The following is a 72,089-nucleotide window of genomic DNA, read 5'->3' as shown; positions in this document are numbered from 1 at the left end:
ATTTCTTACATTCAGGATAGTTTATACGAGTAAAACAGTCATTGAGAGCAGTGCTAAGGGTGTTACACCTTTTTCTAAGCTGTTGCAAGACAAACAGAAAGAAAGGCACAGCACAACTAAGAGCTGGACATGTAAAGCCTATTTTAATTATTATTATTTATTAATCAGTTCTTCCTACAGACACACAAACTGGTGTGACATAATAAAGTTTAAATGACAAAATATGACAGACAAATGTATTCTGCACTGAAATAAAAGTTGTTAGTTTGAACTTAAAGCTGCTGGCGACGATTCTTAGCATTTTAAAAACAGAACCTGTTTTTCATTCCAAAGTTGTTCTCGTCCTCTACTGATGCCAGTGTGACCCCAAACACACTAACAAAGCAATTCCCCTTACATTTCTGTTTTTTTCACGGATTGAAAGTTGTGCCAAAAATCTTGAGGAGTGACGTCATATCACACCAACAAACAAACCGGAACAAAAAATAACATCAAGCGAATCACAGTTTGGCTAAAAAACACAGATATCACAGTAAAAATTAAGTCAAAATGCTTCTTAAATATAAGAAATGTAACTTTAAACTTCAGTCTAACTTTGTATCGTAGAATATTATTGAAGATGCAGCAAAGTTGCTCTGTGTCAAGTTTAGGCCTATCCTTGATATAATCTGTCATTAAATCTTCCACTTTGTTTCCCTGAAGTCACAAGCATTATCTTTAGAAATGCAGAAAATCTATATAGGCACAATTGAAATGGAAACACCTGACTTTCGAAAAAACACTCAAAAATCGCTCAAAAGTTTTGACGCTTTCATGAGGAGGAATTTCAAACATTTAAATACTAAAATGTGTCACAAAAGTGCCACTTTTTCTGCAATTACATGTGACGTACTTGGTCACATGACCACTGCTCTCTGAGAAAACATGATGCGGTACGTGTGGACAGCAGAGGAGACCGGGGACAGTTTTAGCATTATACTTTAAAATGATACTGCAACATTAGACGTGAAACAACAAAGGAATACAGAGTGTTATAAAGAGGTTTGGAGAGTCTGACTTTCTGCAGCGAAGTCTCGCGGGATGAGATTTCACGGAGCTACGAGTCTCCAGCCCAAAACAACGTTTGAATGGAAACGCGTTCAAAGCACAATTATACTTTGTCGACATTTAGAAATATTGCTTTATTTTGCAAAAATCCTGTAATGGAAACACAGTTATATTTACATACTATACTATATACTAGAACATCTACTTATAGTATCAGTACTTAGTTTCCCTACAGCCTTGATGTAGTTGAGTAGAAAGTCCAGTATTTGTTGTTAAAGTTTCAACCTAAAGTATGACTACAGCACTTAAACATAATCTCCATTACAGGTCTTCAGGATCATTACTGTCCACAACTGTGTGAAGCTTTTTGAAGACCTTCCCATCTTGTGGGTTTTCTCCACTTCAGGGTGACTTTCTCTCTTCTTTCGACTTCAGTCTTTCTTCAAGCTGGAAAACAGTTTGTCTGAGATTGTTACACAATTCAAAATCATTTCACACACAACTTTAGGGTTCAAATGTTTCCTTTAGAGTTGAGTTAAGAACATTAGTTTGTTGCTCATCTCCTGAGGTCTGTCAGCCTTTTTCTGCCTCCTTCAGTCATTCAGAATGATTTCTGCTCTGTATTTTCTAACAACTTCAGACACAAAATCACTGAATGACTCTGGATGAACATGATTTAAACTTCTAGGTTTTTATGGAAAGATTTACGAGCTACTACTCAGACTCTAAAAGAACTTTATAATGATATTTGTCTAATCTTGCACTACCCCAAAACCAATCCCCCTAAAACACAAACAATGACAATGCATGTACAAAATGTGAGGAGAGTTTCCAGTTGTGAGTTACATGAAAATGTTAGCAAGAGCCAAAAAATCAGATCATAAAACACTGAGACTATAACACAGCTGAAAACCCCACACTTTTAAAGTGCCTTGAACTTGACACCTCTTCTGTTATTTCATTGGCTGGCCTAATACCTTTTTCTGCAGACTCATCTCCTTACTCAGCACTTCTAATGGTCTGTTCAGCCCCCTGCATTGGGCGATTTCTGAACTTTACACACGATCGAAACGATTGAAACGCTGAAGGTGGCTTTTTTAAACAATGGCCACGGTTACATGATGCTTTTTTTAATTCTGAATCATTTATTCTGAATTAAATAATACAGAATTAAAGTGTTCTGCTTCGTGTTTACATGGAAATAGTAATTCCGAATTGAGGTTTACATGGAAAACATGTTTAATCGCCTTCATTCAATTCTGCTTCAGGCCTGTGGTTTGGGAAGGCTTCTGATTGGACAGGGGGCGAACATAACGTATTCACGTCTACCGGAAAAAAAATAAAAACAAACCCCTTTCTTTTCGGCTACAACAGAGAAAGACCACTTAATAGCTACTATTTTCACTTTTATTTTGACTGTTTTGAAGCAGCAGCTTGACAATAACACACTGTTTTACTTTCGTCAGCTGAGCAGGAGAAGTGAGATAGAGTACCAGAGAATAGAGGCAGAAGACCATACTGTAGCCAATCAAAGCCAGGAGTTTGTGCAATGGCTGCTCTACCTCCACTCTACAGGATTTTGAGTAGAAGGAGAACTTTCAATGACCCGCACAACATTTGTGAAGCTATGTGGCCTGATGTAATGCTTCATGTTGCCCAATGAAGCTTGTGTCATTTTCTGATGTGTGTGTGTGTGCGTCTGTGTCTTTGTATGTCTGTGTAATATGTCCGTCCATCCACTCTTTTTATTATATCCATAACTTCTAAGTCTCTTAAATAATCTCGGCTCGAGTCCAACGCTTACTTCGGGCGGCCATCCTGGATTATGTGCTCGTCAGCACGTCTTCGTGACAGGATGAGCATGGCAGAACGACCAGTATTATTTAAAGCGGAACAAAACGTATACAAGATTGAGGAATTATTCAATTCGGAATTAAATCAGAAACAAACCAACCGCCTACTCCGAATTGGCCTTTTTAATTAGGAATTAGGTGTTTACAAGGCAATTAATAATCTTTTTAAGAGGATTACATTTTTATTCTGAATTAAAGGGGAATTAAAACTCTCATGTAAACGAAGCCATTGAAAAAAAATCATATACCCTTAGAACAATCTCTTTTTATAATTGATCATAAAATATAAACTAATTGTCCTATGGGGCATTTTGATTGACTTTAAATGTAAAAGACACATATAAATCATACTAATTGTCCGAAATAATTTTGAGTTATTTACAGATTCTGAAAGTGTGGTTTTTAAGCTTTCCATTGATGTCACACACATAGAAATCTATTAATATTTGAAGAAGTTATGGCTGTTTGAATGTTCTTCTTCAAAGATTAAACATTTATGTCACCTCTCGGAGCAGCCAGCTGAAGGGCTAAGGGGTTACTTTGCAGTACCCCACCCCCAGCAACATTTGTCAATAGCTGTTTTCAATTAATACCTTTGCCTTCAGTTTAGTTTTAAATTGAAACATGGCGTTGATTCAGAATCATAGTTTGATTACCTGTACGTAAACATTACCTGTGAAAAGTGATTCCACAGAATGTGGTTTGTATGTTGGTTCATTTAAACATCCACAAGATTGTAAGTCAAATTTGTAATAAGATAATAAAACCAGCATTTTCAAAATATTTAAGCATCCTGTGTACTAGCTATTGTACATGTGTGATATTTTTAATAAATAAAAAAGTTTGGAAGATTCAGTGAATAATTCTCCACCTCTTACCATACCCCTGTAGATGTACATGCACCAAGATGGCAGCACTTTCAGCATGTCCCTCCACAGCCAATGAGGCGTCTATTCATGGCTCCAGAGCCACATATTTCCAACCCTGACCTAGGGTCACCTTGTAGTTTGCCTTTATAGCAGGTGTATACATTTCAGATTGGTGTCATTAAGCTATAATGGTCACCTTTGCCAGCCCTCACATGAAGACATGATCTGTCTGATTCAAGCCTTGTGTTATTATAAAAAACCTTAAAATTGGTCTTTGAAAGTTTGGGATTCACCTTTTTGAGGAGGTCCTTTTTCACTGCTGGGTCATTGAGGTCCAAGGCAGAATTCCCAGAAGTTATCTTAAGCTGCAGTCTAGATGCTGCTATTCAGTAAAAAGAAAAAGCTTTAATTAGTGTTCGTAGTAATGCCATTAATTGTAATGCTGTAATTTAACAACATTTATATTGTTAAAATACAAACAAATCGGAATATATTGGCCTGCATCTAAAATGTCTATCATGATATATAGTTTTTATTGGATTTATTGAGTTTTTTAAAATCTTTTTATTATTATTATTATTATTATTATTATTTGTATTCAGTTGTAGAGCATTCTAAATTTAAAGGTTGACATCTCCATAATCCATTGGTTAATAATGAATGGGCCAGTTTTTTCTCATACCTGTTGCTGATTAATGTTTTCTGTTAGAGTAATATCACATGATCAAGTCTTTTCTAATAATCCTCACTACAAAATAAGTAATAACAGTGGGTACAATCAATATCATCCAATATGCAAGGTTACAATCAGTGTTAATTATGACAGCAAATGTTTTATTTAGTTTTATTTATAGTCTTTGGGCTAAAATGCAGCATAGTTTCAGTCAAAATGAAGTTATCAGGATTATTTTAGATATAGTTTTAGTCAATAAATGATATTAAGATTTTAGTCGAATAAATCTGTTACAGAAATAATAGACCTAAATATAAAGCTTAGGAGTTTATACATTTTTTCAAGTTTCAGTTGTCATTGATCAACCTGATTTAATGTTTTTAAATTCAATGACGTATTTGATGTGATCAATGCGTAAAACAATATAATCACATGAGTTCTGATTGAATTTCGTTCCATGTGATGAAATTATAGTTAAATTTTTATAAACTAACAAAAATATTGATACACTTTAATGTAGTTTTTTGTTCACATGTATTTATTTTAGTTAGCCATAGTCTAGTTTTTGACATTTGGGCGACCGGGGCTCAGGTAGTAGAGGGGTCGGCTTCTGAATGAGAGGTTGAAGGTTCGATTCCAGTCTCACAAAGTGTCCTTGGGCAAGAACTGAACCCTAAGTTGCTCCCAGTGGTCGACTAGTGCCTTGCATGGCAGCTCAGTCCTATTGGTGTGTGAATGGGTGAATTCCCTGATATTGTGAAGCGCTTTGAGACTACTCCAGAGTGGTGATAAAGCGCTATATTAATCAAGTCCATTTACCATTGTCATTTTAAAAAATGTAGTCGACAAAAACTATGATTAAAACTTTAGTTGTATCGTACAAGAAGTAAAAAGTTGTATCAGTTGTACACCTATCTTCTGTGTTTGTTTTGCAATTATTTATATCTAGTTTTATAAGTGGCACAATCTGTGTCGAGAAGGTTTTAGGTTCAAACCCTATTCGTTTTCTATTTTCTATGAGTTCCCATTTTGTCAGTGAACCTGGTTTTATTTAGTTTTCAGTTATTTTTTTGGTATTTAGTTGGTTGTCTGTGTGTGTGGTTCATGTGTGTGTGTTTCCACACACCCTGTTTTGTTAAGTAGAGCGTGTTTGTGTTTAGTCCCTTGTGTTTCCACTCAGGTGGGCCGTGTGTACTGATTGTCTTCCCTCACCATTTAAAGAAGTGTTTGCACTCGGCATGTTTACTGCATTGTGATTGGATTGTCATCAATATCAATTAGTCAGTTATTTAGGTAGCTTTGGTTTCTACTTTTCCTTATGTTTGCTTTGTAATTTGATTAGTTTCGGTTTTATAAATAAAAGGACTTCTGTTTAGACACCACTTCCTCTTTTATATCCACGTCTAGATTGTCCAACATCTTCCCAATAATAGTTCCTCCTTTTCACTAATAATGTTTTGGATTAGGGTAAAAAATGTTTGGCAGTATTTGCCTAATTTATAAAACACTTTCCCAGTTTCATTTCATGATTATCATTATCCCACTAACCATGAGGTATACTGTAGCAGACAAATGGCAGTTTTTCTTCACAGGATAAAAACTTCCATTTTCCCCCCTTGGTTGATGAGGTCACAGCACAGATAACTTTCATGGAGTTGAGCTTATTATGAACACTGTCCCAGTTGCTGAAGGTGAAGTTGCTTCCATCAGACCAGAAAAAGTTTGGAGCTCTGTGTAGCCCAATCCATCCCTTTAAGCCCCCTGTCTCACTGTTAATCTTTTCCACCACTTTGTTATTTGTCACAGTCACCAGGTCCACATAATTTTCTCGAAAGTATTGCTGTGCGACTGGCCAAGTTTTATACAAATTCACAAAAAAAACCTCGGGATCCAACTGTGACCCTGTTGAGACAATCATTAGGGTTTTAGAGAGGAGTATTCTTACACTATGATTATATTTTATAGAAATGAAGATTTGATTTTTCATATTCTCACCATTGTAACAAACAAAACGTGCCTTATCTGAACAAAGCACGTCATACCATACATTTATTACTAAAACACAAAACTCAGCAGCTGAATGAAAGTTAGGATGACCATGTCCCCAGTTCCTATAGTTAGCACCGACTCCTGAGAATCCATCTGACCATCTCCAGTCGATTGTGCTGTACAGACCCATCCAGACCTCTGAGCTCTGACCAGCTGATGTAATGGTGTCTAGAAGCTGGTCGTTCTGCTCTTTGTTTTCAATTGTGGCCAGGTCTGCATAAGTCTGCCTGCAGTAGGTCTGAGATCCAGTCCAAGTCTTTTGATCAGCAACATAGTGGTACTGTAGGCATGTGGAGTAAGACCACCCTGTGGAGAAACAAACACTTTAATGAATGTGGAAGCACAATGTACATGCAGGGGTTTGAAGAAGTCTGACTTAATGTATGACAACAAAGGACCAAAGTTACTTTAAAGAGTAACTAAACTCCAAAACCAAGTGTCCATGTATAAGTTAGTGTTGTTGATTGATTCTTGTCAATTGGAAGTCCAAAAATCACCAAACACACCACATCACTTGACCACTAAAACACAAACACAAGATTCAGTCAGACGTATATTGATCATCTAAACCTTTAAAGATCCAGTATTTTGCTATTTTTCACCCATCTCCATTTGTTCTAAACACCCAAACATAGAATTTGAGGTTTATTTTCAAAAACTTAGCTATTTTCTGGAATTTTAGCCTTCTGAAAAGTCACTTTCAGAGCGCTCCCAAAAACAAGCTGCCTATGCATGAGTTGACTTAAACACACGCACACTACTTGAGCATGTGTTTATCACAGTAGCAGCAGCAGTTAATCATTAACAGTCTTCCTTCTCCTCCTCACCTCACAGGAATTGTTAATTCAATACGATAGGCTATTATTTTGTCCAACCGCTGCGTCGCATTGGGTCACAAACATGTCAGATCAAGGGCAGAGCTATGGGGGGGCTGGGAGGGCGGCACACCCCCGGCCCGGCCCCGGGGGAGCCCGAATAGGAGGTAGGACATAAAGGAGCCGGGCCTCTTCCACGGCTCAGGGGAGCTGGAGAAGGCGGGCCCTCCATGACTTGTGCCCAGAGGCACCCAGAGTATGAGCTGTCTAACATCATCCATCATGCAGATTTATACAGGTGTTATATAGACCTGCTTTGTGTGACGTATGCATACTAAATTAGGTGCATGCGTGCGCAGTGCAAAACAACCAGAGGACTGCTGAGGCGATGGTGCACAGGAGCGGATAGTGCTATCTCAGTCTAGATCCAGTAAAAAGTTACCATAAAAAGCTTTAATTGGGCTGATATGCAGATGTGGGACAGTGAGGAGGAGACTTAATGTAGAGATGGAAACTCATTCGTTGAAAACTGATACAGAATACACAGAAATACACGGAAACCTTCGTTAACGGGAGTACAGCAGCCATCCTACCTGCCCGTTCATGACAGTTATAAACATCTAGAGACATTATGCCTTTAGTTTTTTCTTTCGTTCATACAATGGGTTTTTCTATCAGATATGTATAAATATCTGGCAATTGAACATCGGGCCAGGAGCGCACATCTGATGACCACAAGTTTTCAGGAATGCTGCATGGGTCCCACAATCGTTCACCTGTACTTAAAGTGAGTTTCCTTAAAAAGGTGGCCGCATCCTCAGCTTCCTACATACTACACACTATGTATGAGCCTTAACAGCGGTTCATTCATTGCCATTTTTCAAGCGTCATATATGTAACAACATGGTTTCTGCACAGTGTATGCGCGCGCACGTCAGTCACGTGTCCCGCTCATTCTTCAAGTTAAAACATATTAAAAAGCAGTTGAGGAGCACAGTGGGACAGGAGAGACTGAGTGGACTTGCCATGATGTCCATACAGGATGAGAGAGTAAAGAAAATGGACATACAGAGCATCGTGCATGAGTTAATGGAGTGTAAGGCTCATCGTATGCCCTTCAAATAGAGGTGAGTACTAACCTGCGCACGCATGTCTGTCATTTTGAAAAAAAAGGTATTAATCTTTCCTTTAATTTTTAAGGTTCGGGTTAGGCTTAGAATTAGGGTTTATCTTGTGGGAAATATTAAAATAGCAAAATACTGACCCAGCTTCTTCCCAGTTGGTGTGTACGTCTTTGGGGCAGTGGTCAGTAGGAAAATAAGGAAAGTAACAGACTGCATACCTGGGGTGATGGGATCTTTTTTAGTGATTATGGGATAACAATGAATTGGTTCCTTGGTCTCTCTCTGGTAGTTCTGTACTTATTATATTTGTATTAAAATAATTATGTACAATATATCTTTAAACCTTAATTGTCACAAAGGAGGGATTGAAATGGTTAATTCCAGAACTATTATCTCTCCCAGGCCTGATCATCTCTTAGTCAGAGTTCCCTAAACAGTCCATATTGACTTCACATCCTCATCTAAAACCACCATAACACCACTTCATAATTATTAAAAAAGAAGCACTCAGGACCTTAATTGCTAAAGGTTCGCATATGTAAAAATGTGCTAATTTAACTACAGACAAAAACACATGTTAAAGTGGATCACTGCGTCTTTGTTGGAACGTTCAAAATATTGGATTAATTTATCCCCCAAAATGGATCGGAGTATATCTGATACCAAATCCAGCCCTTATAAGGTGGCTTACATTACCATCTAACACCATACAGACTGATTTCAGATTTGTGACCTCATGTTAATCAGCAAACATTTCTCTTTAACTTAATAGAAAAACATTGTGTGATAGACATAGGACATTTTGTGCAAGGTTGCAGAAAGAATCAGAGATTAGAAAACATTTTATCTGGTAATGTCTCGATTATATTAATCAATTCATGCAGTTAAACACTATCATTCATTGTTAAAACAACATGTGATGCTCGAAATTACAGGCACATTACAAGCATTTAAGAATAGCAAATACCTACAAATATTTAGGAGCTTTAAACCATAATCATTATTTTTTAATGGTACTATTACAACCTGCTCCTTTTTTAATATTCAACATTTATGAGATTTCAGAATATTAACTTTTATTTTCAAACTTTAACAGCAAGATAGCTCCAACTTGTTGCCAAACCCACAGGTCCAGTAGAACAAACTTGTTTACAATAGTTTTTTTCAAAAGCTGTCATTCAGTCTGTAAACCTTTTAAATAGTTATAGTCAGTTATAATAACTGCTTATTGTTTTTGCCACTTTTAGGTCTTCATATCATAACTTTCTGAACCAAATAATTGACTACTAACCTGAAAGACACATGAGAGCCAGTAAGATCCTCGCCATCCTGATCTGCTCAGTGGATTGTTTCACTCTAGATTGTGTTTATATTAGGGCACAATTTAAACAAATTCACTACTTGTTTTTTCTTGTTGCCCAAGGTCACCTTTAAACAAGGACGAGCAAAGATTTGTTTATCATGACCTTAATCAAATGAAATGCTAATTCCTCTGTGGTTCACCCTGTGGAAAAGATATTAGTCATTATGTAATTTTCTTCTTGACTAAAAAGTGTCGACCAATAATCTGATCAGACCTTTTTCAGTGCCTCATTTTATCCTCTCTACTGTTGTTGTCAGCAAAGGATTAGTTATTTGAAGGATGTTTATTCAGCTGTTCTGTGTGTGCAGTAAGACATACTGATTCCATAGACAGGATACCAGATGTATGCCATAATTACGTTAGTTTACATTATCTGCCGGAGCTAGACAGGCTTGTATTCTGGTTCAAGTACCAATTTGATTGATAAACCGTTTCCTCTGTCATATTGTCCAGAGTAAACTGATTCCCTGTAGGGTAATGAGCAATTTTTGGAGTTATGTCTTTGTTGGAGATATACGGTTCGTTTTCCCTGACCAGGCAGAGTATGCAGTGATCTCACAGGTCTCATTTTTTGTTACTTGTTCAGGACTCTGATTGTATTAATAAACTGCCTATTATTTACATATCAGTTGTCCCAAAGACTACTTTCACATCCCCTTTTTGTCATCGTCATCCACACCACAAGATGCAACACCTTTAACTACAGTAGTTAGCTTTAAAAATAACTGTTCTCTGTCTTTGTCATGTTTAGATCTTTTCAGATCAGAACTTTCTTCCAAAAGAGATCCAGATAATTGACTACTAACCGGAAACACACATGAGGGTGAGTAAGATCATTTTCATCCTTATATGTTCAGTGGATTGTTTCACTCTAGATTGTGTAAACATTAGGAAGTGATTTAAACAAATTTGCTACTTGCTTTTTCTTGTTGCCCAAGGTCACCTTGAAAACAAGGATAAGCAAAGATTTGTTTATAATGACCTTAATCAAATAATCCATTTAACTAAGATTTACATGCTGTTCTGAGAAGTAAAAGCAGCGACTCCTAAAACTAGTACTTTATATACATAATAAGGTATAATATATACTTATATTGATATATGAAATATTGTAGTTTTCTATATCACCAAAATAGAAAACTCCCATAAATCTTGAATCTCTAATTCCTAAATTATAAAACAGCCTAAATAAAAACTTAAATGTGTATATGAAGCACATGTGTTTATTTAATATACTTACAGTTTATATACAAGTCAACACGTTGCATATTTACTGTTAATTTCACGTTGCTTGTCTTTAAGTTTGACATTTACATGTTATTTTCATTACATATTTTATTTTAATGTGTCATGCTCACTCATAGGGTTCTCTGGTATTCACTAATGACTTATTAGACACATTTGTTGCACACTTTACATTCTTTAACACTTTTTGAATGGAGTGTATATTTATGGTGCTTGTGATTGGCTGATTTTTTTCATACTGACTTACGTGGTTCCTTCCGCTGTGGGAGACGCTAAAATCTCAGTTATTAATCTAACAGAACGTGTAACTGTCCTATCCTGCTGCTCTTTAGGAAGGTACTGTAAGCTCTCTGTCCCATTTCACAACGTATTTACACGAGTTATTTGTTTTTTTTGGCCGGAACATCTTTATTCATTCATCTCTTTTCTGAGTTGTTTCCAGGTTTGTTGCCACTGTCGGCACTATTATCATGAGAACTGTCACTCAGGTCGTTTCAGGTGGCAGTTCTCGCGAGGCTAGTGACGGCGTTCAGTTTAGTAAGGCATCTTTTAATTATTATTACATTAAAATACGGGATTTTACGGGAAAATATTAATACGGGAAGATATTGGGAAAGAAGGGTAAAATATGGGAATTTCCCGGCCGAAACGGGATACTTGACAGGTTTGCTCTGGCTACGGTTTTAGTTTGAACCGCAGAGCGGAAGGAAGATAGGATATAATCACCGGTAAAAAGCCCAGTAAAACCCTGAAATACAATCACCAGGAATAAATATTTGCTCCCTGGTAAAGATTGTAGCTCTAACAACTGGTAAAATGATAAACTGGTGATATACAGCCTATACATGCAGTACGGGGACGCATTTACTTCGTCTCCGGTCCTAGTGCCAGCCAGTAAAGCCTGTTCCATTTACCGTGTTTACCGAGGTCCGTGTGTGTTTAATAAGTCCGTGTGAAAGTCTGCATGTTTACGCTTCCGTCCATCCACTCTTTTTATTATATCCATGTCTTTTAAGGCTCTTATTAAATATTCTAGGCTGGAGTCCAGGCCACCGCCATCTTGGATTATGTCATCAATATCTCCACAAGTCGCACAAGCGCAGAACGACCCGAATTAACGTAATCTTTCACTACAAAAACTGTTGATTGATTTGTCATATGACTGCTCCAGGGTTTGAGTTTGTTTTATTTAGTTTCACATCTACCTGGGCTGCAGCTCTGTTTTTTACACTGATGACAACTTGTTTGTAGTTTTATTTCAGCAAGTTTCACTTTTACAGTTACAGTTGGGGACCTTTGTAACTGAATACCCTTGTTACAGTACAGCAACCAAATTAAACTGTATCAACTCAGTGAATTAATCAAAGTGGGCTGTGTAAAGGCTTTTTCAAATGAAAACATTATCCTGTGAAATCTGTAAACTGCTGACCTGCACAACTCAAAGAATCAAAATTGAGAATTGTTTAGAACAGGAATCAAAACTGAGAGTCGGAATCAGAATCAGAATCGTCAAAATCTAAACAATGCCCAACCCTACTCATCATGTAATTTTCTTCTTAACTAAAATGCTACACCAATAATCTGATCAGACCCTTTTGAGTCCCTCATTTTCTTTCTACTGTTGGTGTTAGCAAATAATTATGTGATCCAGTGAAAACCTTCTTTATTTACTGTAAGAATGGCCTATTGGGTAGGCTCAAAAAGTAGTCCAAGGTTCCCAAAAATGCAGTCAAAGTGTATTTATTTACAGTGGTAAAAGTGCAGCAGTATTTACCTCTTATATAGTACTGAGGGGGAGGTACCAAAGCACATGATCTGAGGGGAAATCAATTAACTCATCTCAGACAAATTAATGACCAAAAATGCATTTAACATTTACCAAACAATTGTATATTAACTTTAGCAATGTTAAGAGGTGAGCAAATTTTGACATATACTTGAAAAATAGTTAATTGTATTTGCTAAGAAACACCCCTCCAACTCTATTACATGTGGTACCTTCCAAGAGGCACACCACTATATAAACCAACCAACGGCTTCTGTTCTGTTTGCCACTTCCTGGTTTAACAAGCAAAGCACATGGAGCAATGGGTGAGAAACACTTATACTACTAATAATGCATTAGTTTTTACATTAAAACCTTACAAACAGTTTAGAAGGCACGGGGTAGCCCCGTGACATTTAGCTCCTGAGTTGAATGTACTGTAACCCTTTTTTCACTCCAGTCCTTCTGGCGTTGAGTAAAAACGGGATACGATAGTCTTAACCCCAGTTTTCTCTTTATTTCCTCCACTTGGGAACATACCAACACGGCAATACAGCTCAGCATAAAAGTCACTCTCTACTTCACCTCACGGTCCGGATTCTGAGTTACTCTTAAACATGTCCCCCTGAAACTGGGGTAAGTAAGAACCATAGTCTACAGCACGCATTAAATAGTGCACTCATAAATAGTGCACAATTGAACATAATAATATAAAATAGTCACAGTACTTATGTATTTTTTGAAATATCATGTATTTTGGTAATAGGAAGTGGGAATTTTATGTTATGTTAACATTATGTTTGGGGTTGTAGTTAATCCCCCACTTCTGACCACTGTTGTATACATCACACTACTTACACACTGCTTACTGATGTCCACGCAACCCCATAGTCATTCTTATTCCACTCACACATAGTCTAGCACCAGGTGTTTCCATGCAGGCAGAATGTCTAGTTTGAGATAACATTACAAACACTGTTAGGTTGGAAATATCAACAGAGTGAATGAGCTTGTTTAGGTTTTTATCCCTCTCGACCTATGACCCCACCCCCAGGTCACGCATGCGCAATTCCAGTGTGTGAAAAGGCTTATTCCACTGGATGATTATAGTGGTCCCATGTTTGAATCTGCACGGTAAGAGGCAGCTGCTGTCATGAATAAAGTTGATGGTGGTCTCTGTAAGACGTGATAGAAAGAGATCATCAAAATTCAGTTGATGAAACAGTCACAGATGGACTGAGAAACAGTAAAGTTACAAACTACTAATGATATCTCATGAACTGTCACTAACAGGAGCAGCATGTGTGACACTGAGAAGATGCAGAGCTCTCCAAACATTTCAAACATATCTCCACTCTTCCTTTTCACATTACACTATGTGAGCTGTAATCTCAGTTATTGACACTAGAGGGAGCTGCAGTCCCACCATGACTGACTTCATTTCCTGTAAAATACATGAAACAAAATGGGCACAGACAAAACCAAACAGACATCATTTTGATCATCAATTTATTCAATACTATAAAATATGTTAAAAAAAGAAAAAGCTGTTAAACCGTACCATTCATTCTGTAAACACTGTAAACCTGAAAACCACTAAAATGTTTCCCAGCTATTTTTGTCTTTCCTTTTATTCTTAGTTATTGTCTGTTATCATATCATGCATTTTGTATCAATAATTTCACATGACATGTGGTGCACTTTATTGTAAATGTTAATTTAAAAAAAAACTTTTCAAATTCCTCTCTGAACCTCCATGGAGGTTTTATCTTCCAGGAGCTTCTTCCTGTTGATGTTTCTCAATTAAATCCACCATCATCTGGTTTCTTAATTCTTCTTGGACTTTAGTCTTCTCTCTGTATGTCAAAGCAAAGCACATCTGTAATGATTCTGTCACGTTTGTCTAAAATTACCAAAATGACATGATACTGGTTCTCAGAAGCAATTCCTCAGCTTTCAGAAACTGGTGGAATTTCTGCGATAGAGTAAATATTAGCAGAGTTACAGTCATTTAAATCAACGTGTTCCCCAAAATGAGTTCAGAATCCCTGGGATATCTTCTTTTCCTACAGCAGACCAGACAATACTTTGCTGCCACCTGCTGTTCAGTCTTCAACTGATTCCATGTTTAAATTGAGTTTAATAATCCAACAGCTTGAAGATATTCAACTATCTATTCAATTTAATTTTAGTCCAGCTGTCCAGATTGAGGAGATCCTTCATAGTGAAGCTTGTCTGACCATCAGATCCCAATAATAATAATAGGTTTTCCATTTCTCACTGTGGCTTGGATAGCAAAATAAGCTATTCCTCACTTTACCCTGTGTCCTTTTAGTCCAGTGAGTTCTATTGGTATAGGTTGGATTTTTATAATTTTTTATGTGGAATGAGTATACAGTTAGTTGAAAAGAATGGCATATTGACTGATGCCATAACTTGGTGGAATAGTTGATTGCCAATGTAAAGATGAAAGTATTGACAAAAAAAGTGACCAAAAGCCAATTCTTTTTTAATTTTTGTTGTAATAAATTAATGCAAAATCATGTAGAAATGTGGTTTAATAGTTATTTTTTCAGTTGATGTTGTCAGCACATGTTTTGTGTTTCTGGATTGCATTTATTGACAACCTACCAAACTCACTGTGGTTTTAGGGGGAAAAAAGAAGTTTTTCATATTTCTTCAATAAAAAATACAGGGTGCATACACTGAAATTTGCCCTTTTGTTCACTAACCCAAACAGTCGAACAAGATGGCTGCCACCTCTGAACCTGGTTCCACTGGAGATTTCTTCCTATAAAATAGGGGACGTTTTTTTCTTCCCGCTGTCCCTTAATGCTTGTTCATGTGGGTCTTGTTGGGTTCTTTTTCTTTCTATGAACTTTATATTTTGTTAAGCGCACTGAGATGACTTTGTAATTTGCGCTATATAAATAAAGTTTAGTTGAGTGTTGTGTTGTGAATTGGCGCTATATAAATAAAGATTGATTGATTAGTGAAGTTAAGCATTTGTAGTTTTAAACATATTGAATTTGTTTTTTACTAACTTTTTGTGTGAGGTTCTTCTTCCCCTGCAGCATCCGTTACACTTACATGCAAATGGACAATTAATAAAAGTTGGCAATGATGTAATTTCCCCTGTGCTGAAGGCCTCAAAACCTGCCACTAACAACTACATTGAACAACACTAACCATAAACACATGCACTTGATAAGCACCCCTGCAGTAAGAAATGTTGAATGCTAATTTTTTTTTGTACAAATGTATGTGTCTTTTATCAGATTGTACCCAAACCACCGCTGCAGCCAAAGTCTCACTCTGAACTGAATTCAAAACTTGAGAGCCCTGGAGATGGAATATTGTGTCTTTCCTTGAGTTTTAACCTGTTTTGGCTGAAGGTTCTTTGTGTTTATAAAGTATTTACACTGGCTCCCAGTCAGCCTCAGAATAGTGTATAAATCTGTGAATGGGTTTGGTCCAGAATACATCAGTGACATGGTAGTCAGGTATGAACCCAGCAGGTCTCTCAGATCTATGGACACAGGTCAGATAGTGGAGCCCCGAGCTCACAGTAAACATGGTGATGCTGCTTTTAGTCGTTATGCTGTAAGAAGTTTTACAAACTGCCAGCAGAGTTGAAGTCAGCATCCAATGTGAACATTTTTAAATCATACTGCGTATGATTGAGAGAGAGATTTTTGGTCATGTTGTTGATGTCATGTGTTTGTTGATGATTTTACTGATGATTTTAATTGATTTTACTGGTGATTTTAATTGATTTTACTGGTGATTTTAATTGATTTTACTGGTGATTTTAATTGATTTTAATTGATTTTACTGGTGATTTTAATTGTTCGTATTGATTTTAAACAATTGAATGTTTTATCATGTAAAGCACATTGAGTTGCCTTGTGTATGAAATGAGCTATACAAATAAATTTGCCTTGAGAGGCACAGATGCCAGTTACTTAGTAATGCATTAATCTAATATGTCCACCATAACTAATGGACAGCGGAGCATGGAAGATGTTCTGGAGTCATTGACATTACACATTCAGTGGAAATCTGGTGTTTATCTTTGTGGTTTGTTCAGGACAGACGTTATTGGACAACAAACATAGTGATGGTCATGTGAGTTATTTTATTTACACATTATTAGACACATTTTCAGGCATTTTATTTCTTACATTCAGGATAGTTTATACGAGTAAAACAGTCATTGAGAGCAGTGCTAAGGGTGTTATACCTTTTTCTAAGCTGTTGCAAGACAAACAGAAAGAAAGGCACAGCACAACTAAGAGCTGGACATTGTAAAGCCTATTTTAATTATTATTATTTATTAATCAGGTCTTCCTACAGACACACAAACTGGTGTGACATAATAAAGTTTAAATGACAAAATATGACAGACAAATGTATTCTGCACTGAAATAAAAGTTGTTAGTTTGAACTTAAAGCTGCTGGTGACGATTCTTAGCATTTTAAAAATTGAACCTGTTTTTCATTCCAAAGTTGTTCTCGTCCTCTACTGATGCCAGTGTGACCCCAAACACACTAACAAAGCAATTCCCCTTACATTTCTGTTTTTTTTCACGGATTGAAAGTTGTGCCAAAATCTTGAGGAGTGACGTCATATCACACCATAAACAAACCGGAACAAAAATAACATCAAGCGAATCACAGTTTGGCTAAAAAACACAAGATATCACAGTAAAAATTAAGTCAAAACGCTTCTTAAATATAAGAAATGTAACTTTAAACTTCAGTCTAACTTTGTATCGTAGAATATTATTGAAGATGCAGCAAAGTTGCTCTGTGTCAAGTTTAGGCTATCCTTGATATAATCTGTCATTAAATCTTTCCACTTTGTTTCCCTGAAGTCACAAGCATTATCTTTGGAAATGCAGAAAATCTAAATAGCACAATTGAAATGGAAACACCTGACTTTCGAAAAAAACACTCAAAAATCGCTCAAAAGTTTTGACGCTTTCATGAGGAGGAATTTCAAACATTTAAATATTAAAATGTGTCACAAAAGTGCCACTTTTTCTGCAATTACATGTGACGTACTTGGTCACGTGACCACTGCTCTCTGAGAAAACATGATGCGGTACGTGTGGACAGCAGAGGAGACTGGGACAGTTTTTAGCATTATACTTTAAAATGATTACTGCAACATTAGACGTGAAACAACAAAGAAATACAGAGTGTTATAAAGAGGTTTGGAGAGTCTGACTTTCTGCAGCGAAGTCTCGCGGGATGAGATTTCACGTGAGCTACGAGGCTCCAGCCCAAAACAACGTTGAATGGAAACGCGTTCAAAGCACAATTATACTTTGTCGACATTTAGAAATATTGCTTTTATTTTGCGAAAATCTGAAATGGAAACACAGTTATATTTACATACTATATACTATATACTAGAACATCTACTTATAGTATCAGTACTTAGTTTCCCTACAGCCTTGATGTAGTTGAGTAGAAAGTATTTGTTGTTAAAGTTTCAACCTAATGTATGACTACAGCACTTAAACATAATCTCCATTACAGTCTTCAGGATCATTACTGTCCACAACTGTATGAAGCTTTTTGAAGACCTTCCCATCTTGTGGGTTTCTCCACTTCAGGGTGACTTTTCTCTCGACTTTCGACTTCAGTCTTTCTTCAAGCTGGAAAACAGTTTGTCTGAGATTGTTACACAATTCAAAATCATTTCACACACAACTTTAGGGTTCAAATGTTTTCCTTTAGAGTTGAGTTAAGAACATTAGTTTGTTGCTCATTTCCTGAGGTCTGTCAGCCTTTTTCTGCCTCCTTCAGTCATTCAGAATGATTTCTGCTCTGTATTTTCTGACAACTTTAGACACAAAATCACTGAATGACTCTGGATGAACATGATTTAAACTTCTAGGTTTTTATGGAAAGATTTACGAGCTACTACTCAGACTCTAAAAGAACTTTATAATGATATTTGTCTAATCTTGCACTACCCCAAAACCAATCCCCCTAAAACACAAAGCAATGACAATGCATAGTACAAAATGTGAGGAGAGTTTTCCAGTTGTGAGTTACATGAAAATATTAGCAAGAGCCAAAAGATCAGATCATAAAACACTGAGACTATAACACAGCTGAAAACCCCACACTTTTAAAGTGCCTTGAACTTGACACCTCTTCTGTTATTTCATTGGCTGGCCTAATACCTTTTTCTGCAGACTCATCTCCTTACTCAGCACTTCTAATGGTCTGTTCAGCCCCCTGCATTGGGCGATTTCTGAACTTTACACACGATCGAAACGATTGAAACGCTGAAGGTGGCTTTTTTAAACAATGGCCACGGTTACATGATGCTTTTTTTAAATTCTGAATCATTTATTCTGAATTAAATAATACAGAATTAAAGTGTTCTGCTTCGTGTTTACATGGAAGTAGTAATTCCAAATTGAGGTTTACATGGAAAACATGTTTAATCGCCTTCATTCAATTCTGCTTCAGGCCTGTGGTTTGGGAAGGCTTCTGATTGGACAGGGGGCGAACATAACGTATTCACGTCTACCGGAAAAAAATAAAAACAAACCCTTTCTTTTCGGCTACAACAGAGAAAGACCACTTAATAGCTACTATTTTCACTTTTATTTTGACTGTTTTGAAGCAACAGCTTGACAATAACACACTGTTTTACTTTCGTCAGCTGAGCAGGAGAAGTAAGATAGAGTACCAGAGAATAGAGGCAGAAGACCATACTGTAGCCAATCAAAGCCAGGAGTTTGTGCAATGGCTGCTCTACCTCCACTCTACAGGATTTTGAGTAGAAGGAGAACTTTCAATGACCCGCACGACATTTGTGAAGCTATGTGGCCTGATGTAATGCTTCATGTTGCCCAATGAAGCTTGTCATTTTCTGATGTGTGTGTGTGTGCGTGTGTGTGTGCGTCTGTGTCTTTGTATGTCTGTGTGTGTGTAATATGTCCATCCATCCACTCTTTTCATTATATCCATAACTTCTAAGGTTCCTAAATAATCTTGGATCGAGTCCAACGCTTACTTCGGGCGGCCATCCTGGATTATGTGCTCGTCAGCACATCATCGTGACAGGATGAGCATGGCAGAACGACCAGTATTATTTAAAGCGGAACAAAACGTATACAAGATCGAGGAATTATTCAATTCTGAATTAAAATCAGAACAAACCAACCGCCTACTTCGGATTGGCCTTTTTAATTAGGAATTAGGTGTTTACAAGGGAATTAATAATCCTTTTAAAGAGGATTACATTTTTATTCTGAATTAAAGGGGAATTAAAACTCTCATGTAAACGTAGCCATTGAAAAAAAATCATATACCCTTAGAACAATCTCTTTCTAAAATTGATAGTAAAATATAAACTAATTGTCCTATGGGGCATTTTGAATGACTTTAAATGTAAAAGACACATATAAATCATACTAATTGTCAGAAATAATTTTGAGTTATTTACAGATTCTGAAAGTGTGGTTTCTAAGCTTTCCATTGATGTCACACACATAGAAATCTATTAATATTTGAAGAAGTTATGGCTGTTTGAATGTTCTTCTTCAAAGATGAAACATTTTTGTCACCTCTCGGAGCAGCCAGCTGAAGGGCTAAGGGGTTACTTTGCAGTACCCCACCCCCAGCAACATTTATCAATAGCTGTTTTCAATTAATACCTTTGCCTTCAGTTTAGTTTTAAATTGAAACATGGCGTTGATTCAGAATCATAGTTTGATTACCTGTACGTAAACATTACCTGTGAAAAGTGATTCCACAGAATGTGGTTTGTATGTTGGTTCATTTAAACATCCACAAGATTGTAAGTCAAATTTGTAATAAGATAATAAAACCACCATTTTCAAAATATTTAAGCATCCTGTGTACTAGCTATTGTACATGTGTGATATTTTTAATAAATAAAAAAAGTTTGGAAGATTCAGTGAATAATTCTCCACCTCTTACCAATACCCCTGTAGATGTACATGCACCAAGATGGCAGCACTTTCAGCATGTCCCTCCACAGCCAATGAGGCGTCTATTCATGGCTCCAGAGCCACATATTTCCAACCCTGACCTAGGGTCACCTTGTAGTTTGCCTTTATAGCAGGTGTATACGTTTCAGATTGGTGTCATTAAGCTATAATGGTCACCTTTGCCAGCCCTCACATGAAGACATGATCTGTCTGATTCAAGCCTTGTGTTATTATAAAAAACCATAAAATTGGCCTTTGAAAGTTTGGGATTCACCTTTTTGAGGAGGTCCTTTTTCACTGCTGGGTCATTGAGGTCCAAGGCAGAATTCCCAGAAGTTATCTTAAGCTGCAGTCTATATGCTGCTCATCAGAAAAAAGAAAAAGCTTTAATTAGTGTTCGTAGTAATGCCATTAATTGTAATGCTGTATTTTAACAACATTTATTTTGAAAATACAAACAAAAAGGAAAATATTGGCCTGCATCTAAAATGTCTAACATGATCTATAGTTTTTATTAGATTTATTGAGTTTTTTTAAAATCTTTTTATTGTTATTATTATTATTTGTATTCAGTTGTAGAGCATTCTAAATTTAAAGGTTGACATCTCCATAATCCATTGGTTAATAATGAATGGGCCAGTTTTTTCTCATACCTGTTGCTGATTAATGTTTTCTGTTAGAGTAATATCACATGATCAAGTCTTTTCTAATAATCCTCACTACAAAATAAGTAATAACAGTGGGTACAATCAATATCATCCAATATGCAAGGTTACAATCAGTGTTAATTATGACAGCAAATGTTTTATTTAGTTTTATTTATAGTCTTTGGGCTAAAATGCAGCATAGTTTCAGTCAAAATGAAGTTATCAGGATTATTTTAGATATAGTTTTAGTCAATAAATGATATTAAGATTTTAGTCGACTAAATCTGTTACAGAAATAATAGACCTAAATATAAAGCTTAGGAGTTTATACATTTTTTCAAGTTTCAGTTGTTATTGATCAACCTGATTTAATGTTTTTAAATTTAATGACGTATTTGATGTGATCAATGCGTAAAATCATATAATCACATGAGTTCTGATTGGATTTCGTTCCATGTGATGAAATTATAGTTACATTTTTATAAACTAACAAAAATATTGATACATTTTAATGTAGTTGTAGTAGAGGGGTCGGCTTCTGATTGAGAGGTTGAAGGTTCGATTCCAGTCTCACAAAGTGTCCTTGGGCAAGAACTGAACCCTAAGTTGCTCCCAGTGGTCGACTAGTGCCTTGCATGGCAGCTCAGTCCTATTGGTGTGTGAATGTGTGAATTCCCTGATAATGTGAAGCGCTTTGAGACTACTCCAGAGTGGTGATAAAGCACTATATTAATCAAGTCCATTCACCATTGTCATTTTAAAAAATGTAGTCGACAAAAACTATGATTAAAACTTTAGTTGTATCGTACAAGAAGTAAAAAAGTTGTATCAGTTGTACACCTATCTTCTGTGTTTGTTTTGCAATTATTTGTATCTATTTTAATAAGTGGCACAATCTGTGTCTGGAAGGTTTTAGGTTCAAACCCTATTCGTTTTCTATTTTCTATGAGTTTCCATTTTGTCAGTGAACCTGGTTTTATTTAGTTTTCAGTTATTTTTTTGGTATTTAGTTGGTTGTCTGTGTGTGTGGTTCATGTCTGTGTGTTTCCACACACCCTGTTTTGTTAAGTAGAGTGTGTTTGTGTTTAGTCCCTTGTGTTTCCACCCAGGTGGGCCGTGTGTACTGATTGTCTTCCCTCACCATTTAAAGAAGTGTTTGCACTCGGCATGTTTACTGCATTGTGATTGGATTGTCATCAAGGTCAATTAGTCAGTTATTTAGGTAGCTTTGGTTTCTACTTTTCCTTATGTTTGCTTTGTAATTTGAATAGTTTCGTTTTTTTTAAAAAAAGGACTTTTGTTTAGACACCACTTCCTCTTTTATATCCACGTCTAGATTGTCCAACATCTTCCCAATAATAGTTCCTCCTTCTCACTAATAATGTTTTGGATTAGGGTAAAAAATGTTAGGCAGTATTTGCCTAATTTATAAAACACTTTCCCAGTTTCATTTTATGATTATCATTAACCCACTAACCATGAGGCATACTGTAGCAGACAAATGGCAGTTTTTCTTCACAGGATAAAAACTTCCATTTTCCCCCCATGGTTGATGAGGTCACAGCACAGATAACTTTCATGGAGTTGAGATTATTATGAACACTGCCCCAGTTGCTGAAGGTGAAGTTGCTTCCATCAGACCAGAAAAAGTTTGGAGGTCTGTGTAGCCCAATCCATACCAATGAGCCCTCTGTCTCACTGTTAATCTTTTCCACCACTTTGATATTTGTCACAGTCACCAGGTCCACATAATTTTCTCGACAGTATTTCTGTGCGACTGGCCAAGTTTCAGAAGAATTCACAAAAAAAACGTTGGGATCCAACTGTGACCCTGTTGAGACAATCATTAGGGTTTTAGAGAGGAGTATTCTTACACTATAATTATATTTTATAGAAATTAAGTTTTGATTTTTCATTTTCTCACCATTGTAACAAACAACATGCCGCTTAGATGAACAAAGCACATCACTCCATACATTTCTTACTGCAACACAAAGGTCATTAGCTGAATAAAAGTCAGGTTGATCACTTCTCCAGTTACTATAGTTAGCACCGACTCCTGAGAATCCATCTGACCATCTCCAGTCGATTGTGCTGTACAGACCCATCCAGACCTCTGAGCTCTGACCAGCTGATGTAATGGTGTCTAGAAGCTGGTCGTTCTGCTCTTTGTTTCCAATTGTGGCCAGGTCTGCATAAGTCTGCCTGCAGTAGGTCTGAGCTTCAGTCCAAGTCTTTTGATCAGCAACATAGTGGTACTGTAGGCATGTGGAGTAAGACCACCCTGTGGAGAAACAAACACTTTAATGAATGTGGAAGCACAATGTACATGCAGGGGTTTGAAGAAGTCTGACTTAATGTATGACAACAAAGGACCAAAGTTACTTTAAAGAGTAACTAAACTCTAAAACCACTTTTTTCTGCTGAATTTAAGTGTCTGTGTATATGGTAGTGTTGTTGATCACCAAACACACCACATCACTTGACCACTAAAACACAAATACAAGATTCAGTCAGACGTATATTGATCATGCATCTAAACCTTTAAAGATCCAGTATTTTGCTATTTTTCACCCATCTCCATTTGTTCTAAAAATCCCAACAACATAGAATTTGAGGTTTATTTTCCCAAACTTAGCTATTTTCTGGAGTTTTAGCCTTCTGAAAAGTCACTTTCAGAGCGCTCCCAAAAACAAGCTGCCTATGCATGAGTAGACATAAACACACGCACACTCCTTCAGCATGTGTTTATCACAGTAACAGCAGCAGTTAATCATTAACAGTCTTCCTTCTCCTCCTCACCTCACAGAAATAGTTCATTTAAGACGATAGTTCATTGTTTTGTCCAACCGCTGTGTTACACTGGGTCATAAACACGTCAGATCATCCCAAAAAAGCGATACAAGGCGGTATAACTGCTACTAAAAATAGAACTGATTGTGACCGCTCGCTCTGCGCCACAGGAAAGTAAACTCTCAACTATCAGCTGAGTCAGCTGCTTCACACCCTCACATAGGCGGCTATATTGCTTTCTTCTCCTCTTCACCTCTTCCGGTCACAAGAATAGTCCATTTAAGACAATAGTCCATTTAAGATGATAGTTAATTGTTTTGTCCAACCGATGCGTTGCATTGGGTCTCAAACACGTCAGATTATCCCAAAAAAGGTGATACAAGGTGGTATAACGGCTACTAAAAGTGAAACTGATATTCTGTATTATCTATATACTGAACGTAAAGATATTAACTGTAATATGTGTACATGTGCCTGTTACGTTTAAAAAAATACAAGGACTGGATTTACAGAAAGATTAATCAGCCATAACGTATTTGTTTTTTTTTTCTTTTTTTGTTTTTTTTACAATTATTATATACATTAGTGCAATGCCCGTCGGAAGTATGTATTCATATCGTGGGGGCTTAAGTAGAGTAGTCAATTATGGCTAAATGAGTTTGTGTTTAAAGGTTGGATGTACAAAGAGGTGTACATACTCAAGGGGTCTGCAACCTGCGGCTCTGGAGCCTCATGTGGCTCTTTGACTCTTTTGCAATGGCTCTTTGTAGCTTTAAAAATAATAATAAAATAAAATAATGAAATGTTATTTCTTACTGTACAGAGGATGTTGATGATTAATGACAATAACGTCAAATAAAATGATGATAAAACAATTGGTTAACATAAAAATAAATCACGTTATGCAATAACTGCCTACTTCAACTCCTACAACCTCTACTTACCATCAACTTTCCTGCACCTGTGGCTAACCTTAAGTTTTAAATCCGTTGTAAGATAACTAAAGTAACAAAAAGATTATTTTGGAAGAAAATAGAGTCTGTGGAAAGAAAAAAAATTATTTAATTGTCAATATGCAGCCTTAATATGCAAGCTTGATATGTTGCAAGAATTTTTTATATTTTTTTGTTTGGTGTATTTTTTGGTAATGTATGTTTTTTGGAGTCATTATGTGTATGTTTGTATCTTTCTGTTGTGTTTTAGTGAAACTTTTGCATAATTATTGTTTTTTGTTGCCATTGTACTGTGATTCTGGAATCATTTTGACTATTTTTGTATGTTCTTTGGTGTAGTTTTGTGCATTTCTGTTGTCATTTTGTGTATAAATATTTAGTTTTGTGTATTTTGAGTCAATTTCATAATTTTCTGAAATGTATGTTTAGTGTTTTGTTTTATTTTACTCATTTAGTATTTATTATATATATATATTGTGTGTGTGTGTGTGTGTGTGTGTGTGTGTGTGTGTGTGTGTGTAATTAACAGGCACTCCTATGCCACATGCTATATCTGTTACTGAGGGAGGTACGTGTGGTTTGTGGTGCAGCTCAGGATTTATAAATAAATTGTGTGTGCACGTTGACAGCTGTAATTCCTTTAAATAAGCAGCAAATTGATTTGCATGTTCTTCAGTTTGTGTGTGTGTTTATTTTTTTGCATCATAAAGTCATGCATGTTAGACTTACTGTAGTGCACACGTGGGCAACTTTGGGACCACGAGACACTGGGAAGGGGTTGCCAGATTGCCTTCAAGAAACTAAGAATATATTTTTGAACAATTTGAGCCCATTTTTGTTTGATTTCACCCTTTTTTCTGCAACTACACCAAACTCACCATTTTCATCTTTTTCTTGCCGTTTTTTTTGCTCATTTTAATGCATTTTTGCTACATTACTCCCATGTACATCACTTTTCCTCCTAATGTCACATATGTTGACCCAATATTGTAACTTTTTACCACTTTTTGCCGTATTTCATGCTTTTTTTTTTGCCAATTTAACCACATTCACGATTTGTCATGCTCATTATTTGCTAAATTACTTTGTCTCAACCACCCTCCCCCCATTTCTGCCACTTTTAAGCCAATATTGACACTTTGAACCCTTTATAACACTTTTTTTGTCTGTTTTTGTCCACTCTAATTTGCAACTTTGAACCAATTTCTGTGGTTTTTAAAATCCCATTTCCCCAATATTTCCACCATTTTTGGTCACTTTTAACCCATTTTATTTCTGATTAAAACAAGGATTTACATCTTTAAGATGACTATGTATTATGGCAGAAATAATACTAAACTCGATCTAATAGTACACGTGTTAAACTCAAGGCCTGCGGACCAAATCTCCTTTTCGTTCATCTAATTTAGCCAGCAGGAGAAAGTCAAATGGACATTTAAAAATTAATCATTAACTGACCAACTAATTCAGTTGTAGATTACTCAGTCCCGCCAAATACCCACATTTATTTATTTATTTATTTATTCAGTTCATTTCCGACATGGTCGCATTCACAGAAATTCATTTGACATTCAGAGCAAAATCACATCATTGTTTTTTTGTTTTTTTTTTTTTTTTTTTTGTCCTTTTTTTGTCCTTTTTCATGCCGGAAAGGGCGACGGAAAAAAGCATTATGCTTATCCAGATCCGTCCCCTAATTTGAACACAGATAATTTTACATCCAACCTCGTTTCTTCCCTTTTTTTTTTTTTTTTTGTCCCTTTTTTTTTTTTTTTTTTTGTGATGTGTTCTCGTCTGCAGTCATTGTTCCTGTTGTTACTCCTAAACAAAAGGGATCACAGTTTTCCTCCTAATATCACACGATGGCAGTCAATTTCAATCTGAAATTGTTAAAGAATTCAAATATTTTTTTTCTGAAGTGTTTCAATTTTGCTCAAATTATTCCACAAAATTTCCTCAAATTAGATTTTTTTAAAAATCACAAATTTAAGAAAATTGAAGTTCTAATCCCGCAGGGACGGATATCTCTCACTTATTATTTTACATATATTGCGTAACATTTCTATCATTTTCTCCACCTATAATCTGAGGCCCACTTCAGATCAAACTGGTCGGTATTTGTTCCCTGAACTTAAATGAGTTTGACAGTCCTGTAATAGAAGAATCCTCCTTGGACATCCCTCTGCAGCTCTGTCAATGTGTCTCTCACTTCCTCGTTGGTGCGGAGTACAGTGGGAACAGTGGAAACAGTGAGGGTGTGTAACAGGGTGTGACTGCCTCCCAGTCTCTCTGCAGCCAACAGAAACATGGGAAACCTGGAGCTCACAGCTGTAGCATTAAAGCATCATGGGAGTAAAAATGGAGCTTGTTTAGAAAATGTGAGCATTCGTACGACTTGATAATGTTAAACTTTAGTGAATTGGGTTTGATTTGACTGGTTCTGGAAAGTTTTTCAGTTAGTTCTACACAAGTTCACTGTCTCCATGCCTGGATTGGCTGCTTACTGGTTGCCCACAAATGGTGGATTACAGTAAGCGTTTGCCATAAAAACAAGTAGAAATGGTTTTGATTCAAAGTTGTGACTGAACTAAACATTAACATATTCTATAGCTCAAGCTGTGATTATGTGCTGTGTGTAAGTTTTCAGTAAAATAGCCCCAAACTTTTGAGACTTTAGGTTGGTTCATCTTCTGATCAGTATGTAAATGGTGAAGTAACACTGCACCCAGCAGTTCATGTATGGCTTAACTGAGGCCTTTTTGTAGCTGCTGATTGGTTCCAATTTTGTCACTAAGTATTTTCAGTTGTGTGTCAAAGTATTTTCAATTACCCAATGTGTATTGTGTTTTGAATAGATGTGTTTTCCCAACGGTACCCTGAGATTTCCTTTTTGAACTAAGTGTCTAATGTATGAAATAGTGTGTAGTGTGCAGGAACAAGTGTGTTAAAGAAATGCAACTAAAGTGCAAAGCAGCACTTTTGTTAAAGGTATGGTTATACTTTGTTTAAGGTATGGTAAAAACAGCTTCAATACTTACTTTGGTTTAAGCAATGAGTAAAAACTGTGAACCTGGAACTGTTTGCGGTGTCTGTTTTTGCACCGTCTGATTCTGGATCTGGATTTTTTTGTATAGTATGTTTTTTTGGAGTCATTAGTTTTGCAGTCACTTTTACAAAATTATTGTTTTTTGTTGCCATTGTACTGTGATTCTGGAATCATTTTGACTATTTTTGTATGTTCTTTGGTGTAGCTTTGTGCATTTCTGTTGTCATTTTGTGTATAAATATGTAGTTTTGTGTATTTTGAGTCAATTTCATAATTTTCTGAAATGTATGTTTTTTGGAGTCATTTTGTGTGTTTTAGGTTTAGTGTTTTGTTTTATTTTACTCATTTAGTATTTTATTACATTTATAGTGTGTGTGTGTGTGTGTGTGTGTGACTTTTAGCAGTATAAAAACATTTTTAATGTTGACCTTTTCTTTTTTTAACCCAAACAAACTGCGACACAGTGACATCATGAACCCGGAACCGGAAGTAGTGCGCTCAATACCGCGCTCTTACCGAGGGAGCCGTAATTTTAAAATTAACGTTTTGAGACGCCAAATTACTCCAAAATAACGGGTGCACACACTTGGGGTATTTGGAACCTATTGACGAAGATTCAGGTTGAACTCATACCGTGTCGGGGAGATATTTGCTACAGGCACGCACGCACGCACGCACGCACGCGCACACACACACACACACACACACACACACACACACACACACACACACACACACACACACACACACACACACACACGCACCTACACACACAGACCTTCCTTGAATTTATAGATAGATTTCCTATGTTTCATTTTGTTCAGGCATCGAAAAGGGCAGCTATTGTTTTTTACACCGTTGTGTTCGGCCGCCAAGAGCTCCTGACCGCGGAATGTACTGGCAATAATATACTTTGTCACCCTGGATTTTCACTGGATGCGTATATGCTGCGAAACAACAGCTCAGCTGATAGGTTTCCATTAAAGTCCCATGTTACGCTAAATCACATTGTTTGTTTCATTGATTCCCTCAATTGTTAGTTAGAGGGTGATTTGCTCCTTTCTTACTGCAGAGCGAGCACAAACACCTCCCGCCTTGATGACAAATTTGACGTGGCACTGAGCTGGAGAAGCCCCGCCTCCAGGAAGCTCTCTGCTGTCATTGACATGTAAACATGAAAACCCCTATGAAGGGGAGCATTTCAGCGTCCTTCACGCAGTGCTATGTATGTATTTTCTACAGTCTATGTATGTACCAGTGAACGCCCAGCCCCCACGCTCTGTCTTGTGTTTATAAAGCAAATTAATGGCTCCTTATTGTGCTTTTGCAGGGCTTGATGACAACACATTGGTTTAAACCAGGAACGTTTTATCAGCTGATTAATGTTGGTCAGTACATTAGATAAAAATCTATATCTTTCCTTTAGGATCTCATCAGGTAAATGAAGGGATTGCATTAATGCCTAAATATTTCATGTCCTGTCAGCGGTCAGATCCAATCACACAGCAGCATGTCCAGAGAATGATCCACCTATTCTAAGGCTGGTCGTTTTCCAAGGTAACTGATTGGCCAGGAGGTTGGGCTAAAGTCAGGGACCAGGTACAGTTTGATCTTCTTTGATATAAAAATGTACAAGTCAATGTCACCAGTAGGCTGTATATCATCTGAAAACTTGGAGGTGGTTATCAGGATACTGGCTCCCAGCTTCTTCCCAGTTGGTGTGTACATCTTTGGGGCAGTGGTCAGTAGGAAAATAAGGAAAGTAACAGACTGCATACCTGGGGTGATGGGATCTTGTTTAGTGATTATGGGATAATTATGAATTGGTGCCTTGGTCTCTCTCTGGTAGTTCTGTAATTATTATATTTGTATTAAAATAATTATGTACAATATATATTTAAACCTTGTTTGTAACAAAGGAGGGATAGAAATGGTTAATTCCAGAACTATTATCTCTCCCAGGCCTGATCATCTCTTAGTCAGAGTTCCCTAAACAGTCCATATTGACTTTGCATCCTCATCTAAAACCACCATAACACCACTTCATAATTATTAAAAAATAAACACTCAGGACCTCATTTCTCTGATGGCAAATTTTTCTCTTACCAAAATGCAATTTTTGTGTCTTTGTTGAAACGTTCAAAATATTGGAAGGATGACGGGCAAATAGATTAATTTATCCCCCAAAATGGATCGGAGTATATCTGATACCAAATCCAGCCCTTATAAGGTGGCTTACGTTACCATCAAACACCATACAGACTGATTTCAGATTTGTGATCTCATGTTAATCAGCAAACATTTCTCTTCAACTTAATAGAAAAACATTGTGTGATAGACATAGGACATTTTGTGCAAGGTTGCAGAAAGAATCACATATTGGAAAACTTATCTTTCCTGGTAATGTCTCGATTATATTAATCAATTCATGGAGGTAAACACTATCGTTCATTGGTAAAATAAACGTGATGCTGAAATTGCCGCCACATTGCAAACATTTACAGTAAGAATAGCAAATATTTAGGAGCTTTAAACCATAATCATTATTTTTTTAATGGTACTATTACAGCCTGCTCCTTTTTTAATATTTTTCAACATTTATGAGATTTCAGAAAATAAATTTTATCTCCAAACTTTAACTGCAAGATAGCTCCAACTTGTTGCCAAACCCACAGGTCCAGTAGAACAAACTTGTTTACAATAGTTTTCCTCAAAAGCTGTCATTCCGTCTGTAAGCCTTTTAAATAGTTATAGTCAGTTATAATAACTGCTTATTGTTTTTGCCACTTTTAGGTCTTCATATCATAACTTTCTGAACCAAATAATTGACTACTAACCTGAAAGACACATGAGAGCCAGTAAGATCCTCGCCATCCTGATCTGCTCAGTGGATTGTTTCACTCTAGATTGTGTTTATATTAGGGCACAATTTAAACAAATTTGCTACTTGTTTTTTCTTGTTGCCCAAGGTCACCTTTAAACAAGGACGAGCAAAGATTTGTTTATCATGACCTTAATCAAATGAAATGCTAATTCCTCTGTGGTTCACCCTGTGGAAAAGATATTAGTCATTATGTAATTTTCTTCTTGACTGAAAAGTGTCGACCAATAATCTGATAGATCTTTTTCAGTGCCTCATTTTATCCTCTCTACTGTTGTTGTCGGCAAAGCATTACTTATTTAAAAGCATATTTAATAAAGCTGTAATATGACATGAATGTATTCTATTATCTGTTCCTTGGACATAGCAATAGAGACAGAGAAACGTCTGAAGAGAAATGTCGTCAATCTTATAAAACCGAATTTTTCTTTTTTTTTTACGTGAACAATGTAGTGCAATCTTTTTACAAAGGCTTTCTATGTTTTTTTTTATTGCCTAACACTATGTTTATCACCAACCCTCCCTAAGGAAGGAATGCAAAGCACCCCGCAGCTGCCTCGGTGCCACCCTCCAGTGGCTTCACACTCTCTCACACCCCGGTAGAGGGTGTTTCTGCTGCACGACACACTTGAGCCCACCCTCCATCACACCTTCCCAGTTGAAACTGTTGTTGGTCCACAACAGAGCCAGAACACATGGATCATGTGTTTATGCCACCGTGCACCAAGTGTGTCCGATTGTAGATCATATTCCCATTTTGCGGTTCATGAAGCGGTACACTCGGAGCCTTATTATGAACATATTTAAAAACATGACCTAATGGCTCACTGTTCACATTTATTACACACCAGGCTTGGGTAAGATTACTTAGATATATAATTCTGATATGCGAGGGCATTAAATATATGCAATGAATCTGGCTTTAATTCACCACCTCATCATTGGTAACATCGTTTTCCCACTTCTCCAAAATGTCCGTGTTACCGCACCGGTGCTCACATTCTCATGCTATGTTTATTTTTTTTAAATCACAAACTTTGCATGGAGAGTGTTGAGCGCATATTTTAGGCCCCGTTTTTTTTTCGTATTCATTAACATTCATTCAAGTTAGGAGTCCTTTAACTGCAAGATAACTCCAACATGTTGCTGAACCTACAGGTCCAGAAGAAAGTTATTGTTTACAATAGCTTTCCTCAAAAGCTGCATCAGTCATTTTGTAAGCCTTTAACTACAGTAGTTAGCTTTAAAAATAACTGTTCTCTGTCTTTGCCACGTTTAGATCTTTTCAGATCATAACTTTCTTCCCAAAGAGACCCAGATAATTGACTACTAACCGGAAAGACACATAAGGGCGAGTAAGATAATTTTCATTTTTATATGTTCAGTGGATTGTTTCACTCTGGATTGTATAAATATTAGGAAGTGATTTAAACAAATTTGGTGTGTGAATTGGCGCTATATGAATAAAGATTGATTGATTAGTGAAGTTAAGCATTTGTAGTTTTAAACATATTGAAGGTGTTTTTTACTAACTTTTTGTGTGAGGTTCTTCTTCCCCTGCAGCATCCATTACACTTACATGCAAATGGACAATTAATCAAAGTAGGCAATGACGTAATTTCCCCTGTGCTGAAGGCCTCAAAACCTGCCACTAACACCTACTTTGAACAACACTAACCATAAACACATGCACTTGATAAGCACCCCTGCAGTAAGAAATGTTGAATGCTAAATTTTTTTGTACAAATGTATGTGTCTTTTATCAGATTGTACCCTAACCACCGCTGCAGCCAAAGTCTCACTCTGAACTGAATTCAAAACTTGAGAGCCCTGGAGATGAAATATAGTGTCTTTCCTTGAGTTTTAACCTGTTTTGGCTGAAGGCTCTTTGTGTTTTGATAGTTGAGAGGCACAGATGCCAGTAACTTAGTTACTTAGTAATGCATTACTTTAATATGTCCACCATAACTAATGGACAGCGGAGCATGGAAGATGTTCTGTTGTTACACATCCAGTGGAAATCTGGTGTTCATCTTTGTGGTTTGTTCAGGACAGACATTATTGGACAACAAACATAGTGATGGTCATGTGAGTTATTTTATTTACACATTATTAGACACATTTTCAGGCATTTTATTTCTTACATTCAGGATAGTTTATACGAGTAAAACAGTCATTGAGAGCAGTGCTAAGGGTGTTACACCTTTTTCTAAGCTGTTGCAAGACAAACAGAAAGAAAGGCACAGCACAACTAAGAGCTGGACATTGTGAAGCCTATTTTAATTATTATTATTTATTAATCAGTTCTTCCTACAGACACACAAACTGGTGTGACATAATAAAGTTTAAATGACAAAATATGACAGACAAATGTATTCTGCACTGAAATAAAAGTTGTTAGTTTGAACTTAAAGCTGCTGGCGACGATTCTTAGCATTTTAAAAACAGAACCTGTTTTTCATTCCAAAGTTGTTCTCGTCCTCTACTGATGCCAGTGTGACCCCAAACACACTAACAAAGCAATTCCCCTTACATTTCTGTTTTTTTTCACGGATTGAAAGTTGTGCCAAAATCTTGAGGAGTGACGTCATATCACACCACAAACAAACCGGAACAAAAATAACATCAAGCGAATCACAGTTTGGCTAAAAAACACAGATATCACAGTAAAAATTAAGTCAAAATGCTTCTTAAATATAAGAAATGTAACTTTAAACTTCAGTCTAACTTTGTATCGTAGAATATTATTGAAGATGCAGCAAAGTTGCTCTGTGTCAAGTTTAGGCTATCCTTGATATAATCTGTCATTAAATCTTTCCACTTTGTTTCCCTGAAGTCACAAGCATTATCTTTAGAAATGCAGAAAATCTATATAGCACAATTGAAATGGAAACACCTGACTTTCGAAAAAACACTCAAAAATCGCTCAAAAGTTTTGACGCTTTCATGAGGAGGAATTTCAAACATTTAAATACTAAAATGTGTCACAAAAGTGCCACTTTTTCTGCAATTACATGTGACGTACTTGGTCACATGACCACTGCTCTCTGAGAAAACATGATGCGGTACGTGTGGACAGCAGAGGAGACCGGGACAGTTTTTAGCATTATACTTTAAAATGATTACTGCAACATTAGACGTGAAACAACAAAGGAATACAGAGTGTTATAAAGAGGTTTGGAGAGTCTGACTTTCTGCAGCGAAGTCTCGCGGGATGAGATTTCACGGGAGCTACGAGTCTCCAGCCCAAAACAACGTTGAATGGAAACGCGTTCAAAGCACAATTATACTTTGTCGACATTTAGAAATATTGCTTTTATTTTGCAAAAATCTGTAATGGAAACACAGTTATATTTACATACTATATACTATATACTAGAACATCTACTTATAGTATCAGTACTTAGTTTCCCTACAGCCTTGATGTAGTTGAGTAGAAAGTCCAGTATTTGTTGTTAAAGTTTCAACCTAAAGTATGACTACAGCACTTAAACATAATCTCCATTACAGTCTTCAGGATCATTACTGTCCACAACTGTGTGAAGCTTTTTGAAGACCTTCCCATCTTGTGGGTTTCTCCACTTCAGGGTGACTTTTCTCTCTTCTTTCGACTTCAGTCTTTCTTCAAGCTGGAAAACAGTTTGTCTGAGATTGTTACACAATTCAAAATCATTTCACACACAACTTTAGGGTTCAAATGTTTTCCTTTAGAGTTGAGTTAAGAACATTAGTTTGTTGCTCATCTCCTGAGGTCTGTCAGCCTTTTTCTGCCTCCTTCAGTCATTCAGAATGATTTCTGCTCTGTATTTTCTAACAACTTTAGACACAAAATCACTGAATGACTCTGGATGAACATGATTTAAACTTCTAGGTTTTTATGGAAAGATTTACGAGCTACTACTCAGACTCTAAAAGAACTTTATAATGATATTTGTCTAATCTTGCACTACCCCAAAACCAATCCCCCTAAAACACAAACAATGACAATGCATGTACAAAATGTGAGGAGAGTTTTCCAGTTGTGAGTTACATGAAAATGTTAGCAAGAGCCAAAAAATCAGATCATAAAACACTGAGACTATAACACAGCTGAAAACCCCACACTTTTAAAGTGCCTTGAACTTGACACCTCTTCTGTTATTTCATTGGCTGGCCTAATACCTTTTTCTGCAGACTCATCTCCTTACTCAGCACTTCTAATGGTCTGTTCAGCCCCCTGCATTGGGCGATTTCTGAACTTTACACACGATCGAAACGATTGAAACGCTGAAGGTGGCTTTTTTAAACAATGGCCTCTGTTACATGATGCTTTTTTTAATTCTGAATCATTTATTCTGAATTAAATAATACAGAATTAAAGTGTTCTGCTTGGTGTTTACATGGAAATAGTAATTCCGAATTGAGGTTTACATGGAAAACATGTTTAATCGCCTTCATTCAATTCTGCTTCAGGCCTGTGGTTTGGGAAGGCTTCTGATTGGACAGGGGGCGAACATAACGTATTCACGTCTACCGGAAAAAAATAAAAACAAACCCTTTCTTTTCGGCTACAACAGAGAAAGACCACTTAATAGCTACTATTTTCACTTTTATTTTGACTGTTTTGAAGCAGCAGCTTGACAATAACACACTGTTTTACTTTCGTCAGCTGAGCAGGAGAAGTGAGATAGAGTACCAGAGAATAGAGGCAGAAGACCATACTGTAGCCAATCAAAGCCAGGAGTTTGTGCAATGGCTGCTCTACCTCCACTCTACAGGATTTTGAGTAGAAGGAGAACTTTCAATGACCCGCACAACATTTGTGAAGCTATGTGGCCTGATGTAATGCTTCATGTTGCCCAATGAAGCTTGTGTCATTTTCTGATGTGTGTGTGTGTGCGTCTGTGTCTTTGTATGTCTGTGTAATATGTCCGTCCATCCACTCTTTTTATTATATCCATAACTTCTAAGTCTCTTAAATAATCTCGGCTCGAGTCCAACGCTTACTTCGGGCGGCCATCCTGGATTATGTGCTCGTCAGCACGTCTTCGTGACAGGATGAGCATGGCAGAACGACCAGTATTATTTAAAGAGGAACAAAACGTATACAAGATTGAGGAATTATTCAATTCGGAATTAAAATCAGAACAAACCAACCGCCTACTCCGAATTGGCCTTTTTAATTAGGAATTAGGTGTTTACAAGGCAATTAATAATCTTTTTAAAGAGGATTACATTTTTATTCTGAATTAAAGGGGAATTAAAACTCTCATGTAAACGAAGCCATTGAAAAAAAATCATATACCCTTAGAACAATCTCTTTTTATAATTGATCATAAAATATAAACTAATTGTCCTATGGGGCATTTTGATTGACTTTAAATGTAAAAGACACATATAAATCATACTAATTGTCCGAAATAATTTTGAGTTATTTACAGATTCTGAAAGTGTGGTTTTTAAGCTTTCCATTGATGTCACACACATAGAAATCTATTAATATTTGAAGAAGTTATGGCTGTTTGAATGTTCTTCTTCAAAGATTAAACATTTATGTCACCTCTCGGAGCAGCCAGCTGAAGGGCTAAGGGGTTACTTTGCAGTACCCCACCCCCAGCAACATTTGTCAATAGCTGTTTTCAATTAATACCTTTGCCTTCAGTTTAGTTTTAAATTGAAACATGGCGTTGATTCAGAATCATAGTTTGATTACCTGTACGTAAACATTACCTGTGAAAAGTGATTCCACAGAATGTGGTTTGTATGTTGGTTCATTTAAACATCCACAAGATTGTAAGTCAAATTTGTAATAAGATAATAAAACCAGCATTTTCAAAATATTTAAGCATCCTGTGTACTAGCTATTGTACATGTGTGATATTTTTAATAAATAAAAAAGTTTGGAAGATTCAGTGAATAATTCTCCACCTCTTACCAATACCCCTGTAGATGTACATGCACCAAGATGGCAGCACTTTCAGCATGTCCCTCCACAGCCAATGAGGCGTCTATTCATGGCTCCAGAGCCACATATTTCCAACCCTGACCTAGGGTCACCTTGTAGTTTGCCTTTATAGCAGGTGTATACATTTCAGATTGGTGTCATTAAGCTATAATGGTCACCTTTGCCAGCCCTCACATGAAGACATGATCTGTCTGATTCAAGCCTTGTGTTATTATAAAAAACCTTAAAATTGGTCTTTGAAAGTTTGGGATTCACCTTTTTGAGGAGGTCCTTTTTCACTGCTGGGTCATTGAGGTCCAAGGCAGAATTCCCAGAAGTTATCTTAAGCTGCAGTCTAGATGCTGCTATTCAGTAAAAAGAAAAAGCTTTAATTAGTGTTCGTAGTAATGCCATTAATTGTAATGCTGTAATTTAACAACATTTATATTGTTAAAATACAAACAAATCGGAATATATTGGCCTGCATCTAAAATGTCTATCATGATATATAGTTTTTATTGGATTCATTGAGTTTTTTAAAATCTTTTTATTATTATTATTATTATTATTATTATTATTTGTATTCAGTTGTAGAGCATTCTAAATTTAAAGGTTGACATCTCCATAATCCATTGGTTAATAATGAATGGGCCAGTTTTTTCTCATACCTGTTGCTGATTAATGTTTTCTGTTAGAGTAATATCACATGATCAAGTCTTTTCTAATAATCCTCACTACAAAATAAGTAATAACAGTGGGTACAATCAATATCATCCAATATGCAAGGTTACAATCAGTGTTAATTATGACAGCAAATGTTTTATTTAGTTTTATTTATAGTCTTTGGGCTAAAATGCAGCATAGTTTCAGTCAAAATGAAGTTATCAGGATTATTTTAGATATAGTTTTAGTCAATAAATGATATTAAGATTTTAGTCGAATAAATCTGTTACAGAAATAATAGACCTAAATATAAAGCTTAGGAGTTTATACATTTTTTCAAGTTTCAGTTGTCATTGATCAACCTGATTTAATGTTTTTAAATTCAATGACGTATTTGATGTGATCAATGCGTAAAACAATATAATCACATGAGTTCTGATTGAATTTCGTTCCATGTGATGAAATTATAGTTAAATTTTTATAAACTAACAAAAATATTGATACACTTTAATGTAGTTTTTGTTCACATGTATTTATTTTAGTTAGCCATAGTCTAGTTTTTGACATTTGGGCGACCGGGGCTCAGGTAGTAGAGGGGTCGGCTTCTGAATGAGAGGTTGAAGGTTCGATTCCAGTCTCACAAAGTGTCCTTGGGCAAGAACTGAACCCTAAGTTGCTCCCAGTGGTCGACTAGTGCCTTGCATGGCAGCTCAGTCCTATTGGTGTGTGAATGGGTGAATTCCCTGATATTGTGAAGCGCTTTGAGACTACTCCAGAGTGGTGATAAAGCGCTATATTAATCAAGTCCATTTACCATTGTCATTTTAAAAAATGTAGTCGACAAAAACTATGATTAAAACTTTAGTTGTATCGTACAAGAAGTAAAAAAGTTGTATCAGTTGTACACCTATCTTCTGTGTTTGTTTTGCAATTATTTATATCTAGTTTTATAAGTGGCACAATCTGTGTCGAGAAGGTTTTAGGTTCAAACCCTATTCGTTTTCTATTTTCTATGAGTTCCCATTTTGTCAGTGAACCTGGTTTTATTTAGTTTTCAGTTATTTTTTTGGTATTTAGTTGGTTGTCTGTGTGTGTGGTTCATGTGTGTGTGTTTCCACACACCCTGTTTTGTTAAGTAGAGCGTGTTTGTGTTTAGTCCCTTGTGTTTCCACTCAGGTAGGCCGTGTACTGATTGTCTTCCCTCACCATTTAAAGAAGTGTTTGCACTCGGCATGTTTACTGCATTGTGATTGGATTGTCATCAATATCAATTAGTCAGTTATTTAGGTAGCTTTGGTTTCTACTTTTCCTTATGTTTGCTTTGTAATTTGATTAGTTTCGGTTTTATAAATAAAAGGACTTCTGTTTAGACACCACTTCCTCTTTTATATCCACGTCTAGATTGTCCAACATCTTCCCAATAATAGTTCCTCCTTTTCACTAATAATGTTTTGGATTAGGGTAAAAAATGTTTGGCAGTATTTGCCTAATTTATAAAACACTTTCCCAGTTTCATTTCATGATTATCATTATCCCACTAACCATGAGGCATACTGTAGCAGACAAATGGCAGTTTTTCTTCACAGGATAAAAACTTCCATTTTCCCCCCTTGGTTGATGAGGTCACAGCACAGATAACTTTCATGGAGTTGAGCTTATTATGAACACTGTCCCAGTTGCTGAAGGTGAAGTTGCTTCCATCAGACCAGAAAAAGTTTGGAGCTCTGTGTAGCCCAATCCATCCCTTTAAGCCCCCTGTCTCACTGTTAATCTTTTCCACCACTTTGTTATTTGTCACAGTCACCAGGTCCACATAATTTTCTCGACAGTATTTCTGTGCGACTGGCCAAGTTTTATACAAATTCACAAAAAAAACCTCGGGATCCAACTGTGACCCTGTTGAGACAATCATTAGGGTTTTAGAGAGGAGTATTCTTACACTATGATTATATTTTATAGAAATGAAGATTTGATTTTTCATATTCTCACCATTGTAACAAACAAAACGTGCCTTATCTGAACAAAGCACGTCATACCATACATTTATTACTAAAACACAAAACTCAGCAGCTGAATGAAAGTTAGGATGACCATGTCCCCAGTTCCTATAGTTAGCACCGACTCCTGAGAATCCATCTGACCATCTCCAGTCGATTGTGCTGTACAGACCCATCCAGACCTCTGAGCTCTGACCAGCTGATGTAATGGTGTCTAGAAGCTGGTCGTTCTGCTCTTTGTTTTCAATTGTGGCCAGGTCTGCATAAGTCTGCCTGCAGTAGGTCTGAGCTTCAGTCCAAGTCTTTTGATCAGCAACATAGTGGTACTGTAGGCATGTGGAGTAAGACCACCCTGTGGAGAAACAAACACTTTAATGAATGTGGAAGCACAATGTACATGCAGGGGTTTGAAGAAGTCTGACTTAATGTATGACAACAAAGGACCAAAGTTACTTTAAAGAGTAACTAAACTCCAAAACCAAGTGTCCATGTATAAGTTAGTGTTGTTGATTGATTCTTGTCAATTGGAAGTCCAAAAATCACCAAACACACCACATCACTTGACCACTAAAACACAAACACAAGATTCAGTCAGACGTATATTGATCATCTAAACCTTTAAAGATCCAGTATTTTGCTATTTTTCACCCATCTCCATTTGTTCTAAACACCCAAACATAGAATTTGAGGTTTATTTTCAAAAACTTAGCTATTTTCTGGAATTTTAGCCTTCTGAAAAGTCACTTTCAGAGCGCTCCCAAAAACAAGCTGCCTATGCATGAGTTGACTTAAACACACGCACACTACTTGAGCATGTGTTTATCACAGTAGCAGCAGCAGTTAATCATTAACAGTCTTCCTTCTCCTCCTCACCTCACAGGAATTGTTAATTCAATACGATAGGCTATTATTTTGTCCAACCGCTGCGTCGCATTGGGTCACAAACATGTCAGATCAAGGGCAGAGCTATGGGGGGGCTGGGAGGGCGGCACACCCCCGGCCCGGCCCCGGGGGAGCCCGAATAGGAGGTAGGACATAAAGGAGCCGGGCCTCTTCCACGGCTCAGGGGAGCTGGAGAAGGCGGGCCCTCCATGACTTGTGCCCAGAGGCACCCAGAGTATGAGCTGTCTAACATCATCCATCATGCAGATTTATACAGGTGTTATATAGACCTGCTTTGTGTGACGTATGCATACTAAATTAGGTGCATGCGTGCGCAGTGCAAAACAACCAGAGGACTGCTGAGGCGATGGTGCACAGGAGCGGATAGTGCTATCTCAGTCTAGATCCAGTAAAAAGTTACCATAAAAAGCTTTAATTGGGCTGATATGCAGATGTGGGACAGTGAGGAGGAGACTTAATGTAGAGATGGAAACTCATTCGTTGAAACTGATACAGAATACACAGAAATACACGGAAACCTTCGTTAACGGGAGTACAGCAGCCATCCTACCTGCCCGTTCATGACAGTTATAAACATCTAGAGACATTATGCCTTTAGTTTTTTCTTTCGTTCATACAATGGGTTTTTCTATCAGATATGTATAAATATCTGGCAATTGAACATCGGGCCAGGAGCGCACATCTGATGACCACAAGTTTTCAGGAATGCTGCATGGGTCCCACAATCGTTCACCTGTACTTAAAGTGAGTTTCCTTAAAAAGGTGGCTGCATCCTCAGCTTCCTACATACTACACACTATGTATGAGCCTTAACAGCGGTTCATTCATTGCCATTTTTCAAGCGTCATATATGTAACAACATGGTTTCTGCACAGTGTATGCGCGCGCACGTCAGTCACGTGTCCCGCTCATTCTTCAAGTTAAAACATATTAAAAAGCAGTTGAGGAGCACAGTGGGACAGGAGAGACTGAGTGGACTTGCCATGATGTCCATACAGGATGAGAGAGTAAAGAAAATGGACATACAGAGCATCGTGCATGAGTTAATGGAGTGTAAGGCTCATCGTATGCCCTTCAAATAGAGGTGAGTACTAACCTGCGCACGCATGTCTGTCATTTTGAAAAAAAAGGTATTAATCTTTCCTTTAATTTTTAAGGTTCGGGTTAGGCTTAGAATTAGGGTTTATCTTGTGGGAAATATTAAAATAGCAAAATACTGACCCAGCTTCTTCCCAGTTGGTGTGTACGTCTTTGGGGCAGTGGTCAGTAGGAAAATAAGGAAAGTAACAGACTGCATACCTGGGGTGATGGGATCTTTTTTAGTGATTATGGGATAACAATGAATTGGTTCCTTGGTCTCTCTCTGGTAGTTCTGTACTTATTATATTTGTATTAAAATAATTATGTACAATATATATTTAAACCTTAATTGTCACAAAGGAGGGATTGAAATGGTTAATTCCAGAACTATTATCTCTCCCAGGCCTGATCATCTCTTAGTCAGAGTTCCCTAAACAGTCCATATTGACTTCACATCCTCATCTAAAACCACCATAACACCACTTCATAATTATTAAAAAAGAAGCACTCAGGACCTTAATTGCTAAAGGTTCGCATATGTAAAAATGTGCTAATTTAACTACAGACAAAAACACATGTTAAAGTGGATCACTGCGTCTTTGTTGGAACGTTCAAAATATTGGATTAATTTATCCCCCAAAATGGATCGGAGTATATCTGATACCAAATCCAGCCCTTATAAGGTGGCTTACATTACCATCTAACACCATACAGACTGATTTCAGATTTGTGACCTCATGTTAATCAGCAAACATTTCTCTTTAACTTAATAGAAAAACATTGTGTGATAGACATAGGACATTTTGTGCAAGGTTGCAGAAAGAATCAGAGATTAGAAAACATTTTATCTGGTAATGTCTCGATTATATTAATCAATTCATGCAGTTAAACACTATCATTCATTGTTAAAACAACATGTGATGCTCGAAATTACAGGCACATTACAAGCATTTAAGAATAGCAAATACCTACAAATATTTAGGAGCTTTAAACCATAATCATTATTTTTTAATGGTACTATTACAGCCTGCTCCTTTTTAAATATTCAACATTTATGAGATTTCAGAATATTAACTTTTATTTTCAAACTTTAACAGCAAGATAGCTCCAACTTGTTGCCAAACCCACAGGTCCAGTAGAACAAACTTGTTTACAATAGTTTTTTTCAAAAGCTGTCATTCAGTCTGTAAACCTTTTAAATAGTTATAGTCAGTTATAATAACTGCTTATTGTTTTTGCCACTTTTAGGTCTTCATATCATAACTTTCTGAACCAAATAATTGACTACTAACCTGAAAGACACATGAGAGCCAGTAAGATCCTCGCCATCCTGATCTGCTCAGTGGATTGTTTCACTCTAGATTGTGTTTATATTAGGGCACAATTTAAACAAATTCACTACTTGTTTTTTCTTGTTGCCCAAGGTCACCTTTAAACAAGGACGAGCAAAGATTTGTTTATCATGACCTTAATCAAATGAAATGCTAATTCCTCTGTGGTTCACCCTGTGGAAAAGATATTAGTCATTATGTAATTTTCTTCTTGACTGAAAAGTGTCGACCAATAATCTGATCAGACCTTTTTCAGTGCCTCATTTTATCCTCTCTACTGTTGTTGTCAGCAAAGGATTAGTTATTTGAAGGATGTTTATTCTGCTGTTCTGTGTGTGCAGTAAGACATACTGATTCCATAGACAGGATACCAGATGTATGCCATAATTACGTTAGTTTACATTATCTGCCGGAGCTAGACAGGCTTGTATTCTGGTTCAAGTACCAATTTGATTGATAAACCGTTTCCTCTGTCATATTGTCCAGAGTAAACTGATTCCCTGTAGGGTAATGAGCAATTTTTGGAGTTATGTCTTTGTTGGAGATATACGGTTCGTTTTCCCTGACCAGGCAGAGTATGCAGTGATCTCACAGGTCTCATTTTTTGTTACTTGTTCAGGACTCTGATTGTATTAATAAACTGCCTATTATTTACATATCAGTTGTCCCAAAGACTACTTTCACATCCCCTTTTTGTCATCGTCATCCACACCACAAGATGCAACACCTTTAACTACAGTAGTTAGCTTTAAAAATAACTGTTCTCTGTCTTTGTCATGTTTAGATCTTTTCAGATCAGAACTTTCTTCCAAAAGAGATCCAGATAATTGACTACTAACCGGAAACACACATGAGGGTGAGTAAGATCATTTTCATCCTTATATGTTCAGTGGATTGTTTCACTCTAGATTGTGTAAACATTAGGAAGTGATTTAAACAAATTTGCTACTTGCTTTTTCTTGTTGCCCAAGGTCACCTTGAAAACAAGGATAAGCAAAGATTTGTTTATAATGACCTTAATCAAATAATCCATTTAACTAAGATTTACATGCTGTTCTGAGAAGTAAAAGCAGCGACTCCTAAAACTAGTACTTTATATACATAATAAGGTATAATATATACTTATATTGATATATGAAATATTGTAGTTTTCTATATCACCAAAATAGAAAACTCCCATAAATCTTGAATCTCTAATTCCTAAATTATAAAACAGCCTAAATAAAAACTTAAATGTGTATATGAAGCACATGTGTTTATTTAATATACTTACAGTTTATATACAAGTCAACACGTTGCATATTTACTGTTAATTTCACGTTGCTTGTCTTTAAGTTTGACATTTACATGTTATTTTCATTACATATTTTATTTTAATTTCTCAGCTCACTCATAGGGTTCTCTGGTATTCACTAATGACTTATTAGACACATTTGTTGCACACTTTACATTCTTTAACACTTTTTGAATGGAGTGTATATTTATGGTGCTTGTGATTGGCTGATTTTTTTCATACTGACTTACGTGGTTCCTTCCGCTGTGGGAGACGCTAAAATCTCAGTTATTAATCTAACAGAACGTGTAACTGTCCTATCCTGCTGCTCTTTAGGAAGGTACTGTAAGCTCTCTGTCCCATTTCACAACGTATTTACACGAGTTATTTGTTTTTTTGGCCGGAACATCTTTATTCATTCATCTCTTTTCTGAGTTGTTTCCAGGTTTGTTGCCACTGTCGGCACTATTATCATGAGAACTGTCACTCAGGTCGTTTCAGGTGGCAGTTCTCGCGAGGCTAGTGACGGCGTTCAGTTTAGTAAGGCATCTTTTAATTATTATTACATTAAAATACGGGATTTTACGGGAAAATATTAATACGGGAAGATATTGGGAAAGAAGGGTAAAATATGGGAGTTTCCCGGCCGAAACGGGATACTTGACAGGTTTGCTCTGGCTACGGTTTTAGTTTGAACCGCAGAGCGGAAGGAAGATAGGATATAATCACCGGTAAAAAGCCCAGTAAAACCCTGAAATACAATCACCAGGAATAAATATTTGCTCCCTGGTAAAGATTGTAGCTATAACAACTGGTAAAATGATAAACTGGTGATATACAGCCTATACATGCAGTACGGGGACGCATTTACTTCGTCTCCGGTCCTAGTGCCAGCCAGTAAAGCCTGTTCCATTTACCGTGTTTACCGAGGTCCGTGTGTGTTTAATAAGTCCGTGTGAAAGTCTGCATGTTTACGCTTCCGTCCATCCACTCTTTTTATTATATCCATGTCTTTTAAGGCTCTTATTAAATATTCTAGGCTGGAGTCCAGGCCACCGCCATCTTGGATTATGTCATCAATATCTCCACAAGTCGCACAAGCGCAGAACGACCCGAATTAACGTAATCTTTCACTACAAAAACTGTTGATTGATTTGTCATATGACTGCTCCAGGGTTTGAGTTTGTTTTATTTAGTTTCACATCTACCTGGGCTGCAGCTCTGTTTTTTACACTGATGACAACTTGTTTGTAGTTTTATTTCAGCAAGTTTCACTTTTACAGTTACAGTTGGGGACCTTTGTAACTGAATACCCTAGTTACAGTACAGCAACCAAATTAAACTGTATCAACTCAGTGAATTAATCAAAGTGGGCTGTGTAAAGGCTTTTTCAAATGAAAACATTATCCTGTGAAATCTGTAAACTGCTGACCTGCACAACTCAAAGAATCAAAATTGAGAATTGTTTAGAACAGGAATCAAAACTGAGAGTCGGAATCAGAATCAGAATCGTCAAAATCTAAACAATGCCCAACCCTACTCATCATGTAATTTTCTTCTTAACTAAAATGCTACACCAATAATCTGATCAGACCCTTTTTAGTCCCTCATTTTCTTTCTACTGTTGGTGTTAGCAAATAATTATGTGATCCAGTGAAAACCTTCTTTATTTACTGTAAGAATGGCCTATTGGGTAGGCTCAAAAAGTAGTCCAAGGTTCCCAAAAATGCAGTCAAAGTGTATTTATTTACAGTGGTAAAAGTGCAGCAGTATTTATCTCTTATATAGTACTGAGGGGGAGGTACCAAAGCACATGATCTGAGGGGAAATCAATTAACTCATCTCAGACAAATTAATGACCAAAAATGCATTTAACATTTACCAAACAATTGTATATTAACTTTAGCAATGTTAAGAGGTGAGCAAATTTTGACATATACTTGAAAAATAGTTAATTGTATTTGCTAAGAAACACCCCTCCAACTCTATTACATGTGGTACCTTCCAAGAGGCACACCACTATATAAACCAACCAACGGCTTCTGTTCTGTTTGCCACTTCCTGGTTTAACAAGCAAAGCACATGGAGCAATGGGTGAGAAACACTTATACTACTAATAATGCATTAGTTTTTACATTAAAACCTTACAAACAGTTTAGAAGGCACGGGGTAGCCCCGTGACATTTAGCTCCTGAGTTGAATGTACTGTAACCCTTTTTTCACTCCAGTCCTTCTGGCGTTGAGTAAAAACGGGATACGATAGTCTTAACCCCAGTTTTCTCTTTATTTCCTCCACTTGGGAACATACCAACACGGCAATACAGCTCAGCATAAAAGTCACTCTCTACTTCACCTCACGGTCCGGATTCTGAGTTACTCTTAAACATGTCCCCCTGAAACTGGGGTAAGTAAGAACCATAGTCTACAGCACGCATTAAATAGTGCACTCATAAATAGTGCACAATTGAACATAATAATATAAAATAGTCACAGTACTTATGTATTTTTTGAAATATCATGTATTTTGGTAATAGGAAGTGGGAATTTTATGTTATGTTAACATTATGTTTGGGGTTGTAGTTAATCCCCCACTTCTGACCACTGTTGTATACATCACACTACTTACACACTGCTTACTGATGTCCACGCAACCCCATAGTCATTCTTATTCCACTCACACATAGTCTAGCACCAGGTGTTTCCATGCAGGCAGAATGTCTAGTTTGAGATAACATTACAAACACTGTTAGGTTGGAAATATCAACAGAGTGAATGAGCTTGTTTAGGTTTTTATCCCTCTCGACCTATGACCCCACCCCCAGGTCACGCATGCGCAATTCCAGTGTGTGAAAAGGCTTATTCCACTGGATGATTATAGTGGTCCCATGTTTGAATCTGCACGGTAAGAGGCAGCTGCTGTCATGAATAAAGTTGATGGTGGTCTCTGTAAGACGTGATAGAAAGAGATCATCAAAATTCAGTTGATGAAACAGTCACAGATGGACTGAGAAACAGTAAAGTTACAAACTACTAATGATATCTCATGAACTGTCACTAACAGGAGCAGCATGTGTGACACTGAGAAGATGCAAAGCTCTCCAAACATTTCAAACATATCTCCACTCTTCCTTTTCACATTACACTATGTGAGCTGTAATCTCAGTTATTGACACTAGAGGGAGCTGCAGTCCCACCATGACTGACTTCATTTCCTGTAAAATACATGAAACAAAATGGGCACAGACAAAACCAAACAGACATCATTTTGATCATCAATTTATTCAATACTATAAAATATGTTAAAAAAAGAAAAAGCTGTTAAACCGTACCATTCATTCTGTAAACACTGTAAACCTGAAAACCACTAAAATGTTTCCCAGCTATTTTTGTCTTTCCTTTTATTCTTAGTTATTGTCTGTTATCATATCATGCATTTTGTATCAATAATTTCACATGACATGTGGTGCACTTTATTGTAAATGTTAATTTAAAAAAAAACTTTTCAAATTCCTCTCTGAACCTCCATGGAGGTTTTATCTTCCAGGAGCTTCTTCCTGTTGATGTTTCTCAATTAAATCCACCATCATCTGGTTTCTTAATTCTTCTTGGACTTTAGTCTTCTCTCTGTATGTCAAAGCAAAGCACATCTGTAATGATTCTGTCACGTTTGTCTAAAATTACCAAAATGACATGATACTGGTTCTCAGAAGCAATTCCTCAGCTTTCAGAAACTGGTGGAATTTCTGCGATAGAGTAAATATTAGCAGAGTTACAGTCATTTAAATCAACGTGTTCCCCAAAATGAGTTCAGAATCCCTGGGATATCTTCTTTTCCTACAGCAGACCAGACAATACTTTGCTGCCACCTGCTGTTCAGTCTTCAACTGATTCCATGTTTAAATTGAGTTTAATAATCCAACAGCTTGAAGATATTCAACTATCTATTCAATTTAATTTTAGTCCAGCTGTCCAGATTGAGGAGATCCTTCATAGTGAAGCTTGTCTGACCATCAGATCCCAATAATAATAATAGGTTTTCCATTTCTCACTGTGGCTTGGATAGCAAAATAAGCTATTCCTCACTTTACCCTGTGTCCTTTTAGTCCAGTGAGTTCTATTGGTATAGGTTGGATTTTTATAATTTTTTATGTGGAATGAGTATACAGTTAGTTGAAAAGAATGGCATATTGACTGATGCCATAACTTGGTGGAATAGTTGATTGCCAATGTAAAGATGAAAGTATTGACAAAAAAAGTGACCAAAAGCCAATTCTTTTTTAATTTTTGTTGTAATAAATTAATGCAAAATCATGTAGAAATGTGGTTTAATAGTTATTTTTTCAGTTGATGTTGTCAGCACATGTTTTGTGTTTCTGGATTGCATTTATTGACAACCTACCAAACTCACTGTGGTTTTAGGGGGAAAAAAGAAGTTTTTCATATTTCTTCAATAAAAAATACAGGGTGCATACACTGAAATTTGCCCTTTTGTTCACTAACCCAAACAGTCGAACAAGATGGCTGCCACCTCTGAACCTGGTTCCACTGGAGATTTCTTCCTATAAAATAGGGGACGTTTTTTTCTTCCCGCTGTCCCTTAATGCTTGTTCATGTGGGTCTTGTTGGGTTCTTTTTCTTTCTATGAACTTTATATTTTGTTAAGCGCACTGAGATGACTTTGTAATTTGCGCTATATAAATAAAGTTTAGTTGAGTGTTGTGTTGTGAATTGGCGCTATATAAATAAAGATTGATTGATTAGTGAAGTTAAGCATTTGTAGTTTTAAACATATTGAATTTGTTTTTTACTAACTTTTTGTGTGAGGTTCTTCTTCCCCTGCAGCATCCGTTACACTTACATGCAAATGGACAATTAATAAAAGTTGGCAATGATGTAATTTCCCCTGTGCTGAAGGCCTCAAAACCTGCCACTAACAACTACATTGAACAACACTAACCATAAACACATGCACTTGATAAGCACCCCTGCAGTAAGAAATGTTGAATGCTAATTTTTTTTTGTACAAATGTATGTGTCTTTTATCAGATTGTACCCAAACCACCGCTGCAGCCAAAGTCTCACTCTGAACTGAATTCAAAACTTGAGAGCCCTGGAGATGGAATATTGTGTCTTTCCTTGAGTTTTAACCTGTTTTGGCTGAAGGTTCTTTGTGTTTATAAAGTATTTACACTGGCTCCCAGTCAGCCTCAGAATAGTGTATAAATCTGTGAATGGGTTTGGTCCAGAATACATCAGTGACATGGTAGTCAGGTATGAACCCAGCAGGTCTCTCAGATCTATGGACACAGGTCAGATAGTGGAGCCCCGAGCTCACAGTAAACATGGTGATGCTGCTTTTAGTCGTTATGCTGTAAGAAGTTTTACAAACTGCCAGCAGAGTTGAAGTCAGCATCCAATGTGAACATTTTTAAATCATACTGCGTATGATTGAGAGAGAGATTTTTGGTCATGTTGTTGATGTCATGTGTTTGTTGATGATTTTACTGATGATTTTAATTGATTTTACTGGTGATTTTAATTGATTTTACTGGTGATTTTAATTGATTTTACTGGTGATTTTAATTGATTTTACTGGTGATTTTAATTGATTTTAATTGATTTTACTGGTGATTTTAATTGTTCGTATTGATTTTAAACAATTGAATGTTTTATCATGTAAAGCACATTGAGTTGCCTTGTGTATGAAATGAGCTATACAAATAAATTTGCCTTGAGAGGCACAGATGCCAGTTACTTAGTAATGCATTAATCTAATATGTCCACCATAACTAATGGACAGCGGAGCATGGAAGATGTTCTGGAGTCATTGACATTACACATTCAGTGGAAATCTGGTGTTTATCTTTGTGGTTTGTTCAGGACAGACGTTATTGGACAACAAACATAGTGATGGTCATGTGAGTTATTTTATTTACACATTATTAGACACATTTTCAGGCATTTTATTTCTTACATTCAGGATAGTTTATACGAGTAAAACAGTCATTGAGAGCAGTGCTAAGGGTGTTATACCTTTTTCTAAGCTGTTGCAAGACAAACAGAAAGAAAGGCACAGCACAACTAAGAGCTGGACATTGTAAAGCCTATTTTAATTATTATTATTTATTAATCAGGTCTTCCTACAGACACACAAACTGGTGTGACATAATAAAGTTTAAATGACAAAATATGACAGACAAATGTATTCTGCACTGAAATAAAAGTTGTTAGTTTGAACTTAAAGCTGCTGGTGACGATTCTTAGCATTTTAAAAATTGAACCTGTTTTTCATTCCAAAGTTGTTCTCGTCCTCTACTGATGCCAGTGTGACCCCAAACACACTAACAAAGCAATTCCCCTTACATTTCTGTTTTTTTTCACGGATTGAAAGTTGTGCCAAAATCTTGAGGAGTGACGTCATATCACACCATAAACAAACCGGAACAAAAATAACATCAAGCGAATCACAGTTTGGCTAAAAAACACAAGATATCACAGTAAAAATTAAGTCAAAACGCTTCTTAAATATAAGAAATGTAACTTTAAACTTCAGTCTAACTTTGTATCGTAGAATATTATTGAAGATGCAGCAAAGTTGCTCTGTGTCAAGTTTAGGCTATCCTTGATATAATCTGTCATTAAATCTTTCCACTTTGTTTCCCTGAAGTCACAAGCATTATCTTTGGAAATGCAGAAAATCTAAATAGCACAATTGAAATGGAAACACCTGACTTTCGAAAAAACACTCAAAAATCGCTCAAAAGTTTTGACGCTTTCATGAGGAGGAATTTCAAACATTTAAATATTAAAATGTGTCACAAAAGTGCCACTTTTTCTGCAATTACATGTGACGTACTTGGTCACGTGACCACTGCTCTCTGAGAAAACATGATGCGGTACGTGTGGACAGCAGAGGAGACTGGGACAGTTTTTAGCATTATACTTTAAAATGATTACTGCAACATTAGACGTGAAACAACAAAGAAATACAGAGTGTTATAAAGAGGTTTGGAGAGTCTGACTTTCTGCAGCGAAGTCTCGCGGGATGAGATTTCACGGGAGCTACGAGGCTCCAGCCCAAAACAACGTTGAATGGAAACGCGTTCAAAGCACAATTATACTTTGTCGACATTTAGAAATATTGCTTTTATTTTGCGAAAATCTGAAATGGAAACACAGTTATATTTACATACTATATACTATATACTAGAACATCTACTTATAGTATCAGTACTTAGTTTCCCTACAGCCTTGATGTAGTTGAGTAGAAAGTATTTGTTGTTAAAGTTTCAACCTAATGTATGACTACAGCACTTAAACATAATCTCCATTACAGTCTTCAGGATCATTACTGTCCACAACTGTATGAAGCTTTTTGAAGACCTTCCCATCTTGTGGGTTTCTCCACTTCAGGGTGACTTTTCTCTCGACTTTCGACTTCAGTCTTTCTTCAAGCTGGAAAACAGTTTGTCTGAGATTGTTACACAATTCAAAATCATTTCACACACAACTTTAGGGTTCAAATGTTTTCCTTTAGAGTTGAGTTAAGAACATTAGTTTGTTGCTCATTTCCTGAGGTCTGTCAGCCTTTTTCTGCCTCCTTCAGTCATTCAGAATGATTTCTGCTCTGTATTTTCTGACAACTTTAGACACAAAATCACTGAATGACTCTGGATGAACATGATTTAAACTTCTAGGTTTTTATGGAAAGATTTACGAGCTACTACTCAGACTCTAAAAGAACTTTATAATGATATTTGTCTAATCTTGCACTACCCCAAAACCAATCCCCCTAAAACACAAAGAATGACAATGCATGTACAAAATGTGAGGAGAGTTTTCCAGTTGTGAGTTACATGAAAATATTAGCAAGAGCCAAAAGATCAGATCATAAAACACTGAGACTATAACACAGCTGAAAACCCCACACTTTTAAAGTGCCTTGAACTTGACACCTCTTCTGTTATTTCATTGGCTGGCCTAATACCTTTTTCTGCAGACTCATCTCCTTACTCAGCACTTCTAATGGTCTGTTCAGCCCCCTGCATTGGGCGATTTCTGAACTTTACACACGATCGAAACGATTGAAACGCTGAAGGTGGCTTTTTTAAACAATGGCCACGGTTACATGATGCTTTTTTTAAATTCTGAATCATTTATTCTGAATTAAATAATACAGAATTAAAGTGTTCTGCTTCGTGTTTACATGGAAGTAGTAATTCCAAATTGAGGTTTACATGGAAAACATGTTTAATCGCCTTCATTCAATTCTGCTTCAGGCCTGTGGTTTGGGAAGGCTTCTGATTGGACAGGGGGCGAACATAACGTATTCACGTCTACCGGAAAAAAATAAAAACAAACCCTTTCTTTTCGGCTACAACAGAGAAAGACCACTTAATAGCTACTATTTTCACTTTTATTTTGACTGTTTTGAAGCAACAGCTTGACAATAACACACTGTTTTACTTTCGTCAGCTGAGCAGGAGAAGTAAGATAGAGTACCAGAGAATAGAGGCAGAAGACCATACTGTAGCCAATCAAAGCCAGGAGTTTGTGCAATGGCTGCTCTACCTTCACTCTACAGGATTTTGAGTAGAAGGAGAACTTTCAATGACCCGCACGACATTTGTGAAGCTATGTGGCCTGATGTAATGCTTCATGTTGCCCAATGAAGCTTGTCATTTTCTGATGTGTGTGTGTGTGCGTGTGTGTGTGCGTCTGTGTCTTTGTATGTCTGTGTGTGTGTAATATGTCCATCCATCCACTCTTTTCATTATATCCATAACTTCTAAGGTTCCTAAATAATCTTGGATCGAGTCCAACGCTTACTTCGGGCGGCCATCCTGGATTATGTGCTCGTCAGCACATCATCGTGACAGGATGAGCATGGCAGAACGACCAGTATTATTTAAAGCGGAACAAAACGTATACAAGATCGAGGAATTATTCAATTCTGAATTAAAATCAGAACAAACCAACCGCCTACTTCGGATTGGCCTTTTTAATTAGGAATTAGGTGTTTACAAGGGAATTAATAATCCTTTTAAAGAGGATTACATTTTTATTCTGAATTAAAGGGGAATTAAAACTCTCATGTAAACGTAGCCATTGAAAAAAAATCATATACCCTTAGAACAATCTCTTTCTAAAATTGATAGTAAAATATAAACTAATTGTCCTATGGGGCATTTTGAATGACTTTAAATGTAAAAGACACATATAAATCATACTAATTGTCAGAAATAATTTTGAGTTATTTACAGATTCTGAAAGTGTGGTTTCTAAGCTTTCCATTGATGTCACACACATAGAAATCTATTAATATTTGAAGAAGTTATGGCTGTTTGAATGTTCTTCTTCAAAGATGAAACATTTTTGTCACCTCTCGGAGCAGCCAGCTGAAGGGCTAAGGGGTTACTTTGCAGTACCCCACCCCCAGCAACATTTATCAATAGCTGTTTTCAATTAATACCTTTGCCTTCAGTTTAGTTTTAAATTGAAACATGGCGTTGATTCAGAATCATAGTTTGATTACCTGTACGTAAACATTACCTGTGAAAAGTGATTCCACAGAATGTGGTTTGTATGTTGGTTCATTTAAACATCCACAAGATTGTAAGTCAAATTTGTAATAAGATAATAAAACCACCATTTTCAAAATATTTAAGCATCCTGTGTACTAGCTATTGTACATGTGTGATATTTTTAATAAATAAAAAAAGTTTGGAAGATTCAGTGAATAATTCTCCACCTCTTACCAATACCCCTGTAGATGTACATGCACCAAGATGGCAGCACTTTCAGCATGTCCCTCCACAGCCAATGAGGCGTCTATTCATGGCTCCAGAGCCACATATTTCCAACCCTGACCTAGGGTCACCTTGTAGTTTGCCTTTATAGCAGGTGTATACGTTTCAGATTGGTGTCATTAAGCTATAATGGTCACCTTTGCCAGCCCTCACATGAAGACATGATCTGTCTGATTCAAGCCTTGTGTTATTATAAAAAACCATAAAATTGGCCTTTGAAAGTTTGGGATTCACCTTTTTGAGGAGGTCCTTTTTCACTGCTGGGTCATTGAGGTCCAAGGCAGAATTCCCAGAAGTTATCTTAAGCTGCAGTCTATATGCTGCTCATCAGAAAAAAGAAAAAGCTTTAATTAGTGTTCGTAGTAATGCCATTAATTGTAATGCTGTATTTTAACAACATTTATTTTGAAAATACAAACAAAAAGGAAAATATTGGCCTGCATCTAAAATGTCTAACATGATCTATAGTTTTTATTAGATTTATTGAGTTTTTTTAAAATCTTTTTATTGTTATTATTATTATTTGTATTCAGTTGTAGAGCATTCTAAATTTAAAGGTTGACATCTCCATAATCCATTGGTTAATAATGAATGGGCCAGTTTTTTCTCATACCTGTTGCTGATTAATGTTTTCTGTTAGAGTAATATCACATGATCAAGTCTTTTCTAATAATCCTCACTACAAAATAAGTAATAACAGTGGGTACAATCAATATCATCCAATATGCAAGGTTACAATCAGTGTTAATTATGACAGCAAATGTTTTATTTAGTTTTATTTATAGTCTTTGGGCTAAAATGCAGCATAGTTTCAGTCAAAATGAAGTTATCAGGATTATTTTAGATATAGTTTTAGTCAATAAATGATATTAAGATTTTAGTCGACTAAATCTGTTACAGAAATAATAGACCTAAATATAAAGCTTAGGAGTTTATACATTTTTTCAAGTTTCAGTTGTTATTGATCAACCTGATTTAATGTTTTTAAATTTAATGACGTATTTGATGTGATCAATGCGTAAAATCATATAATCACATGAGTTCTGATTGGATTTCGTTCCATGTGATGAAATTATAGTTACATTTTTATAAACTAACAAAAATATTGATACATTTTAATGTAGTTGTAGTAGAGGGGTCGGCTTCTGATTGAGAGGTTGAAGGTTCGATTCCAGTCTCACAAAGTGTCCTTGGGCAAGAACTGAACCCTAAGTTGCTCCCAGTGGTCGACTAGTGCCTTGCATGGCAGCTCAGTCCTATTGGTGTGTGAATGTGTGAATTCCCTGATAATGTGAAGCGCTTTGAGACTACTCCAGAGTGGTGATAAAGCGCTATATTAATCAAGTCCATTCACCATTGTCATTTTAAAAAATGTAGTCGACAAAAACTATGATTAAAACTTTAGTTGTATCGTACAAGAAGTAAATAGTTGCATCAGTTGTACACCTATCTTCTGTGTTTGTTTTGCAATTATTTGTATCTATTTTAATAAGTGGCACAATCTGTGTCTGGAAGGTTTTAGGTTCAAACCCTATTCGTTTTCTATTTTCTATGAGTTTCCATTTTGTCAGTGAACCTGGTTTTATTTAGTTTTCAGTTATTTTTTTGGTATTTAGTTGGTTGTCTGTGTGTGTGGTTCATGTCTGTGTGTTTCCACACACCCTGTTTTGTTAAGTAGAGTGTGTTTGTGTTTAGTCCCTTGTGTTTCCACCCAGGTGGGCCGTGTGTACTGATTGTCTTCCCTCACCATTTAAAGAAGTGTTTGCACTCGGCATGTTTACTGCATTGTGATTGGATTGTCATCAAGGTCAATTAGTCAGTTATTTAGGTAGCTTTGGTTTCTACTTTTCCTTATGTTTGCTTTGTAATTTGAATAGTTTCGTTTTTTTTAAAAAAAGGACTTTTGTTTAGACACCACTTCCTCTTTTATATCCACGTCTAGATTGTCCAACATCTTCCCAATAATAGTTCCTCCTTTTCACTAATAATGTTTTGGATTAGGGTAAAAAATGTTAGGCAGTATTTGCCTAATTTATAAAACACTTTCCCAGTTTCATTTTATGATTATCATTAACCCACTAACCATGAGGCATACTGTAGCAGACAAATGGCAGTTTTTCTTCACAGGATAAAAACTTCCATTTTCCCCCCATGGTTGATGAGGTCACAGCACAGATAACTTTCATGGAGTTGAGATTATTATGAACACTGCCCCAGTTGCTGAAGGTGAAGTTGCTTCCATCAGACCAGAAAAAGTTTGGAGGTCTGTGTAGCCCAATCCATACCAATGAGCCCTCTGTCTCACTGTAAATCTTTTTTACCACTTTGATATTTGTCACAGTCACCAGGTCCACATAATTTTCTCGACAGTATTTCTGTGCGACTGGCCAAGTTTCAGAAGAATTCACAAAAAAAACGTTGGGATCCAACTGTGACCCTGTTGAGACAATCATTAGGGTTTTAGAGAGGAGTATTCTTACACTATGATTATATTTTATAGAAATTAAGTTTTGATTTTTCATTTTCTCACCATTGTAACAAACAACATGCCGCTTAGATGAACAAAGCACATCACTCCATACATTTCTTACTGCAACACAAAGGTCATTAGCTGAATAAAAGTCAGGTTGATCACTTCTCCAGTTACTATAGTTAGCACCGACTCCTGAGAATCCATCTGACCATCTCCAGTCGATTGTGCTGTACAGACCCATCCAGACCTCTGAGCTCTGACCAGCTGATGTAATGGTGTCTAGAAGCTGGTCGTTCTGCTCTTTGTTTCCAATTGTGGCCAGGTCTGCATAAGTCTGCCTGCAGTAGGTCTGAGCTTCAGTCCAAGTCTTTTGATCAGCAACATAGTGGTACTGTAGGCATGTGGAGTAAGACCACCCTGTGGAGAAACAAACACTTTAATGAATGTGGAAGCACAATGTACATGCAGGGGTTTGAAGAAGTCTGACTTAATGTATGACAACAAAGGACCAAAGTTACTTTAAAGAGTAACTAAACTCTAAAACCACTTTTTTCTGCTGAATTTAAGTGTCTGTGTATATGGTAGTGTTGTTGATCACCAAACACACCACATCACTTGACCACTAAAACACAAATACAAGATTCAGTCAGACGTATATTGATCATGCATCTAAACCTTTAAAGATCCAGTATTTTGCTATTTTTCACCCATCTCCATTTGTTCTAAAAATCCCAACAACATAGAATTTGAGGTTTATTTTCCCAAACTTAGCTATTTTCTGGAGTTTTAGCCTTCTGAAAAGTCACTTTCAGAGCGCTCCCAAAAACAAGCTGCCTATGCATGAGTAGACGTAAACACACGCACACTCCTTCAGCATGTGTTTATCACAGTAACAGCAGCAGTTAATCATTAACAGTCTTCCTTCTCCTCCTCACCTCACAGAAATAGTTCATTTAAGACGATAGTTCATTGTTTTGTCCAACCGCTGTGTTACACTGGGTCATAAACACGTCAGATCATCCCAAAAAAGCGATACAAGGCGGTATAACTGCTACTAAAAATAGAACTGATTGTGACCGCTCGCTCTGCGCCACAGGAAAGTAAACTCTCAACTATCAGCTGAGTCAGCTGCTTCACACCCTCACATAGGCGGCTATATTGCTTTCTTCTCCTCTTCACCTCTTCCGGTCACAAGAATAGTCCATTTAAGACAATAGTCCATTTAAGATGATAGTTAATTGTTTTGTCCAACCGATGCGTTGCATTGGGTCTCAAACACGTCAGATTATCCCAAAAAAGGTGATACAAGGTGGTATAACGGCTACTAAAAGTGAAACTGATATTCTGTATTATCTATATACTGAACGTAAAGATATTAACTGTAATATGTGTACATGTGCCTGTTACGTTTAAAAAAATACAAGGACTGGATTTACAGAAAGATTAATCAGCCATAACGTATTTGTTTTTTTTTTCTTTTTTTTTTTTTTTTACAATTATTATATACATTAGTGCAATGCCCGTCGGAAGTATGTATTCATATCGTGGGGGCTTAAGTAGAGTAGTCAATTATGGCTAAATGAGTTTGTGTTTAAAGGTTGGATGTACAAAGAGGTGTACATACTCAAGGGGTCTGCAACCTGCGGCTCTGGAGCCTCATGTGGCTCTTTGACTCTTTTGCAATGGCTCTTTGTAGCTTTAAAAATAATAATAAAATAAAATAATGAAATGTTATTTCTTACTGTACAGAGGATGTTGATGATTAATGACAATAACGTCAAATAAAATGATGATAAAACAATTGGTTAACATAAAAATAAATCACGTTATGCAATAACTGCCTACTTCAACTCCTACAACCTCTACTTACCATCAACTTTCCTGCACCTGTGGCTAACCTTAAGTTTTAAATCCGTTGTAAGATAACTAAAGTAACAAAAAGATTATTTTGGAAGAAAATAGAGTCTGTGGAAAGAAAAAAAATTATTTAATTGTCAATATGCAGCCTTAATATGCAAGCTTGATATGTTGCAAGAATTTTTTATATTTTTTTGTTTGGTGTATTTTTTGGTAATGTATGTTTTTTGGAGTCATTATGTGTATGTTTGTATCTTTCTGTCGTGTTTTTGTGAAACTTTTGCATAATTATTGTTTTTTGTTGCCATTGTACTGTGATTCTGGAATCATTTTGACTATTATTGTATGTTCTTTGGTGTAGTTTTGTGCATTTCTGTTGTCATTTTGTGTATAAATATTTAGTTTTGTGTATTTTGAGTCAATTTCATAATTTTCTGAAATGTATGTTTAGTGTTTTGTTTTATTTTACTCATTTAGTATTTATTATATATATATATTGTGTGTGTGTGTGTGTGTGTGTGTGTGTGTGTGTGTGTGTGTGTGTGTGTGTGTGTGTGTGATTAACAGGCACTCCTATGCCACATGCTATATCTGTTACTGAGGGAGGTACGTGTGGTTTGTGGTACAGCTCAGGATTTATATATATATATATATATATATATATATAAATAAACTGTGTGTGCACGTTGACAGCTGTAATTCTTTTAAATAAGCAGCAAATTGATTTGCATGTTCTTCAGTTTGTGTGTGTTTATTTTTTTGCATCATAAAGTCATGCATGTTAGACTTACTGTAGTGCACACGTGGGCAACTTTGGTTCTCAACCTTGGGACCGCGAGACACTGGGAAGGGGTTTCCAGATGCCTTCAAGAAACTAAGAATATATTTTTGAACAATTTGAGCCCATTTTTGCTTAATTTCACCCTTTTTTCTGCAACTACACCAAACTCACCATTTTCATCTTTTTCTTGCCGTTTTTTTTGCTCATTTTAATGCATTTTTGCTACATTACTCCCATGTACATCACTTTTCCTCCTAATGTCACATATGTTGACCCAATATTGTAACTTTTAACCACTTTTTGCCGTATTTCATGCTTTTTTTTTGCCAATTTAACCACATTCACAATTTTTCATGCTCATTATTTGCTAAATTACTTTGTCTCAACCACCCTCCCCCCATTTCTGCCACTTTTAAGCCAATATTGACACTTTGAACCCTTTATAACACTTTTTTTGTCTGTTTTTGTCCACTCTAATTTGCAACTTTGAACCAATTTCTGTGGTTTTTAAAATCCCATTTCCCCAATATTTCCACCATTTTTGGTCACTTTTAACCCATTTTATTTCTGATTAAAACAAGGATTTACATCTTTAAGATGACTATGTATTATGGCAGAAATAATACTAAACTCAATCTAATAGTACACGTGTTAAACTCAAGGCCTGCGGACCAAATCTCCTTTTGGTTCATCTAATTTAGCCAGCAGGAGAAAGTCAAATGGACATTTAAAAATTAATCATTAACTGACCAACTAATTCAGTTGTAGATTACTCAGTCCCGCCAAATACCCACATTTAACAAAAGGGATCACAGTTTTCCTCCTAATATCACACGATGGCAGTCAATTTCAATCTGAAATTGTTAAAGAATTCAAATATTTTTTTCTGAAGTGTTTCAATTTTGCTCAAATTTTTTTAAAAATCACAAATTTAAGAAAATTGAAGTTCTAATCCCGCAGGGACGGATATCTCTCACTTATTATTTTACATATATTGTGTAACATTTCTATCATTTTCTCCACCTATAATCTGAGGCCCACTTCAGATCAAACTGGTCGGTATTTGTTCCCTGAACTTAAATGAGTTTGACAGTCCTGTAATAGAAGAATCCTCCTTGGACATCCCTCTGCAGCTCTGTCAATGTGTCTCTCACTTCCTCGTTGGTGCGGAGTACAGTGGGTACAGTGGGAACAGTGGAAACAGTGAGGGTGTGTAACAGGGCGTGACTGCCTCCCAGTCTCTCTGCAGCCAACAGAAACATGGGAAACCTGGAGCTCACAGCTGTAGCATTAAAGCATCATGGGAGTAAAAATGGAGCTTGTTTAGAAAATGTGAGCATTCGTACGACTTGATAATGTTAAACTTTAGTGAATTGGGTTTGATTTGACTGGTTCTGGAAAGTTTTTCAGTTAGTTCTACACAAGTTCACTGTCTCCATGCCTGGATTGGCTGCTTACTGGTTGCCCACATATGGTGGATTACAGTAAGCGTTTGCCATAAAAACAAGTAGAAATAGTTTTGATTCAAAGTTGTGACTGAACTAAACATTAACATATTCTATAGCTCAAGCTGTGATTATGTGCTGTGTGTAAGTTTTCAGTAAAATAGCCCCAAACTTTTGAGACTTTAGGTTGGTTCATCTTCTGATCAGTATGTAAATGGTGAAGCAACACTGCACCCAGCAGTTCATGTATGGCTTAACTGAGGCCTTTTTGTAGCTGCTGATTGGTTCCAATTTTGTCACTAAGTATTTTCAGTTGTGTGTCAAAGTATTTTCAATTACCCAATGTGTATTGTGTTTTGAATTGATGTGTTTTCCCAACGGTACCCTGAGATTTCCTTTTTGAACTAAGTGTCTAATGTATGAAAAAGTGTGTAGTGTGCAGGAACAGGTGTGTTAAAGAAATGCAACTAAAGTGCAAAGCAGCACTTTTGTTAAAGGTATGGTTATACTTTGTTTAAGGTATGGTAAAAACAGCTTCAATACTTACTTTGGTTTAAGCAATGAGTAAAAACTGTGAACCTGGAACTGTTTGCGGTGTCTGTTTTTCGCACCGTCTGATTCTGGATCTGGATTTTTTTGTATAGTTTGTTTTTTGTTGCCATTGTACTGTGATTCTGGAATCATTTTGACTATTTTTGTATGTTCTTTGGTGTAGTTTTGTGCATTTCTGTTGTCATTTTGTGTATAAATATGTAGTTTTGTGTATTTTGAGTCAATTTCATAATTTTCTGAAATGTATGTTTTTTGGAGTCATTTTGTGTGTTTTAGGTTTAGTGTTTTGTTTTATTTTACTCATTTAGTATTTTATTACATTTATAGTGTGTGTGTGTGTGTGTGTGTGTGACTTTTAGCAGTATAAAAACATTTTTAATGTTGACCTTTTCTTTTTTTAACCCAAACAAACTGCGACACAGTGACATCATGAACCCGGAACCGGAAGTAGTGCGCTCAATACCGCGCTCTTACCGAGGGAGCCGTAATTTTAAAATTAACGTTTTGAGACGCCAAATTACTCCAAAATAACGGGTGCACACACTTGGGGTATTTGGAACCTATTGACGAAGATTCAGGTTGAACTCATACCGTGTCGGGGAGATATTTGCTACAGGCACGCACGCACGCACGCACGCACGCGCACACACACACACACACACACACACACACACACACACACACACACACACACACACACACACACACGCACCTACACACACAGACCTTCCTTGAATTTATAGATAGATTTCCTATGTTTCATTTTGTTCAGGCATCGAAAAGGGCAGCTATTGTTTTTTACACCGTTGTGTTCGGCCGCCAAGAGCTCCTGACCGCGGAATGTACTGGCAATAATATACTTTGTCACCCTGGATTTTCACTGGATGCGTATATGCTGCGAAACAACAGCTCAGCTGATAGGTTTCCATTAAAGTCCCATGTTACGCTAAATCACATTGTTTGTTTCATTGATTCCCTCAATTGTTAGTTAGAGGGTGATTTGCTCCTTTCTTACTGCAGAGCGAGCACAAACACCTCCCGCCTTGATGACAAATTTGACGTGGCACTGAGCTGGAGAAGCCCCGCCTCCAGGAAGCTCTCTGCTGTCATTGACATGTAAACATGAAAACCCCTATGAAGGGGAGCATTTCAGCGTCCTTCACGCAGTGCTATGTATGTATTTTCTACAGTCTATGTATGTACCAGTGAACGCCCAGCCCCCACGCTCTGTCTTGTGTTTATAAAGCAAATTAATGGCTCCTTATTGTGCTTTTGCAGGGCTTGATGACAACACATTGGTTTAAACCAGGAACGTTTTATCAGCTGATTAATGTTGGTCAGTACATTAGATAAAAATCTATATCTTTCCTTTAGGATCTCATCAGGTAAATGAAGGGATTGCATTAATGCCTAAATATTTCATGTCCTGTCAGCTGTCAGATCCAATCACACAGCAGCATGTCCAGAGAATGATCCACCTATTCTAAGGCTGGTCGTTTTCCAAGGTAACTGATTGGCCAGGAGGTTGGGCTAAAGTCAGGGACCAGGTACAGTTTGATCTTCTTTGATATAAAAATGTACAAGTCAATGTCACCAGTAGGCTGTTCATCATCTGAAAACTGGGAGGTGGTTATCAGGATACTGGCTCCCAGCTTCTTCCCAGTTGGTGTGTACATCTTTGGGGCAGTGGTCAGTAGGAAAATAAGGAAAGTAACAGACTGCATACCTGGGGTGATGGGATCTTGTTTAGTGATTATGGGATAATTATGAATTGGTGCCTTGGTCTCTCTCTGGTAGTTCTGTAATTATTATATTTGTATTAAAATAATTATGTACAATATATATTTAAACCTTGTTTGTAACAAAGGAGGGATAGAAATGGTTAATTCCAGAACTATTATCTCTCCCAGGCCTGATCATCTCTTAGTCAGAGTTCCCTAAACAGTCCATATTGACTTTGCATCCTCATCTAAAACCACCATAACACCACTTCATAATTATTAAAAAATAAACACTCAGGACCTCATTTCTCTGATGGCAAATTTTTCTCTTACCAAAATGCAATTTTTGTGTCTTTGTTGAAACGTTCAAAATATTGGAAGGATGACGGGCAAATAGATTAATTTATCCCCCAAAATGGATCGGAGTATATCTGATACCAAATCCAGCCCTTATAAGGTGGCTTACGTTACCATCAAACACCATACAGACTGATTTCAGATTTGTGATCTCATGTTAATCAGCAAACATTTCTCTTCAACTTAATAGAAAAACATTGTGTGATAGACATAGGACATTTTGTGCAAGGTTGCAGAAAGAATCACATATTGGAAAACTTATCTTTCCTGGTAATGTCTCGATTATATTAATCAATTCATGGAGGTAAACACTATCGTTCATTGGTAAAATAAACGTGATGCTGAAATTGCCGCCACATTGCAAACATTTACAGTAAGAATAGCAAATATTTAGGAGCTTTAAACCATAATCATTATTTTTTTAATGGTACTATTACAGCCTGCTCCTTTTTTAATATTTTTCAACATTTATGAGATTTCAGAAAATAAATTTTATCTCCAAACTTTAACTGCAAGATAGCTCCAACTTGTTGCCAAACCCACAGGTCCAGTAGAACAAACTTGTTTACAATAGTTTTCCTCAAAAGCTGTCATTCCGTCTGTAAGCCTTTTAAATAGTTATAGTCAGTTATAATAACTGCTTATTGTTTTTGCCACTTTTAGGCCTTCATATCATAACTTTCTGAACCAAATAATTGACTACTAACCTGAAAGACACATGAGAGCCAGTAAGATCCTCGCCATCCTGATCTGCTCAGTGGATTGTTTCACTCTAGATTGTGTATATATTAGGGCACAATTTAAACAAATTTGCTACTTGTTTTTTCTTGTTGCCCAAGGTCACCTTTAAACAAGGACGAGCAAAGATTTGTTTATCATGACCTTAATCAAATGAAATGCTAATTCCTCTGTGGTTCACCCTGTGGAAAAGATATTAGTCATTATGTAATTTTCTTCTTGACTGAAAAGTGTCGACCAATAATCTGATCAGACCTTTTTCAGTGCCTCATTTTATCCTCTCTACTGTTGTTGTCAGCAAAGGATTAGTTAGCAATAGCAATAGAAACAGAGAAACAATTGTGTGAGTAAGACAAATACCTGTCGTCAATCTCTTTAAACATACTTTTTCTTTTTTTTTTCCTTCACAATGCAGTGCAATCTTTATACAGCAGCTTTTTATGTTTTATTATTGCAACAAAACTCACATTTATTGTATTGCTTAATATGGTGCTAATCACCAACTCCCCCTAAGGAAGGAACCCAAAGCACACACACACACATCACCACCACCATCCGGAATTATGTATTCATATAGTGGGGTGTGATTCTGGAATAATATTGTGTATTTGTTTTTTTTATCTTTCTTAGTGTAATTTTGTGCATTTCTGTTGTCATTTTTTGTATTAATATTTAGTTTTGTTTATTTTGAGTCATTTTAATGTTTTTGTTGTTGTTTGGTATATTTTTCTGTAGTGTATGTTTTTTGTTGTATTTTACTCATTTGGTATATTTTTATTATAAATACCTTATGTGTGGTGAGGGCGACTTTTGGTGTGTGTGTGTGTGCGTGTGTGCGTGCGTGGGTGCGTGCTCGCTCGCTCCTTTGTCGTGTGGGACTCTCCCTATCTCCTCCATTCAACATAATCCATCACAGGTTGTTGAATACCATGACAAATGAACATTTTGCAACACCAAAGTCACAACTCTTTCTCTAAACGGCTGTGTGTGTGTTCTGCGTGTGCGTTCCGGCCCTCTCTCACACACACGCACGTGCATTAGTCGTGTGTGTTTGTGTACATATACATTGTAGCTGCTATCATCTCAACACACAGAATAATATAAGAAGAAACACTCACCTTTGCGCAGAACAAACGATAATCATCGTGGAGCTGTGTTCTGAACCCATCTGTTCACAAAAAAGTTACATTCCTCTGTCTGAAGAACCAGATAGTTTGTGATATGGTGTCACTGCGCACAGTGATGGAGACAGAGGAGGTGGACTCTGTGACCCACGATTTAAAGGAAGTTTGGGATCACGGGAATCATTTTAAATAACCGTGAAATATTACCTTAAATAACTTTTAGCAGAACAAAAAAGTTTTTAATATTTGTATTCATTTTTAAAATTGATCTTTTTTAAACCCAAATTAACTGCAACACAGTGACCGGTGACCCGGAAACGGAAGTAGCGTGCTCAAATTACTCTGAAATAGCGGATGCACAAACTCGTGGTATTTGGAAGCCGTTGACAAAGTTTCAGGTCAAACATACATTACGTCAGGGAGAGATTTGCTCCACAAACACCCGTGCATGCAGACCTTTCATGCATTATGGCATGTATGAGATAAATTTGGCTTCAATTCACCACCTCAAAAGTGACATCATTTTCCCACTTCTCCAAAATGTCCGTGCTACCGCACCGGTGCACACATTCTCATGCTATGATTATTTTTATAAATCACAAACTTTGCGTGGATAGTGTTGTGCGCATAATTCAGGCCCCGTTTTTTTTTTTTTTTGGGGGGGGGGGGTTAACATTCATGAGTTTTCAAAAAAAAAGTCTGATCTTCAAGTTAAAAAAGTCCTTTAACTGCAAGATAACTCCAAGGTGTTGCTGAACCTACAGGTCTAGAAGACAGTTCTTGTTTACAATAGCTTTCCTCAAAAGCTGCATCAGTCATTTTGTAAGCCTTTAACTACAGTAGTTAGCTTTAAAAATAACTGTTCTCTGTCTTTGCCACGTTTAGATCTTTTCAGATCAGAACTTTCTTCCAAAAGAGACCCAGATAATTGACTACTAACCGGAAAGACACATGAGGGCAAATAAGATCCTTTTCATCCTTATATGTTCAGTGGATTGTTTCACTCTAGATTGTGTAAACATCAGGAAGCAATTTAAACAAATTCGCGACTTGCTTTTTCTTGTTGCTCAAGGTCACCTTGAAAACAAGGATGAGCAAAGATTTGTTTATAATGACCTTAGTCAAATGAAATGCTAATTCCTCTGTGGTTCACCCTTTGAAAAAGATATTAGTCATTATGTAATTTTCTTCTTGACTGAAATATGTCGACCAATAATCTGATAGATCTTTTTCAGTGCCTCATTTTATCCTCTCTACTGTTGTTGTCGGCAAAGCATTACTTCTTTAAAAGCATATTTAATAAAGCTGTAATATGACATGATTGTATTCTATTATCTGTTCCTTGGACATAGCAATAGAGACAGAGAAACGTCTGAAGAGAAATGTCGTCAATCTTATAAAACCGAATTTTTCTTTTTTTTTTACGTGAACAATGTAGTGCAATCTTTTTACAACGGCTTTCTATGTTTTTTTTTATTGCCTAACACTATGTTTATCACCAACCCTCCCTAAGGAAGGAATGCAAAGCACCCCGCAGCTGCCTCGGTGCCACCCTCCAGTGGCTTCACACTCTCTCACACCCCGGTAGAGGGTGTTTCTGCTGCACGACACACTTGAGCCCACCCTCCATCACACCTTCCCAGTTGAAACTGTTGTTGGTCCACAACAGAGCCAGAACACATGGATCATGTGTTTATGCCACCGTGCACCAAGTGTGTCCGATTGTAGATCATATTCCCATTTTGCGGTTCATGAAGCGGTACACTCGGAGCCTTATTATGAACATATTTAAAAACATGACCTAATGGCTCACTGTTCACATTTATTACACACCAGGCTTGGGTAAGATTACTTAGATATATAATTCTGATATGCGAGGGCATTAAATATATGCAATGAATCTGGCTTTAATTCACCACCTCATCATTGGTAACATCGTTTTCCCACTTCTCCAAAATGTCCGTGTTACCGCACCGGTGCTCACATTCTCATGCTATGTTTATTTTTTTTAAATCACAAACTTTGCATGGAGAGTGTTGAGCGCATATTTTAGGCCCCGTTTTTTTTTCGTATTCATTAACATTCATTCAAGTTAGGAGTCCTTTAACTGCAAGATAACTCCAACATGTTGCTGAACCTACAGGTCCAGAAGAAAGTTATTGTTTACAATAGCTTTCCTCAAAAGCTGCATCAGTCATTTTGTAAGCCTTTAACTACAGTAGTTAGCTTTAAAAATAACTGTTCTCTGTCTTTGCCACGTTTAGATCTTTTCAGATCATAACTTTCTTCCCAAAGAGACCCAGATAATTGACTACTAACCGGAAAGACACATAAGGGCGAGTAAGATAATTTTCATTTTTATATGTTCAGTGGATTGTTTCACTCTGGATTGTATAAATATTAGGAAGTGATTTAAACAAATTTGGTGTGTGAATTGGCGCTATATGAATAAAGATTGATTGATTAGTGAAGTTAAGCATTTGTAGTTTTAAACATATTGAAGGTGTTTTTTACTAACTTTTTGTGTGAGGTTCTTCTTCCCCTGCAGCATCCATTACACTTACATGCAAATGGACAATTAATCAAAGTAGGCAATGACGTAATTTCCCCTGTGCTGAAGGCCTCAAAACCTGCCACTAACACCTACTTTGAACAACACTAACCATAAACACATGCACTTGATAAGCACCCCTGCAGTAAGAAATGTTAAATGCTAAATTTTTTTGTACAAATGTATGTGTCTTTTATCAGATTGTACCCTAACCACCGCTGCAGCCAAAGTCTCACTCTGAACTGAATTCAAAACTTGAGAGCCCTGGAGATGAAATATAGTGTCTTTCCTTGAGTTTTAACCTGTTTTGGCTGAAGGCTCTTTGTGTTTTGATAGTTGAGAGGCACAGATGCCAGTAACTTAGTTACTTAGTAATGCATTACTTTAATATGTCCACCATAACTAATGGACAGCGGAGCATGGAAGATGTTCTGTTGTTACACATCCAGTGGAAATCTGGTGTTCATCTTTGTGGTTTGTTCAGGACAGACATTATTGGACAACAAACATAGTGATGGTCATGTGAGTTATTTTATTTACACATTATTAGACACATTTTCAGGCATTTTATTTCTTACATTCAGGATAGTTTATACGAGTAAAACAGTCATTGAGAGCAGTGCTAAGGGTGTTACACCTTTTTCTAAGCTGTTGCAAGACAAACAGAAAGAAAGGCACAGCACAACTAAGAGCTGGACATTGTGAAGCCTATTTTAATTATTATTATTTATTAATCAGTTCTTCCTACAGACACACAAACTGGTGTGACATAATAAAGTTTAAATGACAAAATATGACAGACAAATGTATTCTGCACTGAAATAAAAGTTGTTAGTTTGAACTTAAAGCTGCTGGCGACGATTCCTAGCATTTTAAAAACTGAACCTGTATTTCATTGAAAAGTTGTTCTCGTCCTCTACTGATGCCAGTGTGACCCCAAACACACTAACAAAGCAATTCCCCTTACATTTCTGTTTTTTTTCACGGATTGAAAGTTGTGCCAAAATCTTGAGGAGTGACGTCATATCACACCATAAACAAACCGGAACAAAAATAACATCAAGCGAATCACAGTTTGGCTAAAAAACACAAGATATCACAGTAAAAATGAAGTCAAAACGCTTCTTAAATATAAGAAATGTAACTTTAAACATCAGTCTAACTTTGTATCGTAGAATATTATTGAAGATGCAGCAAAGTTGCTCTGTGTCAAGTTTAGGCTATCCTTGATGGAATCTGTCATTAAATCTTTCCACTTTGTTTCCCTGAAGTCACAAGCATTATCTTTGGAAATGCAGAAAATCTAAATAGCACAATTGAAATGGAAACACCTGACTTTTGAAAAAACACTCAAAAATCGCTCAAAAGTTTTGACGCTTTCATGAGGAGGAATTTCAAACATTTCAATATTAAAATGTGTCACAAAAGTGCAACTTTTTCCTGCAATTAAACGTGACGTACTTGGTCACGTGACCACTGCTCTCTGAGAAAACATGATGCGGTATGTGTGGACAGCAGAGGAGACCGGGACAGTTTTTAGCATTATACTTTAAAATGATTACTGCAACATTAGACGTGAAACAACAAAGGTATACAGAGTGTTATAAAGAGGTTTGGAGAGTCTGACTTTCTGCAGCGAAGTCTCGCGGGATGAGATTTCACAGGAGCTACGAGGCTCCAGCCCAAAACAACGTTGAATGGAAACGCGTTCAAAGCACAATTATACTTTGTTGACATTTAGAAATATTGCTTTTATTTTGTGAAAATCTGAAATGGAAACACAGTTATATTTACATACTTTATGCCTTTATCTGTGTTAAAAGAGGTGATAAGGAGAGCCAGCAGCAGCTTTAAGAATAATCTTTGTGGTTTCTTTTTCCACAGTGTTAGATAACAAAGTAAAATGCATCAAAGTCTATCTGTGATCAACTATTTATAAAGAACAAATATTGCAGAATGAAGTACTAGAACATCTACTTATAGTATCAGTACTTAGTTTCCATACAGCCTTGATGCAGTTGAGTAGAAAGTCCAGTATTTGTTGTTAAAGTTTCAACCTAAAGTATGACTACAGCACTTAAACATAATCTCCATTACAGTCTTCAGGACCATTACTGTCCACAACTGTATGAAGCTTTTTGAAGACCTTTCCATCTTGTGGGTTTCTCCAATTCAGGGTGACTTTTCTCTCTACTTTCGACTTCAGTCTTTCTTCAAGCTGGAAAACAGTTTGTCTGAGATTGTTACACAATTCAAAATCATTTCACACACAACTTTAGGGTTCAAATGTTTTCCTTTAGAGTTGAGTTAAGAACATTAGTTTGTTGCTCATCTCCTGAGGTCTGTCAGCCTTTTTCTGCCTCCTTCAGTCATTCAGAATGATTTCTGCTCTGTATTTTCTAACAAATTTAGACACAAAATCACTGAATGACTCTGGATGAACATGATTTAAACTTCTAGGTTTTTATGGAAAGATTTACGAGCTACTACTCAGACTCTAAAATAACTTTATAATGATATTTGTCTAATCTTGCACTACCCCAAAACCAATCCCCCTAAAACACAAACAATGACAATGCATGTACAAAATGTGAGGAGAGTTTTCCAGTTGTGAGTTACATGAAAATATTAGCAAGAGCCAAAAGATCAGATCATAAAACACTGAGACTATAACACAGCTGAAAACCCCACACTTTTAAAGTGCCTTGAACTTGACACCTCTTCTGTTATTTCATTGGCTGGCCTAATACCTTTTTCTGCAGACTCATCTCCTTACTCAGCACTTCTAATGGTCTGTTCAGCCCCCTGCATTGGGCGATTTCTGAACTTTACACACGATCGAAACGATTGAAACGCTGAAGGTGGCTTTTTTAAACAATGGCCACGGTTACATGATGCTTTTTTTAATTCTGAATCATTTATTCTGAATTAAATAATACAGAATTAATGTGTTCTGCTTCGTGTTTACATGGAAGTAGTAATTCCGAATTGAGGTTTACATGGAAAACATGTTTAATCGCCTTTATTCAAATCTGCTTCAGGCCTGTGGTTTGGGAAGGTTTCTGATTGGACAGGGGGCGAACATAACGTATTCACGTCTACCGGAAAAAATAAAAACAAACCCTTTCTTTTCAGCTACAACAGAGAAAGACCACTTAATAGCTACTATTTTCACTTTTATTTTGACTGTTTTGAAGCAACAGCTTGACAATAACACTCTGCTTTACTTTCGTCAGCTGAGCAGGAGAAGTGAGATAGAGTACCAGAGAATAGAGGCAGAAGACCATACTGTAGCCAATCAAAGCCAGGAGTTTGTGCAATGGCTGCTCTACCTTCACTCTACAGGATTTTGAGTAGAAGGAGAACTTTCAATGACCCGCACAACATTTGTGAAGCTATGTGGCCTGATGTAATGCTTCATGTTGCCCAATGAAGCTTGTGTCATTTTCTGGTGTGTGTGTGTGTGTGTGTGTGTGTGTGTGTGTGTGTGTGTGTGTGTGTGTGTGTGTGTGTGTGTGTGTGTGTGTGTGTGTGTGTGTGTGTGTGTGTGTGTGTGTGTGTGTGTGTGTGTGTGTGTGTGTGTGTGTGTGTGTGTGTGTGTGTGTGCGTCTGTGTCTTTGTATGTCTGTGTGTGTGTAATATGTCCATCCATCCACTCTTTTCATTATATCCATAACTTCTAAGGCTCCTAAATAATCTCGGCTCGAGTCCAACACTTACTTCGGGCGGCAATCCTGGATTATGTGCTCGTCAGCACGTCTTCGTGACAGGATGAGCATGGCAGAACGACTAGTATTATTTAAAGCAGAACAAAACGTATACAAGATCGAGGAATTATTCAATTCGGAATTAAAATCAGAACAAACCAACCGCCTACTTCGGATTGGCCTTTTTAATTAGGAATTAGGTGTTTACAAGGGAATTATTAATCTTTTTAAAGAGGATTACATTTTTATTCTGAATTAAAGGGGAATTAAAACTCTCATGTAAACGTAGCCATTGATGAAAAATCATATACCCTTAGAACAATCTCTTTCTAAAATTGATAGTAAAATATAAACTAATTGTCCTATGGGGCATTTTGAATGACTTTAAATGTAAAAGACACATATAAATCATACTAATTGTCAGAAATAATTTTGAGTTATTTACAGATTCTGAAAGTGTGGTTTCTAAGCTTTCCATTGATGTCACACACATAGAAATCTATTAATATTTGAAGAAGTTATGGCTGTTTGAATGTTCTTCTTCAAAGATTAAACATTTTTGTCACCTCTCAGAGCAGCCAGCTGAAGGGCTAAGGGGTTACTTTGCAGTACCCCACCCCCAGCAACATTTGTCAATAGCTGTTTTCAATTAATACCTTTGCCTTCAGTTTAGTTTTAAATTGAAACATGGCGTTGATT

At 36.7% G+C, this 72,089-nt stretch overlaps 3 protein-coding genes across 4 annotated transcripts; all 3 read right to left on the bottom strand.

Moving 5' to 3' along the window:
• Window positions 1–23,117: 23,117 nt before the first annotated feature.
• LOC114480181 (C-type lectin lectoxin-Lio2-like) lies at window positions 23,118–31,113 on the bottom strand (the record flags this gene model as incomplete). The annotated part of the gene is made up of 3 exons (XM_028474077.1): window positions 31,062–31,113; window positions 23,357–23,716; window positions 23,118–23,263 (listed from the first exon to the last, which is right to left on the bottom strand). Coding segments are annotated over exons 1-3 (543 nt in total), but the record flags the coding sequence as incomplete, so codon positions are not given.
• A 3,328-nt stretch (window positions 31,114–34,441) lies between these two features.
• LOC114480681 (macrophage mannose receptor 1-like) lies at window positions 34,442–43,015 on the bottom strand. Of its 2 annotated transcripts, XM_028475062.1 has the most exons (5): window positions 42,964–43,015; window positions 39,681–40,040; window positions 39,234–39,587; window positions 37,305–37,393; window positions 34,442–34,734 (listed from the first exon to the last, which is right to left on the bottom strand). In XM_028475062.1, the coding sequence occupies exons 1-5, from the start codon at window positions 42,998–43,000 to the stop codon at window positions 34,594–34,596; spliced, it is 981 nt and encodes a 326-aa protein (XP_028330863.1). In that variant the 5' UTR covers window positions 43,001–43,015; the 3' UTR covers window positions 34,442–34,593. The 2 variants fall into 2 exon arrangements, with proteins under 2 accessions (XP_028330863.1, XP_028330862.1); XM_028475061.1 differs by having other exon boundaries at window positions 39,234–40,040.
• Window positions 43,016–56,375: 13,360 nt separating this feature from the next.
• Window positions 56,376–64,029, bottom strand: LOC114480180 (C-type lectin lectoxin-Lio2-like; the record flags this gene model as incomplete). Its single annotated transcript, XM_028474076.1, has 3 exons — window positions 63,978–64,029; window positions 56,615–56,974; window positions 56,376–56,521 (listed from the first exon to the last, which is right to left on the bottom strand). Coding segments are annotated over exons 1-3 (543 nt in total), but the record flags the coding sequence as incomplete, so codon positions are not given.
• Between the last annotated feature and the right edge of the window lie 8,060 nt (window positions 64,030–72,089).

The sequence above is a fragment of the Gouania willdenowi genome, chromosome 18, assembly GCF_900634775.1.
Source record: "Gouania willdenowi chromosome 18, fGouWil2.1, whole genome shotgun sequence".
NCBI classification, from domain to species: domain Eukaryota; kingdom Metazoa; phylum Chordata; class Actinopteri; order Blenniiformes; family Gobiesocidae; genus Gouania; species Gouania willdenowi.
Note: the sequence above shows the minus strand (reverse complement) of the source record. Positions and strands in the feature narration are given on the sequence as shown.

Coding starts and splice junctions, on each gene's coding strand:
- LOC114480681 (XM_028475061.1), bottom strand. CDS start 43,000: ATGGCGAGGATCTTACTGGCTCTCATGTGTCTTTCAG. Junction 40,041..42,963: donor GGCTCTCATGTGTCTTTCAG/GTTAGTAGTCAA, acceptor GTTTCTCCACAG/GGTGGTCTTACTCCACATGC. Junction 34,735..37,304: donor AAAAGGACCTCCTCAAAAAG/GTGAATCCCAAA, acceptor ACTGTTTTCCAG/CTTGAAGAAAGACTGAAGTC.